Source organism: Peromyscus eremicus, chromosome 10 (assembly GCF_949786415.1).
Source record: "Peromyscus eremicus chromosome 10, PerEre_H2_v1, whole genome shotgun sequence".
Lineage (NCBI taxonomy): Eukaryota > Metazoa > Chordata > Mammalia > Rodentia > Cricetidae > Peromyscus > Peromyscus eremicus.
This window is the reverse complement of record NC_081426.1, coordinates 81978807-82037554: the sequence shown is the minus strand read 5'-3', so window position 1 is coordinate 82037554 and position 58748 is coordinate 81978807. Positions and strand designations below refer to the sequence as shown.

Genomic DNA, 58748 nt, shown 5'->3' with positions numbered 1-58748 from the left:
GAAGAAGGATGGAGTAAGTAGAGCCAAATGGAAAGGAAGCAAAACATGCAGGAGAGGTAAAAGCATGAGCCTCAGAGCAGCACAGGAATTAATAGAAATGTGCTAATTAAGTTGTAAGAGCTAGTTACTAATAAGCCTGAGCTATTGGCCGGTGTTTATAATTAATAATAAGTCTCTGAGTGGTTATTTTGGAAGTGGCTGGTGGAAGAGAGCTGATCATGGTCCCAACAAAAAACTCTGCCTACATTCAGTTAAGCTCCATTCTCATCAAAACTCTTGTTCTCAAAGCTGAGCTTGCTCTCTGTAGGAGTGGAGAAGGCAAATAGTGACTCTGTATAATTCCATGGGGATATTGTTTGTATGCATCCAAAGATAGATGGGCATTTTAGAAGGAAGTAAAACATTTAGGGACTTGCTCCTCACAGACTATCCATAAATGGTTTGTTCAATTAATCTGTGTTTGCAAAGAGCTTTGATCTTATAAGCAGAAAAATCATCTGAGACTGTGTCCACCTAGTGCTATGCTTTCAGGAGCTCAAAAGTGACAGACAGACAGACAGTGTACTCAGTTCTTTGCTCACTAGTTCAGAGAACTAACCAAATTAGTTGGGGACTATCAGAGCCATACTAAATGAGGATACTGGGAAGTTGAGTACCATGATAGTCCTGGGTAGGGAAAGATTGCAGACACTTCAGATTCCAGGAGGCATGGCTGATTCACTCTGCTAACTTATCAATTGTCTATGATGCTGTCTGTAGAGTGCACCATGCTGTGATGTAGACATTTGTTTATGCCTGTTTCTTACACTACGCTGTGAATCCTTGGGCAAAGGAACTGAGTCTTTTAGCCTTGTATGGCTCTTTGCCAACTTTCAAGCCTGAACTCAGATAGCATTCTCTCTCTCTCTCTCTCTCTCTCTCTCTCTCTCTCTCTCTCCCCCTAGCCTCCAGCCAAATGGGTCTTTCTTTTACTAAGGCACACCATATACCAAGCTTGTGCTAGCGTTCAGGCCTTTTGCATGTAGGCATCACACAATTGCTACCTTTTCAACATTCAAATTTCATAAAAGTTGTCATCTCCTCAGATGACTCTCATGACTTTTATCTAAATGTGATACTTTCTATCACTCTTAGCCCCCACATTTGTTTATTTTATCCAATACACTTCTTTTTAAAATATTCTTTATCATTTGAGAATTTCCTACCATATGTTTTGATTATATTTACTCCTCACTCTTCTTGAAAACTCCTTTCAGACTCATCCCCCACATCACCAGCCCTTTCAGCTTCATGTTCTCTCTCTCTCTCTCTCTCTCTCTCTCTCTCTCTCTCAATAGCCTTTGAGTCTAATTTTCATTGCCCATATATTCATGGATGTGGGCCCACCCACTGGAACCTGACAGACCCATCAGGGGCCACATCCTGAAAGAAAATTCAATGTCTCTCCCCCAGAAGCCAAGTGTGGGTAGTTCTTCAGTTAGGGGTAAGAACCTATGAACCCCTCTCCTCTCTGTGCTAAAATGTTGACTGGTTTGTGCAGGTCTTTGGCAGGCAACCATAGCTGCTGAGTTTGTGAGTACAGCAGTCTTGTCATGTCCAGGAGACATTGTTATGCTCTGGTCCTCCCAGACCTCTGGCTCTTACAATCTTTCTGCATACTCCTCTAGATGGTCACTGAGCTTGGGGGTGGGAGGGTGGTGTGGTACAGATGTCCCGTTTGTGGTTTAAACCCCATTGACACTTAGATAGTCACTGAGCTTGGGGGTGGGAGGGTGGTGTGGTACAGATGTCCTGTTTGTGGTTTAAACCCCGCTGACAGTCTCTGCACATGGAGCAGCTGTGCGTTTCCCACTAACCACCATGTACAGAGAACCTCCTCTGGGGTCTGGAGCTGGACTAATCTGTGGGTACACATAAGATGTGGTGGTGGGGGCAGGTTGGTACTACATCCATTTAGCAGAGAAAATAGTAGTAGGTTCACCCCTGGTGTCTCTGAGCACCCCAACCATGAATTCTTGATCATATTTACAGTAGCAGGCATGCATCTCCTACTGTGGAACAGGCCTTAATTCCAATCAGAAATCAGTTGGTTACCCCCATAACATTCATCTCACTATTTTGTCTATGCACATATGACTTTTCCTGCCCTAGCAGCCTACAAAGCACTTTGTATCACTGTGAAAGCTAACCAGCACAGAGGAAGCATCCTGTTCAGTAACAACCTGTGAGACCAATGTGTGTGGTCTCTTCTGCAATGGGAATCTTATCACTAAGTTCTGGTGAGCAACCAAATGGGGGCAGCAGCAATTGCCTGCATTATTGTGGAGGGAGGGGTGGAGAGTCTCGCAGACCAACAACTCAAGGGGAACTATCCCACACCTTTAGTCATTCTTTAATCACGTTGCAGTCATTCTTTAATCACATTGCAATCAGTTTTCCATGCCCATGAGTACCACATCTGGGGGTTAACTAACCAAGGATACACAATAAAATATGTATCTTGTGTATTAAACCTTTGCAGAATTTTTCAATACTCGTTTATTTTTACATGTGACTTACCATTTTGAATGGAATAGTGATCTTCTTTTTTTTTTTGTTGTTGTTGTTTTTTTGAGACAGGGTTTCTCTGTGTAGCTTTGGTGCTTGTCCTGGATCTCGCTCTGTAGACCAGGCTGGCCTCAAACTCACAGAGATCTGCCTGCCTCTGCCTCCTGAATGCTGGGATTAAAGGTGTGCACCAACACCGCCCGGCTTCTTATTTATTTCAATTTACTTCTTCACAACCTATAATGAGCTCCTTAAGAATTTATCTTCTGGAAGCACCACCTGCACCAACTGGAAGAAGAGGTGAGTGACTGGTCTCCTGGCTACACTGCCCCAATCTCTAGACCCTAAGCCCCAGGGCACATCCTGTGCCCTTCCTGCTCCCATCTCAGCCCCAGCATCTGGCCAGCAAAGGATCCTACAAACAGGCCTCTCCACCACCACCATCACACATTTGACCCGGTAACCTACAGGACCCTCCCTGCCACCTCAAAATGATGTTTTCCTTCATAAGAGTTGCTGTGGTCATGGTGTCTCTTCACAGCAACAGAGACATTAATGAAGACACTCTGTAACAGAATAAGCAGAATGTAAGACAAATAAATAAAGGACTGAGTTCAGTCCTTCTCTTGAGTAATTGGGGGAACCAAAGAAGAATCAGAAAGAAAAAGCAGCCCTCTTCCACCCTTCATCTCTTGGGAGGGTGGTCCTGACTTCATTATTGTCAATAAAACAAGAAAGCAATTTCCACAGTTTAGTAATAATGCAAACAAAGGAATTTTGTCAGAGGGCAAGGAAGACAGGGCTCCATCTCCCATGGCACTAGAAATAAAATAGTTTTGTGTATAGTTTTTGTAAAAAAAAAAAAAAAAAAGACCCACTCTGCTGCCCAAACCCATCGAACCCACCATCTTCCCCCTGGCTAACTACCCCCCAAAACATTAGCAGCCCTTAGAGGCACAAACACCACCTGCACCAATTGGAAGAAGAGCAGCCTCCCTGTGAACAGCCCTCTCCAGCAACAGCCACAGACCCTATAGGCACAAGTACCACCCATACCAAATAGAAGAACAGGCACAGGCATAACCCATACCATTTGGAAGAACAGACCCCATAGGCAAAAGTAAAGCCCACACCATCCTGAAGAACTGGATGATACGCTGGATATAGGCACCCCAACCCCCACAAACCTCAGCTGAGACAACCCTACTCAAACTGACAACCAGCCAATCACAGAACCCTTGGCCATTCAGGCCAAAAGACAATAAAGGAACAAAAGACCCATCCAACAAAGATATCACAAGTATTAACACCTACACCTATAATTATCCCAAACCCAGATGGGTAAACGGCAGTGTAAGAATACATTCAACAACATAAAAAGCAATATGGCACCACCAGAACCTAGTGGCTCTACAATAGCAAGACCTGAACATCCCAACTCAGATGATCCAGAAGAAAATGACCTTAAAAATAACTTTAGGAAGATGATAGAGGCCCTTAAAGAGGAAATGAAAATTTCCCTTAAAGAAATCAAGGAAAAAACAAACCAAAATTTGGAAGAAATCAATAAATCTCTTAAAGAAAGTCAAAAAAAAATCAAACAGGTGAAGGAAACAGTTCAAGACTTGAAAATTGAAATAGAGGCAATAAAGAAAACACAAACTGAGGGAATTCTGGAAATGGAAAATCTGGGTAAGTGAACAGGAACTACAGATGCAAGCATAACCAATGGAATGCAAGAGATGGAAAAGAGAATCTCAAGCATTGAAGATACAATAGAAGAAATACATTCATTGATCAAAGAAAAGATAATATATAACAAATTCTTAACACAAAACATCCAAGAAATGTAGGACACCATGAAAAGACCAAGCCTAAGAATAAATAATAGGGATAGAAGAAGGAGAAGAATTCCAGTTCAAAGGCACAAAAAATATGTTAAACAAAATCATAGAAGAAAAGTTTCCGAATCTAAAGAAGAACATGCCTAATGCTTATGAAGATACAAGAAGCGTACAGAACACCAAATAGACTGGACCAAAAAAAAAGTCCCCTTACCACATAATAATCAAACACTAATCATACAGAATAAAGAAAGACTATTAAGAGCTGCAAAGGAAAAAGGCTGGTGGGAGCTCAAGGACTCTAGATTGACAGCTGGGAAGCCTGCATGGGACCAACCTAGGCCCTCTCCATGTGGGTGACAGTTGTGTAGCCTGGTCTATGTGTGAGGTCCTAGTAGTGGGATCAGAATCTGTCCCTGGTGCATGAGCTGGCTTTTTGGAACCTATTCCCTTTGGTGGGATGCCTTGCTCAGCCTTAACACAGAGAGAAAAGGGTTGGTCCTGCCTCAACTTGATATGTCATTGTTTGGTCGACTCTCATGGGAGGCCTTACCCTTTCTGAAGAGTGGATGGGAGGAGGGTAGAAAGGAGGTGGAGGAGAGAATGAGAGGAGAGGAGAGGAGAGAAGTGGTTGGTATGTAAAATAAATTTAAAAATTTAATTAAAAAAATTTATCTTCTGTATTTACCACTCTAAATCTAGTGATTAGAAGATTGTAAGCATTCAATAAAACAATTGCTAACAAAAGTATTGGATGCTTTAGTGTCTCACGCCATATTTAATAAATATTATATAAATATTTATTGAATGAAAGAATGATCAAACACTTCTAAGATATGACAGTACATACTGATGCCTCTGGAAAAATTACTATTTCATTTTATTCCTGTTGTTTTTAGAGTACTGGAGTGTGTGTGTGTGTATGATTGAGTTCCACCAATTACCCCTAAGAGTATTCATATTAATGTAACTTTATGGGCCTTCCCACTGTGGTTACATCTGTATCTCCTATCATTCTCCTGTGAATTAATTATAGGACCATGAAAGGATTTAGGGTAAACTTTTGGAGAAGCTTGTCTACATGGCCTTGGCTCTAACACAAATAGGGATTTGAAATGGGATTTTCTATTTTATTTTGTTTGTAAAAATGCTTTTAATTGTTTTTTTTCTTTTCCTTGCTGTCATGTTAATGTTAGAAGTTCATCATGTTGACCCAAAATTTATTACAGAAAATACTTCTGCCTTTTACCAACAAAGCTCATTGAATCAGGATTATACGTTCTCTTTAAGAGATGGTAAATGGAGCGTGGTTGGGCTCGTGGAGTTGGAAGGCTCTGGCAGAGCCATCCTGGCTGTTCCAATATACTCAGTAGAAAAACCACAGCTCTCAGAGCTTTCTGCCTCTAATCTGCTCTTTTCTCTTCTCCCTTTTTTCAGCCTCGTGACTTTCACTGCGTTATGGTGACACACCTTCTGCCTGTGCCAGCCTTTTGTCACTGTGCCCATGTGCAGAAGCACAGCCCTTTGATGCCAGCTATTCTGTGATTCCAAGTCTGTGAACTTGGTGCACTCACCTACGGCCACACCTTCCCTGGCAAAGCTGAGGTCCTAGGCTGTGAGCAAAGACGGAAGCTGAAACCTGCTTAGAGGAGGGCATGTCACCCTGCCTTAAAAACCTGTTAACAGCTTAAGGGGAATTGCAGAACACTTCGGTTGGCAAAGTAAAGAAACCAACCTAAGCTGCCAAGTTGCCCAGCATTAGAGGAGTCTTAATTATATGTGTGTGTGTATATATATATATATACACACACACATACATATATATATATATATATATATATATATATAATTATAAAGCTCCATCTTTCCACTACACTTCTCACCACCCCTCCCCCAACTCCCAGAGGAAAGAATGGATCTTTTACAAGAGCTCACCCATTTCTTATCATCCATATAATTAATGTTAAAAATCAATATCAGGAAATGTGAATGCACAAACGTGGCTCAAGCCTGAGAGTGATGTGGTGATATTGTGTTCCCCAAAATGTTGTGCACCCTAATAAACTTATCTGGGCTCAGAGAACAGAACAGCCACTAGATAGACATAGAGGCTAGAAAATGGTGGCACACATACCTTTAATCCTAGCATTCCAAAGGCAGAGATCTGTCTGGATCTCTGTGAGTTCAAAGTCACACTGGAAACAGCCAGGCATAGTGACACACACCTTTAATCCCAGGAAGTGATGGCAGGAAGCAGAAAGGTATTTGAGGCATGAGGACGAGGAACTAGAGCCTGGTTAAGCTTTTAGGCTTTTGAGCAGCACAGTTCAGCTGAGATTCATTCTGGATGAGGACTCAGAGGCTTCCAGTCTGAGGAAACAGGATCAGCTGAGGAATTGCGAGGTGAGGTTAGCTTGTTTTAATTCTCTGATCTTCCAGCATTCACCTCAATACCTGGCTCCAGGTTTGTTTTTATTAATAAGACCTTTTAAGATTCGTGCTACAGAGTGGCTCCTAAAAAATTAAAAATTAATAATTTTTTTAAATAGGCTTTCTGTTCCTTTCCTGGAAGTGTGAAGAAACTCAATCAAGGCTGGCCAACATCACCATCAGGGCATTTCCTAGAAAGAAACAACAGTTATGGTAAGACATTTTGGAAGGTTTCTAAATAAACAGGCTAGAATAATTTCCCACATTAGTTCTGTATCCCTGTTCCAGCTCCAAATGTTTTGGAGAGACAGGGTAGGGCTAATTCTTCAAAATGACCCAGCATTATTCCTCCAGTCTAAACTTTTCTGACACAACTTTCATCTAAAACAAGAATTTCCAGGTGTTACCAAGTGCTGTGTAATATTAAAACTCTAAGAGCCAGGCTTTCCTAAATACACAGAGAAAACCAGGAACAAGAACCTTTGTCTGTATGTGAAAACTGCATGCCCTCCTTGCTGCAGAGAAGTTACTGTGCAATAGAAGACAGTGTGGAGGTGGGGGACCTTTTGCACAGGGAAGGAAGAGGATGTATGCAGGAGGGATCCCATCCACAGGGAAGGATGAGGACATAGAATTTTTCTACAGAAGAAGAGTGTAGAGGGGAGGGATCTTGTCCACAGGAAGGGAAAGGAGTCTAGAGGTGAGGGAATCCCATCCACATCGAAGGAAGAGAGTTAGAAAACAGAGATCTAATCCATAGGGGATGAAAAGGGTGTAGAGGTGAGGGGCCTCATCCACAGGGAAAGAAGTGGGTGGGTCCAAACAGTGATTTTAGTGTGCACTCCCAAAATTACCTATTTCCACTTTAAATCCCAGAAAGACAAGTGATAGGATTGTGGAGTCACTTAGTAAACACCAGAAAATAATGGCATTGGCTGTTGAAGCAGGGAAATGATATGACTGGTGCTTTAATCCAGGACTAGCCATCAGGTAATTATATGTATTATATGAAGGACAGGAGTAATCAGCTATTGAGATGCAGGAAATTCACTGGAAGGCTTTGCACTTATTTAAGCAAGAGATAACCAGGGCTCAGTAATAACCATTGTAACAAAAATAGGAAGCCAATGGTAAGTTTTATTCAAGTGGATGCTATTGAATTGGAGAGTAAATGAAGGTAATGTGTTTTGTTTGGAAGATAATAGTAGTTGAGATGCCATCCCAGTACTGACTAAGGTATAGCAAGAGATGGTCACAGGAGATTTAAAGTGATACAGGGGCTTCCAGAAAGACATAACAGCCCAGGTCTGAGTAAGCTTGGTAAATGCAGCAGAAGGGGCCCACTCAGAAGAAAACGAGAGAGAAACAGAAAGGATGTGTTTTCAAAGATATTATATGTTCTAAATTCTTAAAATCAGTGTACATATATTTCACACCCAGGCAATAAAATATTCAAGAAAGTTTTAAAATGAGAACAAAGGAAACAGGAAAAGTAGAAGATTCACTGAGCTAGTTCACGAGATCTGCTGAGTCCCAAGAGCAACCGGGAGGCCAGTGAGATGGCCCAGCAGCTCACAGCACTTGCCGCACACCCTGCCCAACTGATTTCGACCCCAGGAACCCAGGACACCCACATAAAAAAGCCAAACGCTGTGGTACACATGTGCAGTCCTAGTACCCCTGTGGCCAGATGGGAAACAGAGACAGGAAAGCTGCCTGGAAGCGCTGGAGGCAGGCAGGTACTCAGGGCAACCAAGTAACAAGAGAGGCCGTGTCCTCATAAGACGGGAGGCAAGAACTGGCTTCCAACAGCTGTCCTCTGACTTCTGTAAACATACTGTGGTGCATAAGTGCCCACAGTCACATTCCTGTGTACATGGTACACAGACTTAAATTTTAAAAGTAGCATAAAAGTTTAAACTAAAATTCGAAGCACAATTGTGGGACGCTATGGTGATATATAGACGAAAATGCAGGCTCCATGCGAGCTTCCAAATGTACGTTTTTACCTTCTATGACCTCTTTTTTTTTTCTCCAGCTGCAGACTCAACCCCACCTAGGCTCTAGGTCAAAGGGGGCTTGTTTCTTTCCTTCTGGAAGTGAGGAATGGATTTGTTCCTCTCACTCTTCGTAAAACTTGAAGATTGCTCGGTCTTCTTTTCGCTCCCCACCAGCAAGCATCTTTTCTATCCAACTCTATTAATTTGTGGCTCACTTTTTTTTAAAGTAATCCTTTGTCAATGTCCATGTCTCTCTTCTTCTCTCTGCCCGTGCAGTTGGAACCTGAGTCCTGTGATTTTTTTTTCACTGTCACCTCATCACTGCCTGAAAACTCACCTCCTAAGGTTTCTCAAAGCGACAAGGTCCCTCTTTCCTTTCCAACAGTGTGAAGGACGTGAGTGTGGGCAGCAGATCTGAACCCAGAAGACCAGCTTCGCTCCCCACCCACTTCCTGCAGTCGGCACTTTAACCCGCCCAGTCCTCTTGCAACCATTCCATTTCATTGGCTTCTTCTCTCCCTGTCTGAATTCCAGGATGCCACCATCAGTCGGCTGTCACCTTGGAAGATCTGACATCACTAATGAGTAGAACAACCTCATCTAGGGACAGAGATAGGCACCTGCAGCTCAGGGAGAAGGTTCTTACTTCATAACGGATCTAAGAACCGGGAAGGGACCGTTTAGACTAACGATGGCAAGTAGCACCTTCCATAAGAAAAATGTTTCAGTGTTTGGGGAATTTGGAGGTTCTGATAGTAGAAAAGATGCCAAAAGTTCTTGATGCGGACTATGTAAGTCCTTAAACCACATGTGCAACATGGCATTATGCGACACTACGTCCCAGGATTCCATCAGTGGTGCTAATTTTCAGGCAGAGTATCCTCCAACAGTGATACGGTAGGTAACCAAAAGGGGATAAGGCCACTAAGCCATGCCAGCCTCAAGACTTTCTAAGACAAAGGTTGTCAGGAACACCACCATTCATCACTCAGAAGATGCCATGTCAGGAGTGTTACACAGAAGCTTCAGTGTAGAGGCAAATACAGAGGCTGCTTCTGTGAGAAAATTAACCAAGAGAGGCTCCGAGTGTTAAATGAAATAATAGATAAAGTCTTCCCCACAGAAAGAGAGTAAGTTCACAACACATGTCACCACTTACTTTATCTATCTTTATTCATCGAGTCAATGTACAGCTAAGTAATCCTGGACACTGGGAAGAGACGCTTGGCAGAGTTGGGTCATGAAAGACTGAATTATGCAAGTGGTCATGGATTTCCATAATTTTACAAACAAAATAAATAAACATGCTACTAGAGACCATAATGGGCAAACTTGGGCCCAAAAGTCCATGTATCCACACAGTCAAAAGGTGTATATGACAGTGGTTTTTCTCATTTCTCATTCTTTACCCATGAACATACTTGCCAATTCTCACTTAAGTTATACATCTACCTAGAGACTACCAGGTGAGCATCTACCTGTATGGAGAGACACATGGATGCTTCTAACACTGACTTTGTGGCATGCTGCTGTATGGATTTTGTAGTTCTTTGTAGGAGCTTCCATGGCCCCTATCTCAGACATCTATCTAGGCAATGTTTCTCAGATAACAAGTGAACTGGAGTCCTCTGGGATCTTGGTTAACCGTGGGTTCAGACTGAGTAGGCCTTGGGTGGGGCCTGAGATTCTGTGTTCCTAACCGACTCCCGGGTGTCATAACCACAGGTTGAGTAACAAACACTGTAGTTAGCTTACAGCTTGTGTTTGGCTCCAGTTGTCAGGTTTTCTTTAACCATCCTTTCTAGTCAACCCATTTTGCTCCCACTTTAGTCTGGCCTACCCCACCCCTTTAATAGAGAGATGCTCTTGCCTTGTCCTTGTTCAGGTTTCTACTTCCATCACTTCTATCAAATCCTCTAGCTTCACGCCTATATTTTGCTACCTAGGAAACCTTGGCTGTGCCTCTATGCCACAGGCAAAGTCTCCATCTAGATAGGAAGCTTCCATCACAGTCTGCATTTCCACCTCCAAGAGGTTTTGTTGCGTGTGCTGGGCAATCTGACTAATCAGCTGGGTCCTCCCTGAGCAAGTTCAAGCAGTTCATCTCCCTGAGATGTTGTGATGGATACCTTGCTTTCTGCCTGTAACTATTCCTCCCTTGGAAGTGCTCTGGTTGCCAACCACAGTTCCATAACCTTTCCAAAGGAGCATCGTTCCTAAGAAAAGGCCATTTCCTTTCTAACAGAAAAGGTAGCTTTTCTTCACTTTTCTGTTCGGTATTTACAGAGAGGGTTGTACCTTCAAAAAGAGAAATGTATCTCACAAATGTTAATCATGCTTCCTCTGTCAAGTAATTTTGATGTTGTTGGCTAATTGTGTCCCTTCCTTCCCAAATGAATAAACTGACTGGTCACTCATAATAAATGCCTGACGATGGTTAAAAGATTCAACTTTGCCACTTTTGTACTTCACTGCCTTTTAATTATGTGAAACTATTGATATTTTGATTTTTCTACTTTTCCTTCATTTTATGAGATAATGTTGAGCACAAGAAACCCTGCTAGTGATTTTTAATAATTTTTAAGCTATGGTAGAATTTATTCGAGCAACAACTTTCTTGGAAGTGCAGTTCTGTACACAAATGGAAGATGAGATCTCTTGACAGAAGTGAGGGAGGAGGATGGTTAAATAAAACTACAAGAGGCCATCGTTTGGACTGAGCTCCAGTACGGAGCTCCAAATAGACTTTAGAACTCAAAATAGATTTAGTCAAACTATCATTCCCTGTCACCAAGTGGAACCTAAGTTGTTCTCTAACCATTCAAGAAATCTGGAGGGAGAGATAGTAGTGAGAGTCCTCAAACAAGCTAATTGATGATAATGAAGTTCCTTCATGCTTTAATTTTAAGCAACCCCCTTTAAAACAATAAATAATTGCAAGTACTCTAGTCTAATGTTATCCGATTATGTTTGTACTGTTTATTCCAAGGGAAGCAGTTTTGGAATGACCAGCCTTCTTGCTGTCTTTTGATCCTGCTTTCTTCCGTTCATCAATGTACATAAAACCAGCCCTGTCCATCCTTTCGGCTCATCCAAACCCTATTTTAAAGAAAAAACTGTTGCCTGGCTCTTAAGATTTTTAATTTTGTTGGGTTTTTGTCTCTTGCCCAAACATTCAACAGACAAGGCCCAGAGTTGGCCCTAGAGTAGATGTTACTCTAAACCTGTACGAAAGTTGGCAAACCCCCACAAAATAAATATATATATTATGTCATTTCCTCTTTACATGGATAAGCTTTTATAATATATAATATCATTTCCTCTTAACAGGGACAAGCTTTTAAACCTAAAGCTAGGCTTTCTAGCCTTGGGCTTTGATTACAGAAATGTGTTCCTTCATATTTTGGACCTGTTATTCTATGTGTGCTATATTCCTCTGGTACTCTGACTCATAAACCTTAACTATCTTATTTGCCCTATACTCAAACCTCAGTCTCCTCAGTACACTTCCATGCTCTGTTTAGTTTCTATTTTTGTGCTGGGCTATACAGAGCAGAAATCTAGACTGACAATAAAGACTATTTTGTTTTCCTTGTGTCAATAAGTAGAATCTTGTACTACCAAAAATTTCATCTCCTCATCCTTTCTTCTTAGTTTTCCAGTTGTTATTATCAAGAGAGTAAGTTCAATATTAGTTATTAACTCATATCTAGAGACAAAATTTCCATTATCAATCAGAAAAAGAGAAGTCCTAAAGGAATCTCAACCCCCAGGGCTCAGTTAACTATTAAAATTTTGACTAAATATTAATCTACTCACTAGCATTGTACCATTTCCGAACCCAAAGACGTCAAATCTAAGTAGCAGTGTTTTGCTTCTCTTTTTGCCATAACAGTTGGTATACAAGATTTATTCCATCATATCTAATAGCCTTATAAAACAGGCGATATACAAGCTGGGGAGATAGCACCGTGGTTAAGAATGTGTACTGTTCTTCTGGAGAACCAGAGTTCAATGCACAGCATCCATGTGGGTAGCTCACAACCACCTGTAACTCCATCTCCAGGGAAGCTCTAATTCTTCTGGCCCCTACCAGCACCTGCACTCAAGTGCACATACCCACATACATACACATACACAGACTTAAAAAAAAATCTAAAAAAATTTTGTTAAGAAGTCATGTGTTCCTACATGGGCCTGGGAGCCCCTAGTCACTCAGGTGTTAAAAATAAAATGTGTGGGGCTGAGGAAATAACTCAGTCTTTAACACACTCGCTGTGTAAACATAGGGAAGTAAATTCGATACCAGCAACCACAGAAAAAGTCCACAGCACCAAACTCCAACCATCCTAGCACATACATATAGTCCCAGCTCTGAGAAGGCAGAGAAACGAGGTTCCTGGGGATTTACTGGCCAGCTGGTATAGCAGAATCAATGGGCTCTAGTTCTAGTCATCGTTTCAAAAAAGTGTGGTACCGAGAGATGTGGTGGTATTGTGTTCCCCAAAATATTGTGCACCCTAATAAACATACCTGGGGTCAGAGACAGAACAGCCACAATATTAAACATAGAGAATAGGCAGTGGTAGCACACACCTTTAATCCTAGCATTCCAGAGGCAGAAATCCATCTATTCAAGGATACAACCAAGCATGGTGACTCACGTCTTTAATCCCAGGGAGTGATGGTAGAAAGGAAAGATATATAAGGTGTGAAGATCAGAAACTAGAAGCATCTGGCTGGTTAAGCATTTGGCTGATTAAGCTTTTAGGCTTTTGAGCTACATTTCAGCTGACACCCATTCTAGATGAGGACTCAGAGGCTTCCAGTCTGAGGAAACAGGATCAGCTGAGGAACTGGCAAGGTAAGGTAGCTGTGCCTTGTTCAGCTTCTCTGATCTTCCAGCATTCATCCCAGTAACTGGCCTCAGGTTTGATTTTATTAATAAGAACTTTTAAGATTCCTGCTACAGAAAGATCAAGGAAAAAAATGAGACACTGGCCCTGACTTCCACATGTATGCACCAGCTCATAGACACCCAAACATATGTATAAATACAAATAGATAGATAGATAGATAGATAGATAGATAGATAGATAGATAGATGTATCAGATTATGCCAAGAGTCCCCAGAATACCTCTGCTATATTTATTAATTCTAACTTGGGTGACTCTCAGGAATTTTCCTTTGGAAAAGAGTAGATAATTTAATCTGTGACTTTCTCTACAGACTCACTCCGTTTTTGTAAAGTTCTCTTCTGCGTGGAAATAACCAAACTCGGTCTGTGCCCAAGTGTGAGAAGAGAGCTTAAGGTCCTCAAGCCCAGTGTCTGTTTTTCAGTTAAAGCAGAGGTCAAATGATGCAAACGGATCAGGAGAGGCAAAGGCTATTTGCCAGGTCCAAGTGACCTCATCACTCATCAAGTGTCCCTATCTGAATCAGCATTCTTTGGTCTGTGCCTTTCATGGAGTTCATAGAATCCTCAAGGTAGCATTACCTCACTCACTAGAAAGAACTAATGAGAGAAATAGACATGAAGAGTGGAAAAGACAAAACTATACAGCAGATCTAAGTCTGACCAATAAAGAACAAAGTTGCTTAAAGCCCTTGCTGAGAACACACAGCCTCTTTAAAAAACATGAGAGATGAACTAAACACCCTCTCGGGCACCTGAGCACTGAACTTGTGGAGGTGGCTGACATCTTAATGAAAGAAGGACCCAGGAAAATCCTCCAGGACCTGAGCTCTAGAGCCAGCTGAGTGACATTGACTTGGGTGCTTTACTTTCTGCATTGATTATCTTTCTCCAACCAAATGCCATCTGATTAGGATTCTTCCTGGACACTTTGATTTGAAAACTACTAATCCACATGACTAGACTTTGTCCCAAGCACTGAGGTTGATGGCTTTAAAAGCCTTCATGGAATGAGTCATATGCTTGAAATGATCCTTTGAGGAACCCAATAGGCATGCTGCCAAGTCACCTAACAGGTGGGGGAGCATCAACTAAGGAAAGTGCCTGAAAATTAAGGGCTCACTGATTTCTAGAATCCCAGAATACTTTTAATTAACTAGATAAAGATTAATTACCACTAGGGATAGTGGGTTACGTGATTAATGGGTTACATGGGAAAGTCCTTAGGATCCAGTGCCCCTGAATAAGATCTTTAACAATGTCTCTTTCTCCTCTATAGGCAAGTATTACAGAGGTACAAGATGCCCTATTCTGTATAGCACACCTTCTAATATATACAGTGACTGAGTGTGGGGTTGTGTATAAATGTACATGCTATATGCATAAATAAATACTAAACTCATAAAATGCCTTCCAAGAAATAGTTTATCTGTGCATGTAATGTGACTGTTCTTCAGTTTCTCCACTTGTAACTATTTATTTCTTGACAATGCAGTGTGATGTTACTCTTTCAGACTGCAAAATGAGATCCCACAAGAACAGAAAAGGGGCTTTTTGTAAAGTTCAAAAATTCTTAGCTGGAAAGAAGATATACAGAGTCAATTGGGAAGGAAAAATAAAAACAGAGAAAGAACTGCTTGATGGACGTAGAATGTCACAGAGCCTTTGTTTGGGCCTGTTCCAACTCCTAGTCAGCCCTCCTGGTCTTTGGACTGTTAGTCTATTCCTGTGGTTTTGTATGGTGATATTTTATTTGTGCTGAAATGTGATTTTATTTGTATGTTAATAAATAAAGTTGCCTGGGGATCAGAAGTAAAAGTGAGCCATTAAGCAGAAGTCCGGCGGTGGTGGCACATGCCCTTAATCTGATCACGTGGCAGGCAGAGTCTCTGTGTGGTCAAGGACACAGCCAAGCGTGGTAACCTGAACCTTTAATCCCAATACCAACCATAGAGACCTAGAGGTCCATATAGACAGGCAGTGACGAGGAAGTCATGTGGTTGAGTTTAGAGCCAATGAGAAGGCAGAACAGAAAGGCAATAAAAAGACAAGTCACACAGGGAAAAGGTCTCTCTCTCTGGAGAAGCTATGGCAGCGAGTGGTAAGCTAAAGGCTATTCGCTAGTGCTCTGTTCTCTTGGGCTGTTAACTCTGTATTTGGCTCTGTGTTTCTTATTTAATAAGACCATTTAGAATTTTGCCTACAGATTTGCACAGAAATGTGTGTTACACTGGGAGTAGCAGATGAGGAGCTTCCTTGTTCATCAGAGTCCAGCCCGTTGTCTCCTTGGCAAATGCTCTGTATTGTATCCTCCATCAGTCTTGTGCTCAAACATGAAATACACTCATTTATCCCTTCCACTGTCTTCCAATGAGAAGAGAAATCTGCTATTTGTGTGCTCCACTAAGCTTTCCTAAATTCAACAGAAGGATTGAGCCTGTCATAAAAAGAGGTTTCATTTACCTATGAACTCCTGGAATGGGAGCCAAGTGTTGAGAAAAAAACAACAAAGTTTTTAAGCAGAAAATTTAGAAAGAATGGAGGCACACAGGATCTGTTAGACTTTTCTTAATTCTGCATTTCTTAATTCTAGTCTGTAAACTCATTGAGTGACTAATGAATGTACTTCTGGGAGTTTCTGGACCCACTGTGATTATAAACAGCAGAAAAGTCTATATTATTAGAAGAATAATTTTCTTTATTCTGAAAGGGATTTGCTATTCTAAAGATAACCACATTAAAAGGTTCAGGAAATTGTAATGATGGGAAAGCTTGGACCCAGTCACTCTTTCCTGTCTTCGGGTTCTAACCAAGTAATAAAGGGAAAATGTCACCAAATAAGAACAGGAAATTTTGCCCAAGGAGTCCTTTGTAAAGGCTAGGAACCTGACTGAATGGTGGTAGTGGGATTTGAACTGACTCATCTCAGGGCTTTTGCCTCTGCCTTCTGAGCTTCTGAAGAGAGGCCAGAGCAAATATGGATATGCATGACTCATAGTCCTACATGCTTACAAAGAAACTCATGTTCAGCCTCTCACCCAGTACCCAAGAATGAAGAGAGGTGAGGTGTGGCTGGCCCAGGTAGCCTCAACTTTCCTGGTTAGTCACCGTAGCTTTTGACAATGATGCCCCGATGAATTAGCACCTATGTCTAGTATATAGTAGGGAAGCCATTCATACTGCTTCAGAGAAAGTAATGTGGATTTGGAGTACTCTCACACTACTCCAGTGTGCCTTAGTCAGCAGTCTTCTGGTTCTCACAGCTGTGGCAGCTAAGAAGTCCAAGATTCAGGTGCTGGATGTTGTATTCTTGGTGCCAGCCCTCTCCCTGGCCTGAGAACAACCACCTTCTCCTTGTATCTGCAGCTGACAGAGAAAATATGCTGTTTCCCTCTTCGTACAAGGCCACTAATCCCATCATGAGGACTCCATTCTCATGACACCATCTAAACTCCCTACAACTTCATCATTACCCCCCTAAGGGCCTTACTTCCTAGCAGCTTCACACTGGGGTGAAAGACTTTAATGTGAAAGCATAAGGAAGTCACAAACATTAATTCTATCACAAGAGGAAGGGAGAAAAGAGAAATATTCCACTACAAAGGGACAGTCACTTGCATTTTTGGAAATGTGCTAAGAGAGTCAGCCGTCCTTGCTAACAGGAAGTGTTATGTATGCCTCTTGCCACATGCTTTCCCCTGAATCCCAAGCCTGAAAATATAACCTTTGCACTAAGCACAGGTGACGGTGACTGTCCTTTATCCTATGACCATCTTGATCTTAGGCCTCAGATAGCAGCCCTGGGGTGCTCCAGAGGACAGAACAGGAACCTGACTCCTGCGTTCCATTCCTGGATCTGCCACTGTGGCTTTCAGCAACTCTGCAAGCCCTGGGCCTCAAAAGTTTCATTCATAACAACTCATATTTAATAGAGTTGTAAGGAGTAAATAGAGTTATATACAGAAGCTGGTTAAAGCTTGTTTGACACTCAAAGTGAGCTGCCATTTGCCAAGGCCAACTTCATTCTCCTAGACATACCTTAGTTTTATAGTATATGTCACAAATGCTATTTAGAAAATCTTATTCACACTACATCCCAGAACTTCTCTTTCAAAATTATCTATAATATGTCCTAGAATTAGCTAAATAATGAGATACTCTACAGTATTAAAAGTTTTATTACGGGATGGTATTTAACAACATGGAAATCATATATACATGGATATATGCAAATGAATATATGTATAGTTGTTAAATGAAATGGTCAGGGTGATAATTATTTTAGATACAGATATCTGTTGATAAAGTATTTGAAAGTAATACACATCAAAATATAAGTGATATGCTTATTTGGTGGAACTGGCGTTGACTTTTATTTTCTTTCTCCCTAAGTTTCAGTATTTAATATTGCTGTCATTTTGATGTCTCCCAAAGGCCTGTGTGTTAAAGGCTTAATCTCCAATCCACAGCTTTATTGGGAAGTTGTGGAATCTTCAAGAGGTGAGACCTCGGATGAAGTCTTATGTCATTACATCATTCCAGATCTACATCATCTAAAGAGAGTCTGGGCCCTTCCCATCTCTCTCTTAGCATCCCTAAAGGTATCCAGGGGCTTGCTCTGTTACTCACTTGCTACTATGAGGTACTGCCTTGCTACAGAAACACGATAAGAGAGAACGATTGATAAAGACTAAAATTTGATTAGCAGATTATCTGGGGCACTTTTTGGTAGTAATGGGAAGCTAATTGACACAAACATGGGCTTCTATATGAATAATTGAAGTTATTTAATAGATGGTAATTCAAGATTGACTGCTTTAGGAAGATATTTGAAAGCTGATCCCACCCACCACAACTGTAAGCACATCACCAAACGAACCATGCCTTACTGTTTTATCCTCTAGTTTAAGTAACATTTGAGCACTTTTTTAAAGACAGGGTCTCACTATGTTGGATAGGCTTGCCTGCCACCTAGGGTTCTCCTAGGAGCCTAGGCTTCTCCAGTGGTGGTTCTGTGGGTGTGTGCCACCACATTTGGCAATGCCCACTGATTTTATTGAGTGGATGCTGGTTCAACTTCAGAAGAGATAAAGAAGGGTATTTAGTCTGATGTCTCTCCACATCTCCCAGATGCTGTCTCTGCTGTTCAATCTTTTATGAAACAGATTGAGTCATGGTTGTGGTTTAAGTGATTTTCCTGACTGAAAATCCAGAAATTCAGGTTAGTGAAGTCTACGGCTAGACATTCTCAGATATTTCTTACTTAATGTAAACAAAAGTCAACCTATAGAGGATTAGCACAGTGGAAGAATTTTGTTTCCTCTATAATAATAGAGGAATTATACTTAAATGGTGTATACTTGAGTAAATATACTTGAATACTCCGAAACACCCAACTAGAGTTATTGACTTCCCCAAATTCTCTGTTTCTGGCCAGGTTCTTCTTCTTCTTGTGGTAAGTCCTATTTCTCCCCATCTCCACTGCCATCTCCTTAGTTCTAGCTACCTTTGTCTTCTCTGTATCTGCTAAAAGAGTGGCCTCACCAGCTCTTCTCTCTGCTTCCTTCTTGTCCTCATTTTCCCCAGGGCATCATGGTACGTCAGTCAATCATGAGACACTCTACTTTTATATCAGTCTGTTCTCCATTACTCTAATCCAAAATTCTCAACATTTCCAAAGTCCCTTGGAAAGTCTTCTCTTGTCTTCCTTTCCTTCCCTCATTCTGATCATGTGGTCCATATGGGTCATACACCTTCTCACACCAGTGTTTACCGATGGCCCATGCTATGATTGTCACTCTGACCCCAGTCTCATCCCGTGTCAACTATTACTAAATGGTACCATCTCAGTGAAGCTTGCTACCCAGCTTGTCTCCGAAGGTGGATGCAAAGGGTTGAATTGACATCCTCTCAGTTCAAAATACACTACTAAAGTTGCTACATGTTTACCTTATTTAGCTGTTTCTCATTACTTTCCCATTACTTCTCTGCTCCTAACACCTTTTCTTTACAATCAGACAGCTGAAGTATTGTATTGCATTGTGACCTCGTAATGCATATTTAATTAGAACAAGTATATATGAACTGTATTAGCTTATTTCTGACCTACTTGATTCAGCACCATCTTTTGAAATGTTAATTTAAAAAATAAACCGCCCCTGTTGCCATGAACATACATACATTCTTTGCTTCTACTAGTTGTGTATTACTTTCCAATGCACCCATATGCTTTACTTTTGAATTACCTAGTGATGGGTGCATAGATTGACTTTGAACCCCAGTGATATGAACAATGCTGAAATGAACATCCTCATGGTGGTATCATTTCCAGCCTATATACCTCAGTGGTATATTCACTCTGAATAATACAGAATATTTGTTACTGAGCTGAACTTGGAAGTCACAACCTGTGCCCCAAGCCAGGTCCAGCCTTCTCTCTTCAATAAGGCAATTAAAAGCATCAAATTAAATGTGGAAAGCAGAAAAAAAGAGATTTATTCACATAAGAAAGATGGACAAGAAGATCCAGTGATGTTAATTCCTGGCTTATCCCAACAGTAGCATTGAAGGGTTCTTAGAGTCACAATCTTTGGTCAAAGTTTTGTTGCCTCCTCCTTCTCCTCTTCCTCCTCTTCCTGTCTTCTTCCTCCTCCTCTTCTTCCTCCTCTTCCTCTTTTCTTCTTCCTCTTCCTTCTTCTCCTTCTCTTCCTCCTCCTTTTTTTCATCATCATCACCTTCTCTTCCTCCCCCTCCTCTTCCCCCTCTTCCTCCTCTTCCCATCCTCCTTCCCCCTCCCCCTTCTCTTCTATCTGATGGCTATAAAGTGACATCTTATTATTGTTTTATACTTCTGATTTGTATTTCTGATTCCCAAAAGTTTGAGCATCTGTATAGACAACGACATCTTGTACAGATGAGTATGGTGTATTCACAAAAGAATACCCAGTCAAGAATGTGAGTGGAAGGAAAATCCAGCCCATGTTGTGTGTACTCTAGCTTTGGATTTAGAGTTGTCTGAAGGAGGGTGTCACCATTTCTAACCCTCACTGAAGAGACACAGAAGCTGCCATTACAGACCTGTCCACGTTGCTATCAAATTCTCAGACTCTCTTCTTTATATCCTTCCACCCTTAAGTTGGAGATCGTATATTTTATTTATGTCACTATCACTTTTTAATTTTATATATAACTCCTCTTTCCGTATATTAACTGTTCAATTCTTCTTTTTAATGGAACCTGCTGATTTTTATGTAAGTTTTAAAACAGTGAAATTCCCTTCATGCTTTTTAGATGATAGGGTTTTACTTTAATTTGTCCCCACTCTCAGTTCGCACATTGCTACCCCTCCTTACATTATTTTGCATTTAACTTTACAGTTTCACATTTTGGTACTCTCTCTCTGTGGAACCCACTTGGCGCCATCCTGGGACATAGCCACCTGCTTTCACTTTACCCCCTTTGTGAGACTTTGCTGTACGGCATTGGCTGGGCAGCCTGTTTCTTCTCTAGGCTCTCACAGGGCTTGTTTTATCTTGTGATATATTGCCTCTTGAGCTCTCTGTGCTCTGCTTCTTCCCACATAGTCAAGAGTACTCTGCTTTACAGTGTGCGCTGCAGGGTGGAGGTTGAGGGGCAGACCACATTCCTTCAGTATCTAGTTAAGTTCCTGCCATAATGGCAGCTTCAGAACAACTTACACACATTAATGTGTAAAGACATAGGAAGTCAAGGATCCTTCTTTGCTTTTGTTTATAAACATACCAGTATTTGCTGTATATTATTTTCACATGAGGATTTTAAAATTATTTTTAAGTTTGGTGCTGGCTGATCTTATGTCAACTTGACACACAGACTAGAGTTATTTAAAAGGAGGGAGCCTCAATTGAGAAAATGCCTCCATAAGATCCAGATGTAAGGCATTTTCTTAATTAGTGATTGATGGGGGAGGGCCAAGCCCATTCTGGGTGGTGCCATCCCTGGGCTGGTGGTCCTGGGTTCTATAAAAAAGCAGGCTGGTCTTGGGAAAAAAAGCAGGCTAAACAAGCCGTGGGAAGCAAGCCTGTAAGCAGCACCCCTCCATGGCTCTACATCAGCTCCTGCCTCCAGGTTCCCACCCTGTTTGAGTTTCTGTCCTGATTTCCTTCAACGATGAACAGCGATATGGAAGTATAAGCCAACTTGGTGCTTGTTGCAGCAATAGAAACCCTAATTAAGACAAGTTTCTAAAAAAAAATTCCAATTGCAATTTTATTAAATCTAAAGATTACTTGTGGGAAACAGTCTACCTCTTTATTTGTTCAAAATAATGTCTGTCCATGACTGACATTTTTTGTTTTCCTTTAATAGATGTCTAAAGTATTTCTTTGATAATTTATTCATTTTTATGTGTGTGAGTGTTTTGCTTGTATGTTTGTATGTGAACCATGTATGTTTCTGATGCCCACGAGAACCAGAAGAGGGCAATGGATCCCCTGAGACCGGAGTCACAGACAGTAGTGAGGTGCCATGGGGGTGCTAGAAATTGAACCTGGTCGTTTGGAACAGCAGCAAGTTCTCTTAACTGCTGAGCCATCTCTCCAGCCTTAAAACATTTTAAATAAAAATTTACATGTTTATTGTTAATATACAAATGTCTTATAGTCCACTGAAATTTTTAATGCTATTGTGCTTTTGTTTTCTTTTTGAGCTAATTTATGATTGTACAAAAACATTAGAAATTTTATATTGGAAATGTCATGAGATTCTATGATGTTATTATAATTGGTATGTTAATTCTGTCAGGCCTTCTTCTTTTCTATAAAACCTTACATGTCTTATGTTCATTTTCTTCTTAAATTATAGTAGTGACAATGGATATCCTTGTGGTATGTATGTTTGTGTGTAGGGGGATGTGCTGGTTCATGTGGTACCTGCATCTATGTATCCACAGAGAGGCCAGAGGTTGACACTGGTCTTCCAGCTTTCTCCACCTTATGTTTTGAAATAGGGTTTCTCACTGAACCTGAATTTCACTGATTAGCTTAAACTGTCTGGTTATCAAGCTCTTGCCCAATTTTGTCCTCCAGGCTGGGGTTACAGATGTATGCTGCATGTCCAGATTTTTTTATGATTGCTAGGAATGCAAATTCAGGTCCTTGTATTTATATGGTAAGCACTTTGCCTACTGAGTCATTTCCCTAACCCTCCTCCCCTTGTTTTCCTTAATCTTACGGAAGCAACTATTGATTTGCTACAAAGTTGAAATTCTTCAATAGGTTCTGGTTATGGCATTACAATACTTGGAAAATATATTGCCTTGGCCCAGGTTTTAAATTATAAGTACATTTTGTACACAAATTCTTTTCTTGACTTTAATAAGAAAATCCCATCCTCTGTTCTATTTTACTTAAAATAGTATACTTTCTGGTAATTAAAATATAGGTAAGCTGCTGACAGTGCTTTGTTGGACTAATTCATCGCCTCTGAATTGCCCTTAATGAGTTACAGCTCTTAGGGCACAGACACTTTATCCTCACATACCAACTCACCTGGCATGATGTATTTCATGTTAATAAAAGATACTGGTTGAACAAATGAAAGAAACAGTCGGTTCTAGCGGTTTGCAAAGGCCATTGTAGATCACACAGACTTCCCTGGATGGAACAGCAACCTGAGACCCATGAAAACTGATTGAAACTTATCTATAATCTTACAAACCCTTAGGTCCACTGGAAAATTATTGTTAGTCCATGATCCATAAAAAGATGTTTATTGAGGAGTATAGATAATATTATTTTAGCCTCTATACAATTCTCCTGGAGGCAAGGTGCTTTCTGATGATGACAATTATGAGGGAATGATCTGATATCACTCAGCATTTACCAATTAATGCATACTCATTGAGCAGTGGAGAGAATCAGTCCCTGCACTTGGGACTTAATCTTAAAGACCACTAGTAGGAGAAGTATTAATTAAGGGGCTACAAAAATAAGAGCTTAACTGAAACATTTGAAAGTATTTGGAGATTATACAGTTGGGAAAGCTTACCTATCTGGGGGCAAGTAAGAGAGTTGGAGGTAGACACACTGTCCAGGAGGAAGGCTCACTCCAGTGAAGTAAGCTCAACAGAATCTCGTGATTTTTGAACTGCAGTATGCACACACACACACACACACACACACACACACACACACACACACACACCCCATATGGTATTAGGGTACTTATTTAACTGGGAAGAGGACCTAGTTGCTATCATACTTAACTCCCATGATGCCTCTGTGCTAGAGATATTCAGGAACAAGACAGCAATTACTGTAGGGATTTGTCTTTTATTTAACCTGAACTAAATTTAGCCATAGACTTAGCTCTGAGATTATGGATTGAAGTAATGGATATGGCCTCTATTGAGTCTTAGAATTAGTAGGATTTCACTCCAAGAAGGAATACTAACATTCCAATCTTATCCAACTAGCACTTCATAAATTGTCTTTCTCTTGAGCAAAACATGCATGTAGATGTTATCTAGTTAATTGAACGGCAGCCTTTTCAGAGAGTGGAATCACTATTTTGGCTGAAGAGGAACATCAGCTTTAATTGTGTGTCTCCCAGATTTATCAGGCTGATATATCTTCTTCTGTGTTTACCACTCAGTGTGTGCACATCACACAGAAGAGATCAGTCATCTTTTATGAGATGATGGGGAAGAGAGAAGGTTGGGAACTTTTATGTTGGTAACACAAGTAGATTAAACAAACAAACAAAAAACCCATCTTATTTAGGAATTTAAGCTATAAACAGGCTACTTGGATATCATATATGAGCGAAGGTACTGAAAACATACTTGCTAACCTCATAATCTGACAGAATCCTCCCTACCCAACAAACACCTTGACTACAGGAGAAACAGTAGAGAGGGAGACTAGAGATTATCTAAGAAGACACATTCTTCAGTCAAGGGTCCACGGAATGCATGCTTCCATTCTGAAAAATTTAGTAAGCCATTCCACGGGATTCTCTACTTTTTAACTCATAGAGTCCCCGGGTACCTGACTTCTACATCCAGAAGCCTGGGGACCATTTTAGGATCATTTCTTCTTTCCCTCGCTACCTCATTGTCTTCATCTTTGCTTGTATAACAAATACTCTCGATTTTATATTTAATTTAAATAAATAAGACTTGAAATCCACATCAAGTTTCTCTTCCCAAGTGTAGATATTAATTGTTGACATAGATTATTTTAACTTCTTTCCAAGCTGATCATCTGACCTCTGGCTTTGGATAAGTCTCTCACCAAGACAGAGGTTTGATGACCTATCTGGGTTGCACATCGACTCTGATTTCTGCCCAGTTGTTTGCCACATCTTAGCTTGGGTTTTGTCCTGTGTGGCTCTGTCTTCACCACCCTCCCCTTCTTTAGACCTCTTTTGACTACAGTTTCAATGGTGAGCTCTGTTCTTTGTCAGAGCATACTATTTGGTGGCTGTCATTTCCTTGTTGTTGTTGTAGATGATGCCTGTAGCATAGCTCCCACCTATTCATCCTGCAAGGACAATCCCAGGCAGTATCTCTGGAGGAAGTGCTCGCCTGACTCCTCCAAGCTGGGCTGGGTGAGAGCTCCTAGGCTCCCATGGATTCCTGGGGCATGCCTCAGCTGGTTGTTTCTGAAGGTGCATTGAAAAGACACCCTGCTCTCACCAACGAGGTGGTGAATGTGTCCGAGTCAGAGCTTTGCTGTCCTGCATCCCTAGTATTGTGCTGCAACCAGCTGGAGTGCATATTTAGTGAATAAGACTGAGAGAAATGTATGCTAAAGATGTTCAACAGAAGTAAATCAGAGGTTCAACATTTAACAATCTTTTACAAATACAGATGACGTAGTTCACTCCAGCCCTTTCAAGTCAACAGCCTGGGGTGTGAGGGGTTGTCTGAGTGCTCAGAGACGTTTAAATTCCTTAAGTGATATGTGTAGTTGAAGCAAGGAACCAATGGCTCTGTGATCAATGGGCAAGGATTTGCTGGTACTCCAGAGCTAGATGAGGCATTAATGCTTATGGCACCTCTATTCATGAAATTCAATATGATTGTTGATACTATGCTCATTCTTTCTTAAACTGCACCCAACACTATAATGGTTCCTTCATTTTGCAAGCATATAACTTGGTCTATCAGCCAGGCACTACACTGTTTGTGGCTTCGTAGCTTTAATGTTCATGAAATAGTGTTCTCCAGACATGCACACATACTTACTATGAGAACCCCCACAAATGAAGAGAAGAGATGATGTTGGATTTTCATGAATATACACTATATTAGGAAAAGCAGTCTCTTCTACAAATGTTTTCTGGTTCTCTTGAAAAGTGACTTTTATAATATTCAAGTCATTCCTGACTATCTATGCTGACCCCAGCAATGAGCAGAAAGAATGAACAATGAAATGTGTGTGCATGCATGTGTGCGTGTGTGTATGTGCACATGTGTGTGCATGCATGTGTGTTTCAGATGCTTACATAATTTCATATAAGTCCTACATGGAATAGGAAATGTCAGTGTGGAATTAATATTATCACATATTATCACAGTTATTAGTGTTTGTGGGAGGAGTAAGGGACTAAAGTTCTCTCCTTAAGAGAACTTTGTAAAGCCAGATGCAGTCACCCATGCCTATAAGCAGGAGAATCATACATTTCTACACTGAGACCCCTTTCAAATGATGAAAGTGAAAAACAGACAAATAAAAAGGGTAGAGTCAGGAGGAACCCTTTTTTAAATGATTGATCAAACCAAATGTTAGGAGAAAAGTACCCTGAAGTATTGAGACTTCAAAACTAATATTCAAACTCTCAATCTGTTTGTTTAAAAAAGTTTAATGAGCTATAAAATAAATAACACTTAAATATTAAATAAATTATTTGCAACATGAAAAAATACTTTTTATCTCCACACATCTCTTTATGTACAGAAATAAGACTATCATGAAAAGTGACAACAGGAAGGCTGAAACCATCAGAAGGCTCCACCCACTTCATCAAAAGGAGGACCGATGTGTCATTTTTGCTTGTGACTTGGCAGTGATTCGACTGTTACCCTGTGAAGAAAGAAAAGTGTAAGAGATAAGCTCTAGTCTGGCATGGCTTTACAAAAATTTCTAAGAATCAGAATTTCTGTCAGTTTCATTTTTTTCTGGGATGTCCTAGGAGACATGTTAGATGTTCTCATGGAAAACTGCCACTTTGGCTTAACTTCATCTTTCATTTCTTCTCAAATTACATGACTATGTGGGAAACTACAAATACTCACACCAACTGTAGTCAAGAAAAATAGGTTTCCTAACCGAATATACACTGTTAGACATAATTAAAAACCAAGATTAAGTGTCTCAGTATTTATGATATACAGTTAATTTAGGATAATTAGTACCAGGGGTATAATAATAGTAGCTACCAGTTAATGGGCAGCCACCACATGCCAGCACAGCATATTAATATCCTATTCCACCCTTATGTATTCGTTGAGTCTTAGCCTAAGCACATAAGTGACATATTTCTTAAAGGTACAGTGAATACTGAGTATAACATTGGCATGAACAGTTACCCATTTCATGAGCTATAATCATCTGGAATGTTTATTGAAAATAGAACTTAAGATTCAGTAGACTTAGGGTATGTACAGGAATATCATATTTAACAATCGTCTCAAGTAACAACTCCACTGGAGGCAGAAAAAGGGGGTTAGGGACACATTTTCTTTCCTAAATGCCTGAGATATGAATTCTTTTTTGACTGAATCAATTTGCATTGCATCCATCTCCCTGCCTCCCTTTTCCTATGAAGTCTTCATTAACTCTTTACTGTGTACTTTTTACCCAAAACGTACTTAGCTCTCTCTGTTTAGAAGTAAAATTATAGATATTTACCAAACCACTCTCAAATGTGTGCCCCTTGCTTTCTTTAAAGGAACATTCCAATTCTTGTCTCATATAGGATCTTCTTTCATGTGATAAGCTAACCTTGGCCCTCTTGTCTACTGTGTGAGCCCACCCCGTCATTATCCTCTTGTCTCACCCGACAGTCATCGGAATGAGGCCATTTCTAAGTTTCTAAAATGACCCACTCACCTACCAGTATTGCCAATCTTTCTTCATGATTACTCTCCTGACTTCCTAAGTTCTTTCCAGCTCACAAGGCCATTTTGGGTACATGACCTTCCCTAGCTCTTAAGTGTGTCCCCCTGGTTCTCCCATTTTTGGAATGTGTCCCCATTCCATCGGTTCCAGTCTTCAGACTTCTATTTTACATTCTTCAATGCTTTGATCCCTTACAGTTTTTCTCCATCTATTAAGCATTACGTTCTCTCGAGAAAGGACTGGAGTTCCTCCCATCTACGTTCCTTTGAATAATGACTAACTACTTAGTCCTTTCACAAGACTGAAGTCAATCTTACTCAAAGAATAGATCAAGTGCTGTCTTTTTTTTTTTCAAAATTATAGCATCTAACCGACAGATGAGTTTTAGTGGCCAAACCTGAACTGTCCTCAGCTAGGCTATGACGTGCACGTTTCCAGTTTCTTGTCGAAGCTTCTTCCGCTCTTCTGCTTCTCCTTCACATTCCTTGAAGAAGCGTTTGCGAAGCCTTCGGAGAACACAGAACACTACTGTTAGCAAGTCACCTACCTGTGCAGTGGGGATTTTCATGACAATGGGGACTTTCCTCTTAGAGACAAGCACCCTGTTTTGGTTTATCAGACTGCACCCAAACCTAAACACAACTGCAGTATCTGGCCAATTTCAGGGGGTGCTGCCGCCACTATATAAACACATTCCGAGAATACTGGAATGAGAGTGTACATTCACAATGAAAACTTTCATACAGTGTGGAGCAGATCCGTGTCTTCTGATGTTATTCCTGAAGAATTAAGCATTGGGGGTGATGGTGTACAATAGAAGGACTCCGTGCACATGAATATACAGAAATGATTTTAGATTTCTAGTAAGCAATTTTAAATTACTAGAATTTTTTGACTGTTTATAAAACAATTTGTGGTTTGTTTATTTCCAAATACGAATGTTTCCTACTAAGTTTATCTATTGTTACGTTCTATTTTTAAAACCCCAGGGTTTAAAATTGGGGGGATGTTGTTCACTTCTTTCGGTGATTCCTGTGCCATTCCACCACACACTGCCATTAAACCCCAAAGAACTTTATCACATTAAGGAAAAATGTTCACTTCAGTTATGGGAAAAAAAACTCAATAAATGTGCTTTAGGATTAGTGTTGATTATGTTTCAAAACATAATAAGAATTTGAGAGAAAAAAATCACTTCTTAACAGTGACGAAATGGAGCTGGGCTACTCAAGAGGCCACGACAGGAAGATCACAAATTCGAGGAGAGCTTGGGAAACATGGATCCTGTCTCAAAAAGTAGAAACTGCTGGAGACGTAGCTTAGCCACTGAGTACTTGGCCAGGATGCGTGAGGTCCTAAGTTCTATCCCCAGCACTGCCACAAAGAAAACAGAGAGCCAACGAAAAAAACGATAGTCACTCCATATTCTTGCAGAGGATTAGTGAGCACTGAAAGGTGAATAGCTACAAGTTCAGTGACTGGGAAACATCTTGAGCTCACATTTTGTTTTCTATTTTTCTATGACAAATAATAGTGGTTCACAGGGGTTTGTTCTCTTTTCTTCCCTAAATGCATTTGCATACAGGGCTTGGGGCACTAGAAGAAGTTCCATGTGTGCAAAACATATTTAAACTGCACATCAGACTCCATGTGCATAATAAAACAGCTTTTACCTGCCATTTTATCACTATCTGATTTGAATTTAGGACAACAATAAACAATGGCAGGAGATAACTCCTGTATCCTGAAGAACATCACTGATGGACCATGTATACAATCCAGTTGTTAAAGTAATTTACCAAGACCTAAAATTAGAATAATGAATCCAATGCTTTTCCCAAGCCCTAGCAGCAGTGAGTCATTCTACAGCCATGCAGGCCCTCCTCCAGCTTCCCCTATCCAGTGACTTCTGTTTGAGAGACAATATCATGCTGGTGTACCCGTCAGAACAGTCTAGTGCAGGCATTCTTTGGTCCTGAAGTGAGGCGTGTGATCTGATGTTGCCCAGGGAAGAAGCTGTGGGAGGACCATGGTAACAGAGTTTGTCCTTGCTGCCCACACCATGCCGTTGGGAGGAAATGTTTCGCTTTGTTTCTTAGTACGTTCCCACACTATTGTACCCAATAAGGACAGAAATAGGTCTCAACTATAAACCAATTAGCACCATGCCAAGAAATGACAAGCTCAGAGCTTTACATTGTACTGTGAGAAGAGACATAGCTTTCCTTGGCTGTTGATCTAAAGCCCTTCAGGATTGTTTTCTTTTTAATGCTGAAGAAGTGTGTTTGGGGCTATGAGCCTAATGTGACCCTACTTAGTTTCTGAGAAGCTTTATGCTTAAGCTTAAAATATCCACAGACAATACTAGCACTTTCTGAGATTCAAGAAATAACCATCATCAAAAATACAATATGTAATAAAAATATCAATTTTTAAGGTAAAAAATATTCTGGTTCTGAAAGATGGCTTTATATGCCATGTTGATGGTCGTCAAAGTAATGCAAAGTTTGATTATATTCTGCTAATGGGTCATATGCTATAAAATAACTCATGTGAGATACGACAGTAGGGCCTGGTAGAAATGCTGACAAGAGTTAATTTTGAAGTTGTGTAGTACTTACTGGACTGTGACAACAATGCCAATAGCTATGAGGCTTACGGCAGAGACAAAGACAGTTATGGCTGCTAATGCAATCTTGGACAGGTCACTGTCATCCCCACTGTGAGTCTTCATGGATTTTTCTCCACACCGTTCACCAAAGTAGTCTTGATGACATCTGTAACATCGCATTTCATAAATATAATTGTTGAAAAGGTTCTGCAAGTTTCAAGTCTGCTACTTAATGATAGTCATTTAATTTAACTTAGAAAGGCCACGCCCTCATCAGTACTGCAAAATCATGAGACATGGAATGCATTCTAGCTGAGGATCTTTAAGAACAAGTGTGATTAGTTTGGGCATGAGTGTGATATTCCAAGAAGACACAGTGAGTCATTCCTTGTGCTCCTTTAGGACCAACTGGTGACTTCAATGTCTTGTTTTGCAGTTACATTCCACTCTCATTTAATTTGGTGTTAGGGGCTTGTGAGGGGTTGGGGATGTTAGAACAACATGAAAAGTTGTGTGATTAATACCTTAAGGTTCTTTTTTAAAAAAAGTTTTGCAAAAAAGGCTTAAAATATATGTATATTATGTAATAAAATGATGGTTTATACCAGTAGTCAGAAAACTACAGCCCCTTTGCCCTACTTTTTACAGCCTGCAAGTTAAGATTTCTTTTCTCTTTTTAAGTGCTTACAGTTGAATTGAGTGTATAGACATACTATTGGCCCACAAAACCTACACATTCCCCATCTTATCTTTTAGTGAAGTTTCTGGTTCTTGGTTTACACATGGGAAAAGTCAACAGTTTTCTGTGGGAGTTTCAGGCATGGTGTAGGATAGGGATAGATGAAGAATTTCATGTGGCTCTCAACCTACTTGCACGTCACTGCCTCCAGGTTCTCGATGTATTTGCATTCACCATGAATGCAAAAATTCTGGAACTCGGCATCACATGGGCTCTTTTTCTTCTTTTTGTGTCTTCTACCTTTTCCACTTTTGCCTCCCTTTTTCTTTCTTTTGGGTTTATCTGAAGTCCTGTCCCCTTCCGTCTTGTTTTTCTTGGGCTTAATTACCTGTTCAACTAGAGAAAAAGAAAGTTGTTGGACAAGTTGAGGTCAGATGTCCTGTCAACATTCTTTTTCCATCCTAAAAATTACCTGAGATACAAGAGACTCAGAAATCCCAGCACTGAGAACAACTTTTGCCTCATTATTTAACACAACACACACATGATAGACCTGCAGAGAATGTCTTTGTCAGATAGTACTTAATCTCTGTCGCAAGCTACTTTCATTATTTTACCTATGTATGTCCATAGTTAGAGGCGCTGTACCTCACATGATACAGAGGTTCAGTGAAGAGAGAAGGTATCTCCTGGGACATGCACCTGGAAAGGTCAACACTGACACTCTAAGCCTTTTTGTTTGTTTTCATTATACCAAAAATGTCTCTTGAAAAAGGACAATGCCATTGACTAAAATGTGGTATGAGACAAACCTGTTGATTTTACTTCCCCACACATGTCCTAGGCTTGCTATCTTAAGCTGGAAGTTAGTGGGCACTGCTCGAGGGTGGAGAGAACTGTATAAACTTTGTATTATTGAAAACAATAACAACAACTACCTTCTGGGGGGGCGAGGGGAGGCATTCAGTCTATTAAAAATGGCACTGAGATAGCTGTGCCCGATGCTTCAGAATGCCACCTCAACTAATGAGATCTGGAATCCTTAGGACTATGAAAGGTGTAGTTAATTACATGCTAAAGACAGGGAGGGGAAGGTCTGAGGTGTTTAACGTACATTTTGTTGTGCTGATCCTGCAACAGGTGTGTATGACCAAGTGTTTAGCAAAGAGAGACCACCCAGAAGAGAAAGCATGACTGGTCCCAAAGGCAGTGCAAGCACCCATCACCCAGAACACAACAGAATTGTGGGTGGAAGGCTGACAGGGGTGTCAAGGACAGACAGAGTCTCTGTCTTAAGGAAATGATATTAGGGATTTTTTTCACAGGTTACTTTATGATCATTAACAGAAACTAAGTAAAAAGTAACACTTATTAGGTGGCCATGGAGTGTTTATACAAAACTTCCTTCTGATTATTAAAAAGTGCAAGTTAGAAAAAGCCCTCTAGGAGAACTGCTTTAAGTGAATATCACTACACTTCATCGGGTAGATTAGAAGTCTAAGCCAAAAAATCGTCACTGTGCTGAAGTGTCACAACAGACAGGACACCCATGGGCATTTAAGCAAACAGCCTTTCAAATGAGTTCAACCAACAGTCTCAGCTTTATACACTGAGCTGCATGTCTAAGCACTGGCCACCTGCCCCACTAGTAATTGATTTGGCCTCTAGAAGTGTTGATAACTTAGCATGTCTTTGAGAGGCCAGCTCCTGGACACTGATGGTCTACTCTAATCTCCTTTCCCATGGCATATATTAAACAACAACAAACAAACAAAACAATTAGCATTGAGGCACTCAAGTAGAACATTCACTGAGGTTTAACCCTCCTGTCATTTGCCCCAATCTCTGTCCCTGTGTTAGGACACCCACTCACTCTTCTTCAGCTCTGGGAGACTCCAGAGGAGGAGGAGAGGGAGGAGAGGTAGAAGAGGAAGAGGAGGAGGAGGAAGAGGAAGAGGAGGACAAGGAGGATGAGGACATGGTGGAAGAGGAGGCGAAGGAGGAGAAACTGCTAGGAAAGTCTTAAAAGACCTTAAAGAACTCTGGAATCACTTGTCCTGCCTCTAAGGTAGACGCTCCTAGATCTGACTCATCAGTGGTCTCTTCTCTCAAAATGCGAAGTAAAACGGGGGTAGTGAGCTTTTACCTCTCTCTAATTTAAAAGAAAAGGTATTTTTAAAAGATCTGTCTAATAAGAGCAAAAAAACAAAAACAAAACAAAACAAAACAAAAAAAAACCCAGGGGTCACTAGTTTGGATAAAACAAAATCTACACATACCTGTGCTTCTTTAACGTTTCTAGAGGTTGGTCATTATTTTCTCTGTCCCCTTATTTGTGCTAAAATGTTTGTTATTTGAAGACAGGTGGTGTGGGGGAGGGGATACAAATGTTGAGATACAAGGCCCACAGGAATACCACATGACTACCCATGCTCCCAGATTGGAGGTCACGTGGCACGTTTGGAAAGAATATAATCTCTGGAATCAAGCAGATTGGAGCTCTAATTCTGACTCAACTGCTTGCTCCCTGGGCCATGTAACCTTTCTGAGCTTTGGTTATTGTGTAAAACGAGAAAAATATTTTCCACTTACCAGAATTGCAAAGATTAAACATACACACAAGACTTTGCTTAACGCCTTGGACATGTAGGATGCAACCTACAATAGCCCTTTAAAGGATATGCAATAGCCACACCTAGAAAGCCATTAGAAAACTGAAAAACCGTATTTCTTTCTGAAGCCACATTGCTAAGATCAAACCACATCTCATAGACAACATTTTCCCCGTCTCCTCCACTCACCTCTGACTGAATCATCTATAACATAGCCGGATATTTGTGGCTCATTATCATACTCCTCTGAGTAGTCATAGTCCCCCGTGGAGAGTTCACTGCCAGAGGGCATTTCACTTATGGTAGAGACCTCACTTCCCGCAGAAACCACAATTCCACTAGCATTGTGGTCCCCAGAAAATGGTTCACTTTTCCCAGAGGTGGTGTCATTGAGGTCCAACCCAGCCGCATAATGACCTGCAGGGAGAGAAGAAGCGATGAGTCTGGATGCTTTTGTCTCACTCACTGAGCCCTGCTGCAAGACTGTCCTGCCTGTATCAAAGCAGCTATGGCACGCACGTGTGCGATTGTTTGTTTGACTGAGTCACTCATGAAAGCAACTTCACAGTGTGCCAAGAAGCAAACTCAGCCGCTCCAATTACAGTTTCTTTTATCTGGGTTTTCTTTTCCACAGATAGCCTACATTAATTTCCACAGTTTAAAAAGTCCTGCCAAGTCAACCCAGCAGAATCACGTCACAGGCAATGTCTAATAGCCTCTCACTGCAGGTCTAACTTGGCGTGCCTTTGTGCCAGATCTCTCCTGCCTCCTTTTAGCCAGTGCTGGATGTGGAGATACATTTTAACACTTGTTTACTCCTGTTGAAACTGTATACACAATGTAAAAAGTGGTGCCAACGGTGGCTAAGAACAGGGATTTTCACTATCTTTATCTATTATTATTATCAGAAAAAGTTGGGCACCTGGTAACAACATCTGGGGAGCCCTGAGTTCCAGTCCTTGCTTTTTTTCCCCCCTTTTCGTTTCTTTTATTTATTTGTTTTTCAAATCTCAAAACGATACTGGCAGTGGAGCTTTCAACCCCTCTCTAAGGGCACTTTAGGAAGGTAAAAATAAAATCACTAGACAGAGAGATGGAGACAGAAGACAATGAATCCTCCTCAAATCCTCCTGGATTAACTACTCTTGTGGAAATTACTTCACCTGTCTGGACTCGGTTTCCTCTGGTGTCAAAGGAAAGGCTGGGCTAAAAGGACCTCTTAGTTCTCCATCAGCTGGATTTTAGTGTAGGTCGTCCCCAGCAGCCTGGTCCCTGGGACATGCTACAGACTCCTCTCGGCTTCTCTCACCCTCCCTCCTAGCTTGAGCAACTTCAGCAGAGAGAGCTGCGGGGATCCGCTCCCCGGGCAGGACACATTTCGGGGCGTCAAAAGACAGCAGCATTTAAGGGGCTACTACAGCCCAGGGGGCTCGGGAGGCAGCGGGTGCTCACCTGAGCCCAAGATCAGCAGCAGCCACAGCACCGGGAGCGCCCGCGGCAGCAGCGGAGCTCTCATTGGTCCCACGGGCCGGCGGCGTCCGGGTCTCTGTGGCAACACGACGGCGGCTCCGGGCGGCGGGAGCAGCAGGACCGCGGAGGAGCGGGCGAGCACCGGCGCGGGGAGGCCCAGCCCGCCGGGCTCTGGGCGGCGGGAGCGGCCAGCGCCTCGGGCTCGGCTCGCTCGGGATGTCGGGGCGGCGGCCGCGGGGCAGGAGGGAGCGGAGCGAGCGGACCGAGGGTGCGGTGAGCACCTGCTGCTTTATAGGCCCACGGGAGCCACCGCCCGTGACGTCACGGGCCGGCCGTGGGTGGAGGCGGCAGGAGGTTACTACCCCCAAATGCCGCCGCAGACAGACGGCAGCCCAGCAGCCCGGAGGAAGTGGGAATCGAGCCCTGTCAACGCGGGGAGAAACTGCCCCACTCCTGTTCTAAACTGGTGTGGTGCCGTGCTTGGGAGCTGACAGCCCAAAGTCCTAGTGTCACAGGGCCTGAAAAAAAACCTCTGCGTGGACGTTGATGTTAGCGGGATGACAGACCAGGAGATTGAAGTAGCAAAGTCCCACGTTAGGACATAGAGCCCTGAAGAGCAGCGGTGACTTAGTGACCTAAGCTTGAAGACTTTGAGAAGGGTAAAGTACGTTGGTTAACTCTGAGAAGAGAAGGCACCCCCACAAGAGTTGAAGTAGGATGGGTTTGTGTGGCAGCCTAGGGCCCTTTCCCACCTGGGCTCTTAAAGACTCCAAATGGCCCGGGATGTCAATCAAACACCCTCTCCAAAGCCTAGGGCCCTTTCCCACCTGGCCTCGGAAAGACTCCAAAATGACCCAGTTATCAATCAGACACCCTCCCCGGGGCCTTTCACAGCAACACTTGCTGGCCTTTTACCAGTATTAAATTAGGCACTTAAGATTTTAGCTGGACATGGCCAGACACTGGCATTGAGGACCCCGAAACAGAAGGTTGTAGGGAGAAGTCAGGCTGGACTATGTGATGAAGCCCAAACCCAAGCAAAATTACTTACCTCCACAGTCTCATTAACACCTGCCTAGGGTGCCTTTTTCTGGGTTTTCAGGTAAATAAAAGGCAGATATAAAAAATCAGAGAGAATAAATTGACACAGTAGATTTATTCAGTTTCATTTGTCCCTGAAATCTGCCCCTTGCCACTCTGGTAGAGATTTAGCACTAAACTTGAGAAGGGGGTTGCTGAGCAGAAGAAAGTTTCACAGGAGGGGGGAGGGGGCATGCACGGTGATTTGGGTGAGTGGGGCCTCTGTACAAACTCAAGGAAACCAGTGAGGCCCCATGTCTAGCTTAAGAGGGGATTCTAATGATGACAGGCCTGTGACTCCAGCACCCAGGCTAGAGAATCATGACTTCCAGGCCCCTCTAGGCTACAGAGCAAGCTTGAGGCCTATTTGGGCTAGCAGAAAAGACTGACTCAAAAGAGAAACAAAATGGAAAACTGGAAAACGCCCATGGGGGAACCAGGAAGGTATTTAACTAGGTTAAAAAAGAAAGGAGGGGTAGTCGCTTCATTGATGAACTTCCATGTTCTAACAGCTCCGAACTGGATTTTTCTTCACTTAGTGAAAACAAGGTGTATTCTCTAAGCAGTTTCCCTGACCTGGAGGTACACATGGCTCTCCCCGATTGTGCCCCCAAACAGCCTTTTCAGGAATGTCCTTTGCCATGCATTTTTCCTATTCTGAAAAACGTTTTAAACTCTCTCTTTTTTTTTAAACGGCATTATCACAGGGAGTGGGTTAACCGTAACATAGGCTTTATGGGATGAAATACACAGAAGTCCTGAGCTGTGTGTTCATTTACACTCAGCGTTTGCTGAAGATGTGTTTTGTGTAAACCCCAGTTTACTTTGGGGGGGGGATCGCCAAGAGGGAGATTGGGTGAGTGGCTCCTCGTTTGTTAGGTGCCCAGGGGTGTGGGCCACATACACGATTAAGTAATTCTATGGAAGCAGATAAGAGGGGCTGATTCACAGTGCCCTGGGAAATGAGGCCGCAGTTTAATTGGGTCTGTGGGGAAATGAGAACGGCCCTGGGAGGCCTTCTGAGCAGGGAGTTTGGAAGGAGAGATGTGATTTAGGGCTGGCAAACATAGGGATAAAGGTGAAGGTGCTCCTGCCCGTGCTGAGGTGGAAAGGAACCTGTTCTTTCCTCCTTTTTGGTGGATGAGGCGACTGCAACTCAGGACGATTTAGTCTTGCCCACAGAGCTCAGGCAGTCCGCGTACAGAGTGACACACATTCCTAGTCTCCTGGATTTCATTTGTTGCTATTCCACTTGTTTTCTTAAATCTCTTTTAATTTTCAATTAGCCAGTAAATATTGCTTTTATTTACAATACACAGCAATAACTTAATTACGTTCACAAGGCAGATAGATCAAGCGGTTTAACACATTTTTACTTCCTATTTTCTTAATCATTCTTTTGCTTAAATTTATTAATATCTTACTTTTTTTGTGAGTGGGTATTTTGACTGAATGTATATCGTGCTTAGTGCCTGGTGCCTACAGAGGCTGAAAGAGAGCATTGAATCCCCTGGAACTGGTGATACAGACAGCTGTGAGCTGCCATGTGGGTGCTGGGAATTAAATATGGGTCCTCTGCACGTGCAGTCAGTGCTCTAACCACTGAACAATCTCTGCAGCCCCTTACTTACTCTTAAGACCTATACAAGTTCTGGATACCTGTCATCAGAACCAATTTGCTTTCTTTTTGAAGTAAAAGTTGGCTGTTCACATGAGAATCCCTTGGTCATTTTCTGATTGGAAAGTTGTGGCGGGATCATTTATATTTCTGCCACATAATCTAGTCATGGGACAGAAAAGTTCTTGAAATAAATCTAGGTTTTTCATACAGAAATTCTACTGCATGTTAAGTTAGATAGTATCTCAAGACCCAGATTCCTCCTTTGAAAACAGGAATAAAACGCCTAGTTTTTGTTAAGTAGATTCATGGCAGAAGATACACCGAGTAGCATAAAGCCTGGGGTGCTGTGAGCATTTGGTACAGTGTATCCTTCATGTTATGACTGTTACTTCAGCACACTGAAGACCAGAGCTACTCACAGGGCATGCAAAGTCACCGGCTTCAGAATTTTCAGTCTGTGAACTTTGCACTATTTCCCCTGAAGACATTTGGGGCGTTTTATGATGCATCGGAGAGTATCCTGTGGTGTCATACCAGCATCACAAAGCAGCACCCATCGATGTGTCATAGATTCTGGAACATGGGCATGAGTAGGAAACCTATGTAAATGTGGGACTCTACATTCTGCAGGGTAGGCTGAGGAAATCAGGACTGATGTCAACAAATTCAAGTGAAATAGGACTCTGCTATGTCCTGATACACTGAAGTTTCTCTAAAGTTATTCGAGGTTAAGGACAGTCCTGGGGACAGATGCTCCTAATCAACCATTCCCATTAAGTATCTACTATCTGTATCCCATTGCAAACGGATGTAAAGAAAAATCCACTTTGATTCTGCTAAAAGATGCCCTATAAAAACCAAAAATATCACATGCTTGTCAATTAAGTTGACGTTGCGTTTGTATAGATAGGGCTGAGTATTATTCGTATGAGTCAACACATGAGTTGACCACAGTTCTCCAATGTAAATAACATTTCATACATTATAATACACTCCTTAGCTCCATTTAGATATTCTATAATTTTCCACTTTATACCTTGAAATTTATCCAGGCCAATTTCTATTTCCTTAAAAAAATAAAAAAGTAAAGAACTTAAACTGACCTTCGTAGTTGAGCATCTTAATATGTAAGTATGGGATGCTTGAAGCAGATAATTTGATAAAATAGAGACAACAATAACAACAAAAAATGTAATATACAAATACCTCTCAGGTCCAACTTCTGGTGGTTAGACAAAAGCCAGCATTCCTCAGGAATCTGTGAGGCCAGTCCACTCTGCCACAGAAGGCACTTCCCTTATCACTGGCAGAAGGGACAAATGGCTATCTGTGGTAGCTGTTAGCATACCAAAGTGCATGCTGGCCTCTGGGCTCCCTCAGCACCACAAGTACCTGTTATACTTTCCGAAGTCCTTGCTGGCATCCTGGCTCCTCCCTGCTCTTCTCAGCCCACCTCTTCAGCTCAGAGGCTTTCCGCCCCCCAGCTTCTTACACTTCTTATACTGCTGCTATTTCAGCTCTGCTCTCTTTTGTCTTTCTCTTGCCCTCTCTTTGTCTTTATTTCTAGCTCTTCCCCCACCTCTCCTCTCATGGCCTGGTTCAATTTACTGGCCATGTTCAGTGCACTACTTTCTCTCTGCTCTGGACTCTTCCAGATGCCTCTGGCTGTACCATCCCCTTATATCTACAATAAAAACCTTCCCCTCAACCATATGTTGGAGAAGTGATGCCATCAGTATATACCATGCCCACATTTACATAAAAAATGAATTTTATATGTAGTTTCTTTACTCAAACGTATTTTGAGAATGTAGCAGTAGTCTGGGCATAGAGGCTAGAACATCAAGTAATTCATACTGTCCTTGCCTTTAAGGAAACATTGTTAACAGGAAATAGTTAAGCTACAAAGAAACAATATGTAAAAATAAATTTAAGTAATGAGAAATTCTCCATATGACTTAGAAAAATTAGAATGGGGAATTATCCTACTGAACTGCAAGTGTGGATGCTCAGAGAAGTAGAAACAGCATGGGTTTGGGCAAGAAGCATGAAGGACACTGAGCAGCGTAGGTCTTGAATTGGACTTTAGACAGTGGAGGGTTTTAGGACACTGGACTTAAACATTTATTTCCATAATCATTTCTGTTCACTCTTTCTAAGCATCACTAGACAAAAGCTTTCTTTAGATCTTAACAGAAGAGTGAGCTGTTATACTCACTGAGAACTCTTTAAAATGTGCACTTCATCCTCCTCTCTTGATTTAGTAGATTTGGATACTGTCCACATCTGTGCAGTTTACTTTTTAATAGACTTTGCACAAAAATTGAGGCTGCAGCCAAGTGCTATCAGTCACCTACCATGTATGGGTTCAACCCTCAGCACCAGATCGGGGCAGAATAGAAGGAAAGAAAGAAAGAAACAACAGATGTGTACATATGATGAAGCATCCATCCGCTAATGAGATGCACACTTGGGGGTAGGGGGCTTGAATTAAGGGTTCTACACGCAGAGAGATGACTAGCTGCAGGTGCTACACATACACGTATATGGAAGTTCTCTTTGAAAGGAGAGAAGAAGGATGAAGAAATTACAATAGGAAGCCAAAACTGACTGTGGCAGGAAGTGATTTAAGTGGAAAAGAAGGTACATATTTACCTCAGAAACATGTTACAAAATGATTTAATGCTATTCCTTTTCATGCCCCTAATCTATTTTTGAACATATGGGGGAAAATCCATTGTATATATGGTTCTTGAAGAATGAATATGTCAAGCTGGATGTGGTGGCACAACCCTTTAATCTCGGCACTCAGCAGGCAGAGGCAGGAGGATTTCTGTGAGTTCTAAGCCAGTCTGCCAGTCTGGTCTACATAGTTGGCCAGGGCTATATAATGAGACTTTGTCTCAAAAGAAACTACTATCTACCCATTACAATCATTAAACAAGTATATCCTTTTTACTTTTATTTCCAAAAATCACTTCTTATGTACTTGTCTTTTCTGTAGTACATTTCCATGTTTGTTTTTTTCTTATATTTTCTCTTTATATTTTATATTTCCATTTACCGTACAATCTACTATTGTGTTGTATCCAATCTTTCAAAGTTGCTGAAAGTCTCCCATTGGCTTTTTATCTCAAAAGTTGACAAGAGAAACAGGCCAACTAGAGGTCTGTGGTAGTATCTTTAATGGCCTGCATTTCCTGCATTTCTGCAGAATGGGTGTAGATGATCTCTTTAATGTTTGTGCATTTCACACACCTAAGCTTTCTTGTGTCCAGATTTTACTGTATTTTCCCATGATCCCAATGGGCTTTTATTTCAGTGTCCAATGAGAATAGTAATTTTGTAAGACTGTGCTGTGGAATAATGCTTTTGTACACTGGTTTAATAAAACACTGATTGGCCAGTAGCCAGGCAGAAAGTATGGGTGGGATAAACAGACAAGGAGAATTCTGGGAAGAGGAAGCCTGAGTCAGGAGATGGCAGCCCACTGTCCAGGAAACAGCATGTAATGGCACAAGGTAAAGCCACAGAACACATGGCAATATATAGATCAACAGAAATGGACTGAGTTTAAGTGTAAGGGCTAGTCAGTAGTTAGCCTGAGCTAATGGCTAAGCAGTATTAATTAATATAAGCCTCTGTGTGTTTACTTGGGTCTGAGTGACTGCAGACCAGGTGGGACACAGGAAAACTTCAGCTACAAGACTGTAAGTAAAGAAGTTACTAATTTGGTTTAGAAGTCATTCCTATCTGTCAAGTAGGAACACCTTAAACCATTGGAGAAAAGGCCTCTGTGTGTCCTCCATCCCCAAACTTCCTGAATATGTCCTGAGAAATTACAAAAGAAGATGTCTGTTAGCTAACAAAATTAAGGCAGTTGTATGTAGAACTCAAAGAAAAAGAAGAATCCAGAGGCAGGTTATGAAGTCTGCAAGCACCCATGTACTACTACTCAGTATTCTTCCTAAGAAAAATAGTTTCATCATCTTAGATGTGAAATTATGCAGTCAGCAATGACTTTTGCAGTTGTAGCAGCTGTAAGTTCAATCTTAGATTTCTTTCCTACCTCTAATCATATGTTTTGTTCACTTAAACAGTTTTTGATTGTGTGTGTGTGTGTGTGTGTGTGTGTATGAAGTTCATGTGCACAGCATGCATGTGGAGGTCACCTCTCTTTCTGCCCTGTGGGTCCTAGGACCACATGGGTCCTGGGGATGAAACTCAGATGATCGGGTGTGGCACTAAGTGACTCACCAAGCATCTCACCAGCCCAGTCTTGGTCACTTCTGAAGATGTCAAATCATCCGACAAGATACTTTTTAATATCAAGTTGCTGGAAATTTTAGGATACTCAAGCACCACCCTTGGAAAATTTCAGAAAAGTTGAGTTTTCATGGTGCATTCACTGAGTTAGTTTGGATACTATGGTGGAAGTTCTACATAAGAGATGGACAACACTTTTAAATAATTTCAATGAATTATAAATTTGATCAAATACTTCAAATAAGTCAAATAGTTAAAGTAATGTTCATACTTACTGAAATACAAGAAAACGGAAGCTTCAAAGATACATTTTGCTTAAAGCTGTGTGTGAAATTTGATTCAGTTTACTTAGAAATTCATCATAAACACCAGAGAGCTAAGGATGGAGGAACTTGTAAGCACATTCTATTAAACTCTGTGTTTCTAAATTTGCCCAATTTGGGAACATCGTTGAAGATATGCTTATGCAGTACTAAGTTGAAAAATGGAACTTATTTTTTATTTTCCTGACAATGCTGTAACCTGTAGAATATTATTAGTTTTGATGATATTTTCCAGGAGGAAACTACAACTGTACCATTGTTTCAGTGTATATAGATTTTGGGGTAGTCATACTCTCATGATGAAAGAGAAAATGACATTGTGTAAATAAGAAGATATACATTTAAAATTACATATATGGTATTTTAAAGAGTAAAACAAGGAAAGAAAGGAGAGTGGTATGGGAAGTATACTAACTGACATTAAAAAAATTTATTATATTTATCATAGTTATTCCTTAAAACTTTAACAAAGCATGTGTATGTAATATGAAACAATGTTTATAAATATTTATACACATAGTATGTGTATGTATGATCTATGCACAGAGGAAAGTTCAGAAAGGATGCATACAAATGTTAATAACGCTTATCTTTCAGTTAAGAAATCACTTCTCTATAAGTCCTAATATTGTCACAAAGATCATGTTTTACTTGTATTTGTGTGCGTGTGTGTGGTTAAAAGCTCCAAACTAACGAGGAGATCTACCAAGTGAACTGATCTAACGTGATTTCAGTTGATATATCACTCTCTGTGTTAAGAATGCCAGCTTTAAGAGAAAATGGCCTCTGCTGTCACCTACTCTTCTTAGACTAGGACAGCGGCCCATGCGTCTGTGGGGTTAATCTCAGTGTAGTGTGTGGTCAAGCCTATAGGGTCCAGATTTTGTCTTCCCTTCATCATCCAGGGTAAATTACTTGAATACTTTGCGGCTGTAGCTTTCTAACCCCCAGAAGATGATGCTAAGAGTCCAGATCAAAGGGCTCTTGTGGGGCTCAAATGGGATGTTGTGTGTAAAACACTTGAACCATGTTTCATCGTTACTCCAAATACCCAAAGCATTTTGTTATCATTAATATTAAGTCTGAAGAAAGCACTATGGGATGTAAGGAAAACTTGCCCAGTGGGCATATGTAGAATAAGACAAGTAAAAATATAGGGGTTTTTGTTGTTTGTTTTATAGCTTGAGAATATCTGCTTTTGTGAAAAACAAACCTATAAGAATTCTGAGCTGTCTAGAATGCTGAAGGGAGTGGGAGTGAGTCCGGTCATTAACACCCCATCTCAGACAGCTTGCACTGTTGACATTCCCCCAGCATCTCTGCTTCAGGTACCACACTCCATGAAGAGGTATCCTTCTCCATGTTTCTTGTTCAGCTCTTCCTGTGATGCCATCATGCCATTATTTCTATGAAATCAGGTCATTTCTGCTATGAATATAATCTTCTATAGTGGATTTGTTTTTGTCATAAACTAACACAGTTTACACTCATGTAAAAGGAAAAGTGAGCTTTTTTTTTTTTAATACCTATACTAATTAGGTAGCAATTTTGTGCTCAGCGTTTTTATGTATCTGGTTTTATCTCTTCTTTAGTAATCAAGTCCTAGCATTTTCCCACTGACAAGGTGCTCAGCTAACATTACGTTTTCCAGAATTCCTTGAAGTTGATGGTGGGCACTGTGACTAAATACTGTGAGTTAAATGTATGGAGCTGGCAGAGTTGGTGGGTATAATTTCCTGGAAGGTCTGTTGAAGGATACTATTATTGAAGGTGTGGGAGACTTCTGCTGTCCTCCCTCTCCTGCCATTCCCAGTTGCTTGGTGTGCGGACACTTGGATGAGTCTCCCAGAGTCATGTTAGGTTTTATGTTGACCCTGAATCTGCAAGGCATGGGTTCGGCTGGTGGAACACAAGAAAAGAGCTGGAATCCCTGAATTGAAACAGGTACTCAAGCTGTATGTATGTATGTGTGTGTATGCATGTGTGTGTGTGTGTGTGTGTGTGTGTGTGTGTGTGTGTGTGTGTAGTTTACCTTTAGACTTCCCTTACATAAGACAAAAACTTTTATCTTATGAATGCCATTGCTCTTTTAGGATTTATAATTAGTACCACTAAGGCCAATGTCAGATAATCTGGTAGCCAGTGGTCTATATTGGATCCTATGATACTCCCCACCTACACCAATGTCCTGCAGGCACAGAATATTGGGAACCCAACTGAAGGAGGCATCAAGAAAGAAAGATACTCCATGGAGAGCCATGAGTGTCTTGTGAGAGCACGTAAGAAAAAACATAAAGCATTTGAGCTTGTGCTCCATGGCCTAGTAAGAGTTCAAGAAATGTGACTTTGGTTATGGTTGGATGCCAAGAGGAGGTTGGCATAATTCTCCTACAAAGTCTTACATAGATTGAGAGAGGCTAAAGCTATACTAATAAAGAACCATTGGCCACCTGTTAGTCAGCTGAATGGGATGTTTGGTGATGGTCGTAGTTTGGGCAATGATCCTGTTTGTACAGTCATAACTATGATGATCTTGCTTTTGCTTTAATCCTTCATGGCCGTACATGGTCTTGTATGGTGTTAATGGTCAGAGAAATTGTTCATGGTGACAGAACATAAAGATTTAGTCAGTAGTGCTGGATCACTCTGAGGGCCAGGAGCTGCCTTTTCTTCCTCCGCTCTCCTGGTGCTCAGAGCATGTTGTATTCTCAATGTTCACTGAATGAACTGAAAAGCAAGTACTTTGTAAACAAACTAAGAACACTGAATTACTGTAGTTGGAGAGTTTCTCTTTGGGTCCCGCCAAGCCCCACTTATAAAACAAACATACAGACGCTTAAATTACTTAAACTGTTTGGCCTAATGGCTCAGGCTTCTTGCTATCTAGTTCTTATATCTTAAATTAACCCATTTCTATTAATCTATAAGTTGCCACATAGCTCGTGACTTACCGGTACTTTACATCTCGCTTTTCATGGCGGCAGCTGGCAGCATCTCCCTGCCTCAGCCTTCCACCTCCCAGAATTCTTCTCTTCCTCGTTGTCCTGCCTACATTATCCTTCCTGCCTGGCTACTGGCCAATCAGTGTTTTTTTTTTTTTTTTTTAAATCAATCATAGCAACATATATTTACAGCATACAGGACATCCCACAGCAAATTACTATCTTTATTTCATACATACTATGCTAATTAAGTTATATTCATTATATCATCTTTATTTCATAGTTGCCACTTGAGTGAGTTCATGTCCTTTTCAAAGCCAAGTTTATGTGAAAAGATCATACAGTGACAAGTTTTAGTATAATTATCAAAGCTATGGGAAAAGATACCTGAAGAGCTACTAAGAAAGAGAATTATCTGCATCCAGTAGGGATAACTTGCAAAAATAGAACCAGAATCAGCGTGTAATCTATTTGTTCACCACCCTTATTTCCAAGGTCCATTTTAAATGCACTGCATGTGCTTAGTAGATAATATAATCTATCATGCAGGTCCATTATTTACTATACTATAAAATAATTCATAATTTACAGTTGATTCTGAAACCAGTGGCTTAGGTTTACATTCACTTTACAGTAAGAAGTTTCTCTGACTGGAAAGAATCTCTTTAAGCAGAAGATGTTATCATACAATTTAGATAATATTTATGAGAGTTCATGTTCTAAGCATTTAATCAGTTTGCCTCCCGTGATCATCATAAAGCCCCATAAGGCCATTTTCTATAGTGGCTCACACAGGAAATCAAGTGATAAAGTAACTTTCTGGAGGTCACATTATTTCCTGCAGAGAAATAGATTCTAAGCCCAGATCTCTTGCCCCCAAACCTGATGCCTTTGAATCTCTATGAAATAATACAGCTAGCATAACATGAGACACACAATAGGTGTTCACATGTGTTTTTAAAATGGAAAGTAAAGTTTGAAGAACTGTTGGTAGTATAGACAGATTGACAGGACTCCGTGACTAATAGAGAACATCCAAGACCCAAGCTGCCCCTGGGTCTCTAACACATATAAAAATCTGAAGGGAGCTGTGGAAGGCTGAAGCCAGCTGTGCCCACATCCCCAAGCAGAGTCATCTCCTAAAGAAGACAACAGCCATCACATCATTACTGAACAGTGTACCCAGCTCACCCAGACTAATCAATCCCCTTACTACTGTCTGTTTCAGTTTGTCCTTACTGGTTGACCTAGGCTTGTGAAAGCTAGAAAAATGTACACTGGCCTATCAAAAGTCATCATTCTGACTAGAAGTTTCTAAGTTAGATTATTCCCTCCCTGTCTGTGCAAGTCTGATTAGGCTGCCTCTGAAAGTTAGCTTTATCATCCCCAAAGGGCCATGAAGTGTCCCTCACCTCCATTCACTGGGCATTTATTCAGCACCTGTTATACCCAGGCACTGAGGAAGACACGGGAATAAGTAATGAATAAGACAACACTTTATTTTTGGGAATTCTGAATATGAATACTCTACATCACCTCCCTACTCTGCTTCTTCCAGCTCCTCTCATACCCACCTCCCCCAACTCTTCAACTTCATGGCCTCTTAGTCATTAATTACTATACATATATATATATATATATATATATATATATATATATATATATATATATATACAACCTGCTGAGTTCATTTAGTGTTACTCATATGCATATGTGTTTAGGGCTGACCGCTTAGAACTGGATAACATATCAAGGAGCTTGTCCCTAGAAATCACTGATTCTCCCTGGTCATGAATTGCTTGTAGCTCTTCATTTAGGGGTGGGAGGCCTTGTGAGTTTGCTCCCATCCACACTGACACGAGTGGTACCATTTTTTTAATTTTTGGTTAGGCAGCCATATTGTTCAGAATTTCTGAGTGCAGAATACTTTTTAACATCTTGCAATGTAGAATTAAATACAAATGAGAAGAGGAAATTTTGTTAGTGTCGAGTGTTAGGTGACCTTGTAGATGAATTTAGTGGAAGTGAGAAGAGGGAAGATGCTAGCATTCCAGGCAAAGGGAATCACATTTGCAAAGGTCTATATTCAATGAGGAGCTAGGGACTAGTGTCTGGCAGAGCTCTGGTGGGCCATAGTCAACAACCCGACCAAGTTCTAACAAAATGCATCTAATTCATAAGGCAGATTTGAAGTCTGATCTTTACAACAGGAAATATTCTTTTTTTATGACATCTTTTCTTTATAATAGCTCTCACACGGAGGTAACAAGCCATGCCCAGGTGGTGAGTGGTTCTCTTGTCTTCATCATTTGGCATCATCTTCCTTCTGTTTGTCCATGTTTTCAGAAAGACCATTTCCTACCAAGAGCTGTTTCTGTGGAGGTTCTATGAGACATGAGTTATTTCAGGGAACATCATATGGAGCACCCTCTCTACAGTCAAAAGTTCTCAATGTGTGTCCTGTTGGCAGATTACCCACAATTCAGGGGTTTAGAGTTGGAGATTGTTTTTAGAAATTTATAATGTTAGTATATATAATTTTATGCAAGGAACCAAGAAAGAATTTCCTAGTTCCAGCTGAGGAGAACATTCTAAGGATTCCAACATGAAAATTGTTGAGATATGAAGAAGGCAAATTGTAGCATAGAATAATAATAAAAATAACTAGGGATCTTGAACATAAAGACAGCATATCTTACATACGAAAGCTGGTGGGTTGTCATGGTTCTGTGGCAGTTTCCCCAAGATAAACTATTCCACCCTGGAGGGAAGCCCCTTAAGAATCCTGATGTTCTAATCTGGAGGCCCTTAAAACTCGGGAAGTTCACAGCTCAACAAGTTTCAGGAAGTACCTGAAACTTACCAGATGCGCTAAGTCCCTACATGCCCAACCTTGAGCTATCTGGAAGAAACAGATGGCCCAAGCTGCCTGGGAAAGGCTGGGTTAGAACAGTTGAGCTGCTTGGGAAAGACAGTCTCTGACCTATGGAGCTGTTTGCAACTCATACAGCCAGCTTCGGGATTTTAGCTTTTGTGACCATCATCCATGCTGGGCTGAGATTTTTTTTTTTTGGTGTGTGTGTGTGTGTGTGTGTGTGTGTGTGTGTGTGTGTGTGTGTATGTGATTCATCTGTTTTTGAGTCATTTTTTCTCCTGTAAGTAACCTCTCACCAATACTGCTGTAAGGAGTCCCAATAAACTCTTTTGTCCACCATGTTGGACTTTGGTGGTATTCTTACTTGGTCTGCCAAGAATTCCTTATTAAAGAAGAGTAGACATTTGTTCATATCTTCCCAGGAATACTGTTGTACAACATAATTAGCATCAAATAAGTACCAACAGAACAAAAAAAATCAGTCTGGGAAGAGTCATTGCATAATCCTAGGCATGGGTAGCAAAACATGAAACTAAGGCTGAACAGACTAAGGATGTATAGTTCTGGGGAAAGATTCCTATATGGCCACCTTTTCCTCTATGTTAAGGAACAATGTAACTTCTTGCTATGTCAGCAACTGTATGGTACCTATGATGTGCCAAGACACATAACCAAGGCCAAATCCTCTATCCAGAAGGAAAATCTTGGTGGGGATTCTATGAAAGGGGGTTCCTGGTGAGACTTTTATTCTCTATGTAGCGTGAAGGGGACCTGCCTGCTTGATGAGTCAAGTCTATAGAGGGAGTATAGATACAATCTAAAACAGAAGAAAGGTTTGAAATATTTTTTTTGGTCCATGGAAGCCATACAGAAGGGATGGTAGTGTGACAGGATACCACAGAGGTTATATGTGGCCACTACCAGTGTAATGACAAGTGTGGCTAAAGTCAAGATAGCTGTTCACTGGGAATTTGCTTCTGTAAGAGAGGATGAGATGGAAATGCTTTCTTCCTGTTTCTTACAGTTGGCAGTGTACAAAAAAAAAAAAGAGTGAAAATTTTGTATGTGCTGAAGATCTAAAATTTTGTATGTCCTTGGATCCAAAAGCTTAGGGCTCATGGAAGGAGCTGGACAGTAAAGAGAAAAAAATAATATGAGTGATTAAAAAAATTAAAGAAAACTAATGTTTGATAGCCAGATCATTATACCAGATAACTCTCCTCCTAAGAGTTGATAACAGGATTTATTTATCAGGGACTTGGGGCTCTGATGGAGCTTTAGTGGTTTTGGTGGGCCCCATGTTAGGCTATGGTCTTTGTAAAGTTAGGGGGCCTTTATCAGAACTGGATGACTTAGATCAGAATGTGAACTGGTACTACCAGGTGCTAAAACAAGTAAAAACAGATTAGAGGTATAGGTGATCCCCAGTACACCACTCCCTCTCCCCCCACTGTGGAAGAAAAAGGTCTCCATGGGTGGGAGCCCCCCCCCCACAGCTACTTCTCTAGCAGAGTTGGCCAAGGGTCCCTCAAAGTGAGGGTCATGCAGGGTGACTGAGAACCCCATATTAAATTACAGGTTTGTTGGTTTTCTATTCATGTTAAAAAGGTATTTGGGCTTGGGTTGATATTGGAAGGAAGTGTGTCTTGGCTCCTGATGGTTCCCATGATTGTCAGGCTAAAAAGAAAATAGGAAAAATATCAGTATCAAGCTAAAAAAATTAGAAAACATGATGGACATACATATAAAATGACATAAGTTAAAAGAATTAAGCTTGTCCTAATGGTGGCCTTTACGTTCCTCGGAGTAGAGGGTATGTATTTCTCCACTACGGGGCAACTTTTGGGGATGGATATATCTCTGAGACACCACTGCAGTTTCTCCTGAGGGTGGAAACTGTGGAGACAGTCATGGGGTTGAGTAAAATGGAAATGAACTCCTAGTAGAGTGGCGAATATCAAAAGTATAGTCTGCATAGGGGATACGACAAAATTACAAAAACTTCAAGAAGCCAAAACAGGTAGAGATTATTCCTCCAGCCCACAGACCTTCCAACAGTCTACTATGACCTGTGAAAAGCCAGATGGTTCCTAGGGGGAGGGGTGTGACCATCCACTGTAGAGTCTAAGTGAATAGACTCATACACATCACTGTGTTCAACATTTCTCTTTTTACTGAACAGCTGATAAAGGTGATGAGATCTTTTTGTACAACATTAGATGTTTCCGACATTTCTTTTCTGGTATCCCCTTCACTACTCAATTCCATCTGACACTTGCTCAGAATAGATGACAATGGACTTTCAGAGTGCCTCACCAAAGTCATCATCATAACCCCTGTTTGGCATGGGATAGTGACCCAGGGCTTTACATTGTTTTCCTGCTCATCCTCTGTAAAAAGGCTTTTATTATAAATGGAAAACCAATTGCTAACTTTTAAGCATTTTACTGATCTCAACATAAAAATATACCTTGAAGAGACACAGTTCACAGAGCACAAGAGCCAGGTGTATCTGCAAAATTCTTTGGAATTTTAAGTTAGGCAAGAGACATGATAACTACCAAGGTCACTGAAAATTTTTACAATATCCTGAGTGTATAAATGTTAAAATACATGTTTCCTAAAGCAACAAGATTGGTAATCGCAAATCCCAGTGCTAGGGGTTGATCATCTCTCCAGTTGCTGGCCGTGGAAAAACCTAGAGGGTCTCAACCCAATAAAGGCTATTGCTGTTGGCTGGATTCCAGAAGTGAAAGGTAAAATCCTATTGCTAAAAATATCCTATGCTTTAGTTGCAGGACATGGAAAAATAAGGTTGTGGCTGAGCAGAAAGTGTCTCCTTCTTGCAGGATATCTACTATAATGTTAGTTACTACTAAGAATTCCAGGGAAAGTTATGGCTCCAGACTCTACTCAGGTATGGGTTCTGGGTTCTATTTTCTTCATAGTGTCAGACAAGATGTGCCAGTAGACAATAGACAGAATCAGCTTTCTAACTGGACTTAAGGACCACTGTACATGGAGAAGTCTGTATCTGGTAATGGAAACTTAGACAAAAACCTGTGGCCAGAAAAAATGATAGGACAGTGGAAAAGTCATCAGTTTTTGTCTTATTAAATAAATAATATATGCAGTCTAAGCAGCTTCCCCGATATCTGTGTTTATGACCGTGGGTTATTACAGTGTCTCACTGGAGATTTTCCTGTTTGATGTTTTCTGTCTTTTCTTCTCTTGTGTCTGTAACAGAGAAAATTCCACTGAGATGTACTACCAGCCATGTTCTACAAACAGAAATAAATAAAGAGATGTGAATGTTTGGTTCTCTAGTAGAGTTTTTTTTTTTCAAAATAGTCATATTTATTTGTCTCCCCTTTCAAGATAAAGGAATAATGATTAAGAGAAGGTAGGAAGAATGTAAGAGTTGGAGGAAGGGGTGGAGTGCTGTGTAGCAATTTCTTCTAAGATAAAACCTTCCATCCTACTGGGTTCCACTGTGTTATAAAGAGAAATGAAACATTCCGTTCTCCAAGGGAAGTTCCTTAAGACTCAGGACGTTCTAAAGGGAGGCTCCTTAAATCAATAGGTAAACAATTCCAAAGCTTCAGGAAGTTCCTGAAACTGACAAGATGCTTTAGGTCCCTCCTTCCCTGAGCTTAAGTAAACAGTAAAGGCTGCCAAAAGGCATTCTTGGACCAACCAAGCTGCCTAGAAGAGGTAGATAAATCAGCCAAACTTCTTACAGAAGGCTCAGACCAACTGAGCTGCCTGTTAAACATGTTCCCACCTATTGAGGTACCAGCAAGTTGTTCTGTGAGCTGCAGGATTAGAACCTTTGTGAGTTATTTTCCATGTTGGGGTGGGCTTTGGTGATGCAGCTGTATTTGAGTCATTCTGATCCTGTAAGTGACCCCAATAAACTCATTAGTTCACCAAGTAGGACCTTGGTGTTATCTCTACTTGGATCTGTCATGTATTTTCTATCTGAGATGGGTAGACTTCTGTTCATGTCTCCCAGGAATAATGTCACACTTTAGTCATTCAATGTGGATCTGCTTTCTGTAAGTAAAAGAAGGTCAGTGTTGGAGTTATGGTATCTCTGGCCTTTCTGAAGTGATTGATATGTGGCCTTCCACTATAAAATATTTTTTAATGATATGTTCCTGCCACTTTCCCAAATACTCAAAATGTTAAAACAGTGCATCTTGGGAAAAAATTCAAAATGCTTATAAATAAAGAGAAAAGAACTGTAATAAATATAGAATCAAATCAAAAAGTTCATAGGCATGCACTTCCTTAAATTCGTTTGACCATTTATAACTCATGCAGCCTCCAGCTCTGGTGGGGCCAGACAGCATTGTGAATTCAAGCCCCTGAAGAATCAAAGAACAAGGAAATCTAACAAGAAGAAGAGAGGTAAAGGGATGATGAACATGGTCATGATTAAACCATATCATGTGTATGTTTGAATGTTGTAACAGAAGCCATTATTTGTACAATTCATATATTTTCTCAAATAAAAAGGAAATAATAAGCACTTGTGTGTTCAATCTTGAGTTTCAGTACAAATGATTGTGCCTGTTAGGACATCACTTGAGGTGGATTCCCTTCAGATGTAACAATTCTTTCCCTGAATGATTGTTATTTCCACCTCACCCATTGCATGTATTGTTTTCTCCTACATGTTTCTTAATTTGTTTTCATCACAAAGCTTTAACTGACTTCAAAAGGAGGAACTACGTGGGATTCAAAGAAAGAGCCAGCCTAGGATTTCTATAAACATGCCCTCTACTGTGTCTGAGTCATGGCCATGCTGTTGACTGTTTACTCTCTGTTGTCAGCACTATGGCACTAGAACCAATGACTGGGAAGTGAGCTGCCTGCTATTCTTAGTTTATTACAACCAGCTCTCCATGACTTGGGGACTCATTGTGCATTATGTGGTTTCTTTACCACAATGTAGCCTAGGAAATGGTCTCATACTGGAGCATTAAGCCCTTTAAAACCCAAACTTTTATCATGGTATCAAAGCATGAATGCAGAGAATGAGGGGGAAAAAAAAACATCATTGAGAGTGTAGGTGGGTTGTTTGCTGTGGTTAAAAGATTTGCACAGTCTTTGTGGATAGAATTCTGTAACCTCTGTGGTATCTTCTAACTGTTGAAGATATTGATGATATTACTAAGCGAGAAAGTTTAAATATGTATTTCATTTATGTGGATCACTGTTTGAAAGTTTGTTTTAAAGTTGGGTACGTCTCTATTGAAGAACAAACCTTCTACTATTGTGTATTTTCCAAAGACCATACACAGGCTGTATATCATCTTCTTGCCCACAATGACCCTGAATTGAAAGAATCTCAAATATACATGAAACATCAAAATAGAAAAATAAATTGTGTTACAGTTCCATAATTGAATAGTATTCAGAAACAAGAATGATATACCCAGTAACAGGTAGAATCTCACATGAAATGAAAACAACCAGGAAAATCATAAACACAATGTTTTCAAAAAATATGAAGTTGAAGAGCAGGCAAAGTGAATAGATAGTAGAGAAATTCACCAAGTGCCTATTATTACCATAATGGGCTGAGTGTGTGGTGAAATTATTGAAGAAGTCTGCAGAACTTTCTGATGTAACAAAAAATATTTTATGTCTGTTTTGGAGTAGTGATAACATGGACGTACTGTCTATGTTGAAACTTTTCACACTGAGGCTGGAGTCCAATAGTAAGACTCTTGTGGAGAATACATCCAAAACAGACTCGGGGTCTCAGTAGGAAGGACAGAGAAGTCACTATATGCTAGAACTATATGAGCTCATATTTACCAGATCACAGAGGAATAGAAGGAAGCACCATTCAGAGAAGGGCCAGCCCCAGTCATGGGCTGATGTTGGTCTACCACACAAGTGGCTGTTAACACTTTATTTAAGAGAAGAGTTTGAATATTTCTGTATACTTAATTATTTATTTGGGGTGGGGGAGTACACACCAGACATGTCAGAGGACAACTTGAAGGAGTCAGTTTTCTCTTTCAATCATGTGAGTCCTGGGGATCAACTTAGGTTATCAGTCTTGGTGGCCACTCCCTTTTCCCAGGGAGTCAGTCCCACTAGAAATGCAGCCAGTCTGGAAAGCAGGAGTGGAACTGTTATGGAGAGGGCAATGTGAGCCACAGCCAGAATCTAAGTACAGATCCAACCTCAAAATGGTCCATGTTACCCTGGAAGGCCCTGCCCAGCAACAGCTACAGGCCGTCTTGCTTAGCACATTATCTTTCTGTGGATTGAGCTCATAAATGAACAGGATTACACCATCTACTACTTTAATGACTTCTGCTTATAATTAAGTTCCATGCCTTCTTGTCTCATCCTATCTCCATACCCTAGTTTGTATGATGCCTACTTTCATGATGTATTTCCTATAAAAGGTAATACTGGTTATTCAGTAAATGACCCCATTTCCTTCCATGGTCCAAGCAATGTGGGTCGTTAGGCCATCAGTTTAAATGTGATATGAAATGCACAGTAATGAGTGGAGAAAATGCTAATGGAACTGGCTTGTCATCGATCATATGGAACATCATCATGTACCAGAAAGCACTGAATCTGGAATAAAAATAAGTTTTTAAGTTTTATGATCTTAGGCTCATCAAAACTCATTCTCAGTGTCATCATTGGGTAAATGGTGGCAAGGAGTGTCTAATAGGGTTGTGTTTTGGAGCAGCGATTACACTATATCCATGATGGATACCATTGAAGCTTAGCTCCTTTCGTACCCTGTATTCTGAATTGTATATATCTATCAATTCAACCACATATAACCATTGTTTTTCTCATCTTGAAGAAGGACAGAGGGGCTACAGGGGTGAATAAGATGATTAAGTGCTTTGCTTGTAAACATGAGGACTTGAGTTCAATCATCCAGAAAAAGCTGGTCATAGCTGCACATACTTATTCTAGCATTGGGGACAAAGGGACAGAAAGATTCTTTAGGCTTGACAAGAAGTCAGTCTAGCCAAATCAATAAGTTCAGGTTTAGTGAGAAACTATGTCTCAAAAAAATAAGATTGAGGGTGATTAAGGAAGACACTCCTTAATTGACTTCAGGACTCCAGATACACACATGTATTCATATCTGCACACACACACACAGAGAGAGAGAGAGAGAGAGAGAGAGAGAGAGAGAGAGAGGAATTAAGATAGTTCCTGGTGATACAAGTAAAAATGTTTTCTCTTGAGAAGAGAAATGGGTAAGCAGCTAAAAGAGACACTCATCAGAGCTTACCCGTCTTCTGAGTTACAGCTAATAAAACCACCAAACTACTTTTACTCACCTCAAATTTTCTGCTTGCATTTGTGGCAGCCTTCAACTGGCTGGTTAGATAACTGCAACACCTTAAGCTTTATTTGTTACTTCCAATAAAATATTGTTATCAGCATAATGTATAACTACTTGTAACTGTAGCTTAGATCACATTCGCTTCACTGGTACATTAATGCAACAAATATCAGCTGAGTACCTACTATATGCAATGAACTTTTATAGATGAAGATGAGCTGTAGAATAGACAAATATGGTCCTTGTTCTCATTGCATGGACAATAAAAAATTCAAGACAATAACTTCAATTGGTGATAAGACAAAAAGGTCAACTGACTTACAGGGCTGAGAGGATGATGGCTGTGCTTGCTGACAGGAAAAGGGGAGCTCGCATGGGCTGGGTGAATGGTGAGGAGACAGCTATGTGATGGTTTAGGAAGAGAACATTCAAAGTGGAGAGAACAGCAGGTACAAAGCTTTGAGCACGGAATTACTTCAGTGTACATTGTGGTTTCCTAGGATTCCTTAAGAGCCTGAATGTATGGAACTAATAGACATGGAATTATACAATGAGTGGGAAATGTAGTGTTGTGAACATGTCTAGTCACCTGCACTAGATACGCAGAATGAACCAGATCCCTTCAGAAGCCAGTGAACAGTTACCTCATATGTCCCCATAAGAAAGTCAGTAATTGAGTTAGTATAGTGAGTTTTAGTGCATTGTGTCACATGGATTTCCCTATCACACAGGAAGTACCACAAGAACTGCAGGGATAAAGGGGTCCTGTGCATACATCATCCTTTGTTCTCACACACTGACCTTCCTGTCCAACTGCCTGCTGAGGCATCTGTGACATTCTGCGTGAATACGGAAATGACGTCTTTCTTCTACGCCCACTTGGGAATACTATGATGCCATTGGCTTCAGTTGTTTTTCTCGCATCCCTACTCCAGTCTCTGGTCCTGCCCACCCAGGATGAGAACACAGAAACTCATTTTGGAAAATGCGACCTTTGTGATCCCTAGAGCTAACTTTGCTCATCTCTGGGTGGTTTTTGTTTTCTTCCCTGTGTTTTACTGTGCTCCTATTTTTGCAACCAATATGAAAATTTACAGTTTCTTATTAACATGTGACCTCACAGAAGTAGATAAATCAGAAAACAGTCATCATTTTTCCCCCAGAGGTGAACCTCATTATTCGATGCGAAGAGAGCTTGGTATTTGAGGTGGCCCAGGAGTTTTGTCTTCTACAGGCACACTCATTTTGGCAAACAACATTACTAAAAATCTTTACTTTGTACAACAGTGGTTAGGTAGGAATGATTCTTTACTTCATATTCTTTATTGTAAATCATTCTTCTGAGGACTATCATCATTACCAAGATGTCACAGTGCATTTAAAGTTAATTTGATTCAATGACAAAAGTTAATGGCTCCTCTCTCATACAAAGGGAATTAGACTTGCTGGGTGCATCATGCATTAGGGATAAGATAAACAGTTTTAGAAAAGGATATGATATCACTCTTCTCTTTAGGAAAGCATTTCTCTGTCTTAGAGCTAGAGCTCCAGGCAGAGGAAATGGGAAGGTGGGAAAAACATGGACCAGATCCAGAGGAGACAGTGGCTTCTGGAGAACGAATGAGTCAACTGGCATCAGAGGGCATGCCGCCAGCGATTGGGGCAGAGGGAGAAAAGCAAGCCATGGAGCTTTTAAACCCTCTCACACCCACACCCATGGATACACACCAGGCTTTGGGAGAACAGAAACAGTCCTCAGTGTCCTGACAAAGTGGCTGTGTTCCCTAAAGACCAAACCATGGCTAGAAACAGGCTTGGTTCTGGAGGAGAGCCCAACATACCGAAGTCAGGGAGAAAAGAAAACACAAGACCTACTCAGGTTGAAGAGCTTTGTTCATTGTTGGAAGTTGGGTCATTAGAAAGGACGGGAAGGAAGAAGTTGCCACCGGAAGAAAAGAAATACAAAGCTAACAGCATTAACTTAGCTGTGAGCCTGAAGTTGCTTCTTTGAACTAGCTGTAGGATGTACTCTTAGTTGCTTTAGGGGATCTGAAGTCTCTGTATGTTGTACGAACTATTTCAGTGTTTGCTCAGCAAACGCTGGAGAAGGTTTCCTGACGAGTCACTTCTGCACATCATCATGCCTCTTCCACAGGCACCTGACATTTTCAGTAATCTTTTGTTGTTGCTGAATTCAAAGTTACATCTTTGGTGTCAAAAATTCTTTGAATTTGTATTACAGTTTCTATACAAAGGACATTAAAATTATCAAAGGACTTAAAAATTATTAGTGCATATTAATTATATGTAACAGTGGTTTCATTATGACATTCCGTACATTTATCTAATGCACTTCAGTCATACGCCCTACTACCTTCTCTAGTCACGCATCCCACGACTGCCCATCACTTCCTTTTCCCAACATAGCCCCACTTCCCCTTTTCTGCCTCTTTTCATGTATGTGCGACCTAGTGAGTTCCCTTAGGGCTGACTTCAGGGCTGGCATCTTAGCAGTTGCTACATCCCTAAAGGAAATATCTCTCCCACTCCATTGACTATTATCTGTGTATGAATCCTCAAGGAGGGATAGGACCTCAAGAGGCCCTCTCCCTAAAGGATTTTTAAATGTAATGCTACATCCTTTCAATGAAAAGAAACAGCAACACATGAATTTGCATGCCATGTTAATAATTCAGTGGTGTGTGTCCACATGAAATGAATAAATGAGCAAGATAAGATGTAGATTGAGTCTTCCCCACTTTTAAAAATCAGCATGAAAAATATTAGATATTATTGCGGCATTTCCAAACAAAGTGTGTTTTATAGATTCTCCTTCTTCTTCATCTCTCCCTTCTCCTTTCTCCCTGCTACCCCACTCTCCTCCCTGCTACCCCACCTGCCTCCCTGCTACCTCTTGCTCCCTTCTTGAATTCTCTCTCCCTGAGGTCCCTTTTCCTTCCTCATGGCCCATGACCACCTCCTATCTTTCCTCATAATCTTACCCCTCCTTTGTCTGTTTTCCAGTCTAGTTCTTAGGTTTTACTCACAATTAACACTGTTTACCCATATACAAGTATAATTTTTA

At 40.9% G+C, this 58748-nt stretch overlaps 1 protein-coding gene and 1 long non-coding RNA gene across 4 annotated transcripts; one reads left to right on the top strand and one right to left on the bottom strand.

The window, feature by feature from the left end:
• Positions 1–26690: 26690 nt before the first annotated feature.
• Areg (amphiregulin) lies at positions 26691–35374 on the bottom strand. The gene is made up of 6 exons (XM_059274655.1): positions 35197–35374; positions 33934–34161; positions 31324–31528; positions 30464–30619; positions 28240–28348; positions 26691–26804 (listed from the first exon to the last, which is right to left on the bottom strand). Exons 1-5 carry the CDS (start codon positions 35258–35260, stop codon positions 28255–28257), a joined length of 747 nt encoding a protein of 248 aa, XP_059130638.1. The 5' UTR covers positions 35261–35374; the 3' UTR covers positions 26691–26804; positions 28240–28254.
• A 97-nt stretch (positions 35375–35471) lies between these two features.
• LOC131920330 (uncharacterized) lies at positions 35472–52855 on the top strand. Of its 3 annotated transcripts, none has more exons than XR_009381615.1 (4): positions 35472–35878; positions 43686–43832; positions 51114–51238; positions 52648–52855. It is a non-coding gene; the product is annotated as an uncharacterized LOC131920330 (long non-coding RNA). The 3 variants fall into 3 exon arrangements; XR_009381617.1 differs by lacking the exon at positions 52648–52855 and adding an exon at positions 51568–51629; XR_009381616.1 differs by having other exon boundaries at positions 35473–35873.
• The last annotated feature ends 5893 nt before the right edge of the window (positions 52856–58748 follow it).

Coding starts and splice junctions, on each gene's coding strand:
- Areg (XM_059274655.1), bottom strand. CDS start 35,260: ATGAGAGCTCCGCTGCTGCCGCGGGCGCTCCCGGTGCTGTGGCTGCTG. Junction 34,162..35,196: donor GCTGCTGATCTTGGGCTCAG/GTGAGCACCCGC, acceptor CTCTCCCTGCAG/GTCATTATGCGGCTGGGTTG. Junction 31,529..33,933: donor TATAGATGATTCAGTCAGAG/GTGAGTGGAGGA, acceptor CTTTTTCTCTAG/TTGAACAGGTAATTAAGCCC.